Below are 72089 nucleotides of genomic sequence, written 5' to 3'. Positions count from 1 at the left end.
ACATCCACAAATTTAATTTAAAATATGACATTTATCAGGTGTTACATCCACAAATTTAATTTAAAATATAACATTTATCAGGTGTTACATCCACAGATTTGATTTAAAATATGACATTTATCAGGTGTTACATCCACAAATTTAATTTAAAATATGATATTTATCAGGTGTTACATCCACAAACTTAATTCAAAATATGAGTTAAAGCTAACACATTTGGAAAACTGCCATTTATTATAGATTTTCATATAAGTAGCAACGGCAGCTTTTTCACAGAGTGCACTAAGCCTCCACATAGTTTCATAATCTATTGAAAACGACCAAGGGGTGTCACAGTGAAGGAATTTATTTTATAGTGTAGATATGTAATCTGAAAAAAATAAAGATGAACATGTTTGTGAAAACAACAAGATAAAGTAGTTCATATCCCCTTTTCAAAAAAATACCTTTTGTACAATATTCGTTTTGTCTGTTGTAAAAAGTAAAATCACAAAAATACTGAACTTAGAGGAAGATCAATTGGGAAAGTCCATAATCACATGGCAAAATCAAATAACAAAACGCATCAAAAACGAATGAACAAAAACTGTCATATTCCTGACTTCGTACAGGCATTTTCAAATGTAGAAAATGGTGGATTAAACCTGGTTCTATAGCGCTAACCCTCTCACTTTAATGACAGTCTCATCAATTTCCGATATTTTTACATTGATGCGTTAAATAAACAGACACAATAAATATAATAGTCAAAATATGGGTACATCAGTCATCATCGTTTAACAATTTTAAAAGGAACAATTTAACAGAACACAAAACCATCTACTATCTACGAACACATTTATTGAGTGTCTGACGTCAGAAAATTGTATACGTCACATAAATTTGTCGTTCAATGTGCGTACAAACAATTTTAAAATTTTCATGTTACTATACATTTTGATTTTAAACATATGTGTATTTGTTTAACTCACCTTACGTCAAAGTTTCTTTCTTAGAGATGTTCTATAATTTAAAAGCTCGGCAATGAAAGGAAAAGAGTAACATGCTGTCATTCATCAACTTACTAGAAGATTTGAATGATTCCGATTTTTTATTCTCATTTGATGTTTGCGTTGATACATCGAAACCGATCTAAAGTTACATGCAATTAATACTAGTGAATGAATATTTTTTGGTACACAATTAATTACCAATTTATTATGAAGTCAACATATTATACATTTGAAAGCTATATCATGTATATGGATTAACACATTGAATATAAACTACATACATTGCATCCATTTCTTTTGAACGTTGGTGGATAGTTACCTCATTTGCAATCATACCATATCTCCTTTTTATATACATGTATGAAATACAATAAATTACATAAATTAAAAAAGGGTTTGAACAATAAGAAATTACCATTGAATATCAGAATGATATAACCAACATGTTTTTCTTCTGAGAATGAACAGAATTCTAACTTTTCTATTTTCTTGCTCACTGAACCGTGCAATTTGTGTTAAAATACTAATGTTGCAAATATGATATGAAATCACTCTATCGCTGTATATCAAAATGATGAAATACTGTAAATTGTTTATATAACTTTAGAAATTACGAATATTTACAATTCCTTCTCTCCACTCACTACGACTTATCTCTGGAAATAAACACTCATTTATAAACAACAATACCAGCCAGTCACTAGCACTTGTGAATAAGGCATTACAATGCATATGGTTGGTAAACTAATTACATGAAAAATATGGCAGGTGTATTAAAGTGATTTCAAAATGTCATTAAAATATAATAAAATATGTTTAATACATCATCTTCTTCAGTATCATTATATTCCTCTATTCTTCTTACCATTTCTAGTAATAATAGTTTTTGTTCTATTATAATATCGGTTGAACATAACAATTGTAGGTATTGGTTAGAGTTTGCGATTTGTTTATCAGATACAATACTTATGGTACATTTAGTACTCTGCAGACTTTTCTGTTTCAGATAACCTAGTACGTTTTAGTCGTTTTCATGCAATTCAGGTGAACTCACAAATAATGGCTTTAAAAAAGTCATACATATAATTCCTTTGAGTGACTTGACTACCAGAACAAACTTGAAATATATGGTTCGCTAAAGATCGTGATACCGGTTCAATCATGAACTGATTGACTTGTGTGTGTTGTTTTGTTAGCTCTAGATTATCCTCTGTATTAAAGAGAACTTACAGGCATACAAGATACTGAATGTTCTCGTTTGTTATACTTTACACATAAATGACAGCCATTTGAATATCTATTTCGATTCAGGTCGACAATGGTCCATTTTCATATATCCGACTTTTGACTCCGGACATTAATATTTTTTCGACAGGTTACCTTCTCTATGGTAGGACATCATGGTACTCGGTCAAATTAAATAAGTAAATTCAATATTTTAATCGGTACAATTTTGAGGGAAAGTTAACTGTTTTAATACTTTCTATACATGACTAAATCATCAGAAATTAGTGAATCCCCCCCCCCCCCCAAATTGCACCAATAATATATTTGATTTTACTTTTTTTTGTATCTCGTAATTGACCGAGTACCATGATGTTCTACCACAGATTATGTAACATGTCGAATAATTGTAGAACCCAGAGTCAAAAGTCGGTAATATGAAAATGGTCTATTGTGAGGTGATTTCTGTTAAAAATGTTGGTCGTCTTAATCCGGATAGCGGAAATGAAAACATGGCAGGATTCACAATGGTTATAATTGCAGCTCTCCTTTCTTTCGAAAACATCCCAAATGAAATTGGATTTAGAATGGTTGAACATGCAGATAAAATAGCATAGCTTATAATTTGGTTATTGATGTTGTGATTAAGATACTCAACTAAAATTTCCAATACATTAACATATGTACATGGGGCAATATTGAAAATAAGTAACAATATGACGGACATCAACACCTGTCGGAGAAGTTTACGTGATGAAGATCTACAGCCTTTGTGAATTCTTCGAGGAATAACTTTTGATTGGCTATTGCTCAGCCCAAGTGGTCGTCTTCGAGAAACGTTGTCATTGCTCTTGTGTGTGCTTTTATCGTTGTATTTATATTGTCGTGGATTGCGGATTCTGCATCGATCGGTCTTAAAGAATACCACTGTGATGTACACAACGAAAACTAGATTCAGAATTATGACAAACATCCATGGAACGTCATTTGTAATAAATTTAAGTGTTCTATTAATAGTATACGCTTGACTTGTGTGTATAGGGCTCACGATAAACAGTACAATTCCATAGGTGATGGTTGCCACAAAATTTAAAGTTATCGATATTGTCATGCATATTTGTGAAACCTGGACTCGTGTCTTTGGATTCTGTACAACGTTAACATTCTTTAAAACCAACATCCTGGTTATTGTTAGGGACAACAAGCACCAAGTAAACAGTCCACGAAGTAAAAAGTCCAACGTATCTGTAAAACATGTAAATGTGAATTATTATTATATATAGACAAATAAGCTTCTGAAAATGTTTAAACCAATCAAATTGTGTTTTTGCCTGTTCCAAGTCCCAAGCCTGTTATTCGGTGGCTGTCGTTTGTTGTTGTAAACATAAATGTTTTTCCTTCGTTGTTTTGTATATAAATTTGTTGGTTTTCTGATTTATTGCTGTTTTAGATTTTAATATGTCGGGGCTCTTTGTAACTTGCTATATGGTTTGAATTCGCACATTGTTGACTGTCGTACGCTATAGATGCTAGTATATTCGTCAGTTTGTTTCTAGTGGATAGTTATATCATTGGCAAGTAAACAACGTCTCATTCATTTATATTCAACTGGATAAATAGGAGAAAAGATAGCACAAGCACATTATTTAAGTGTCTGTTTACTAACAAGAAAGGTGACGAAAAAATGTTGCCCACAATATTTACAAACAAAAGATTTCCATCAAATAAATTCTCAATTATTAACTAATTTTGATTAACCCTGTATATAACATTTGATTTTACACCTTAATGTAACATATTATACAAGACAATACTCTAAATGTTTTACTTCATTATTATTTATTGCGTTAGTTGATGCGCATAAACAATAGGCTGTTTGGTCTTTAAGCAGTACATATATATACCTCGTGTAAACATCAACCCAACAATGCTAGATCTGTAAATGTGCATTAATCATTTAGTATGCAAAATAAAATAATTAAAAAATATATATGTATTATATATACATCGGTTACAAGTGAAACAATGAACAGTTTAATATGTATTTCTGTTACATTCTTTAAACAGCTTAAACACACAATTTTTAAGTTCGTCTATTGCAGTCTGCAATCAAGTCAAATCAATAAATCTTATAAATATATTTTTGAACATACTGCTGTTTTTTACTTCAGTTGTTAACATTCTTCATTCTAGAATGTAATTAACTGGAAATCATTTCCTATTCTTGTTATTTTTTAGGATAATAAAAACTAAGAGGTTTGCACAATGGAACCTACCAAAGATGTTCAGTATAAAAATGTCGAAATCCGCTTCGCCTAGTGAATGTTTGAATGATGACTTCACAATTGTAACAAATGCTTGGAATAATTTAACAACAGTCACAGTTAACATCGTTTTGTCAACAAGTTTTTTCTTGTCGTTTATCTTAATGCTTGTGTAAACAAACACACTGTTTAAAATTATTCCAAATATATTACAGACAATGGAGTTCCAAAATACTGTAGAACTGTTGTAGGTCGACGTTACAGTGATGTATGCATCCATCGTATATAGAAATATTAATATTAAAAGTTCTGAAATTGGTTTTTATACCTACCCATTGACGTGTGAACGCAACCTTTCCAATGTTGATTAGGTAACAATTATTTAAAGCAACACAGAAGGTGTTATTTAAATTATAAAAACACAAAAAACACAGTTTGCAATTCGAAAATGATTTGTTTTAAATGATTTGCTGTTGTTATTTGTGTGAATGTTTTTTTGTTTACTCTTATCAATATTCATTAAACTTTAATTTGCATACATACGGTGTCTGTATTTCAAATCTACTAATTTTTAACATGGAAATCAACATTTTTGACTAATGTTTTAGATAATTAAGTCGACTTAAATTTGAATCAACTTCGTACATACTTTTATCTTGTGACAACCTTCAGAACTCAATTGAACATTACACTACGAAGTAGGTGTTTTATCGTTCTACTTTGTTTTAGTAAACAACAACTAATCAATACATTAACCAACAAAATCAAAAATCAGGATAATGACAAGACATATAAATAAAAAACATTTACAATTAAATTTTTTGACCTAACGTGCGATTATTCAGAGAATTAGGTTGTCCTTGACCAATTCGGCGGTTTGCCTGTTGGTTAACATCATGACTATGAGGTACAATCATAGTTTTAAAAGTTGATAAGTATATAAAGAAAAATATTATCTTCAAAGACAACATTGTTGCTTAACAAATGTTTTGCCTCCATAAAAATGTGTAACTGTTCCCTAAACACAGGATATATTTCTACAACACTTACTAATTTGAAAAGAGAAAATCCAGGATACAAGTATGTTTTATTTCCTTTGGAATGTCATCAAAAGATGGAACACAGGCTGTTCTAAAATCATGTAACAGTATACAAAAAACGTACCTGAAACTATGATATATGTATGGATATCCTTCTATTATTGGTTTAAATGTTCCATTGATTCACTCATACATAGACTTCCTCCTCTCTTCATATTAATATAAATGTCTGAAATTTGATAAATATGGACAACTTTAAACTAATATATGTGACAACGTGACGATGTCAGTTTTCATATTTTCAACTTTCCATTCCTCCTTACTTACTTGACTTAACGTATGACTTTAAATTCTCTTAACTGATACTTGTTAAACGTCGTGCATGTTTATATTTTATTTTTAATTTAATTGCGTTTTTTTTATCTTTAACGCCACATGCGGAAGTAGTTGAATTCAATTTTAAAAAAAACTAGTGTTGACATCTCAAGGATCTTATGTAAGACAGTCTTGCTTCTTGGCCTTGTACATTAGCATGAAATCACCGATGTATTTGCCAAAAATATTGAAATAAAAGTAAGAATGCATAACACTTGTCAAGTGTTATCGTCAGATATTCACATGAGAACGGTGTTTAGGATAGCAGTACTAACATTTTTGAATGTTGTCTTTTGCATGAGATACAAGGTTTTTAATGTACTACATTTAATTGAGAGGTCCAAAGATGCCTCCTTGTAAAACCACGTGATTGATATTTTGATTCGTGCACCTACCAAAAATTATATTGGTTTTTACCTAAACTAACAAAGATGTTATGAATAAAAACTATATCGTTAATTAACGTTGTTAAACATATCTGTTTTTATGTCCATGCTATTGATATCACTAATGATATATTTCCGCTACTGTGTTTTGATTATAGCATAATGTGTTTTATATTTTTCAACAATAACGTCTATTCTACAGGATATTCTTCTTTTTTTTATTTTCTTCTACATTTTTAGAAATTTTCACCAGATCAATATAAACAAATTTCTATAATGACAAATGTGTCGAACCAGAACAATTCAGTAAAACAATGTCACGTCACACTTGTTTAATTATCAAATGTGTTGACGGAATAAAGTTTACACGATCGTCACAGTGACATTTAGTTACGTATATGGGAAAGCAAGGTGTCGTTTTAACATTTTCTTTAATATCTTAATAAACTAAAATATAAAGTAATAAAGGGCGATTTCAATTAGCGTGCAGAGAAATCGAAACACGGTGTGTATCAAGTATAACATGTATAATGTCCTAAAATGTTATTTAGAGTATGTGTTAGTATTAACGCATTTTCAAAACTGTCAGATACTAATATGAGGCAGGCATAACCTATGAATTGGGACGAAGTCTGTATGGATTATTCTTTTTGTAACTACAAATGTAACATGTTTGTTAAAAAAAGAAACGGAAATACTGTAACGTTTCCGATTTTGATTCTGTTGTTAGGGATTTTACTTGTGACGTTATTTAAGTTATGACGTCATGTTCAACGTAAACAAAGAAACGTTTTCATCAGGTAACGTTTTCTCATATCAAGGAATTATTGAAAATGAAATTGGTATTCATTCCTTCCAATTTTATACTAGACTAGATAAATAATATATATTTTACTCAAAGATTCATACAAACAAGACCGGGAAAAGGAAGTACATTGTAGATTTCTGCGCAGATGCGGGAATTCAAAACACGACATAAAAAAATTGGATGATTTTGAGTTCATTAGTACAATGAAAATTTAGGGAAATTTTTCCCCGATTTTTTTTTTAATTTCTTTTTAATGATTTTTCTACTGTTACTGGGGACTTCGTCCCCATATTACTCAAGGTTTACCTATCAGAAGCAGCATATGTTTTTGCAGGGTCGCATACCACCGGGTCCACTTGTCGGTATACTAAGTGTTGTTTGTATTGTTCTTTCATATTAAATGTAATCTGTGAACTCATATCTTCAAATTTATCCCATCACTAACTGTTATCATTCCGGAGAACCAAATAAGCTCATCCCTCGGAATGTTGTCTGGTTTCTGCTGCTTAATCTATAATGTTTTCCTTATGTTGCATACATAATGTTTGACTTGCCATGTTTGTTTCTTTATCTTTGTTGTCCACATGCCAAAAGCATTTCTTTTTTATATACATTTTACAGTTATTTCAACGGCAGAATGATTGATATATGGTATTTACTATTAAAATAACGAGGTCCAAATTGTTGGATGGCATGACGTAAAAACGACGAATCAAAGAATTCAACTGTATATGTAACTAATATATGACAATGGTGTTGATTAAACATTACGCCATTTCAAGCCCTTTAATTTTTCACATAATCAAATTACCAATAATTAACAAGTTCCAAGTCGAATCCGATACCGATACCAATAGTATATGTCACATGTATGTCTGCAAGTTCTGTATTGGTACAATTTTATGAAAGCATTTGCCTACCCAGTTTCACATCGTTGCCGTAATGGGTCTTACAACCAGAAAGTTAACCTTCCAAAAACAATTACTACAATGCAATTAAGCATAAGAACACACACTCACCACATTTGCTTATCCTCAAAGTATAAAAAATGCAAAATATAAAAAAAAACATTATATACAAAATAAGAGACAAGTCACCCCAGATCCCAAACGATACCACTAATTGTCAAGATGTTTTCCTGGTATAGGAAAGACGAAAATCCTACGATAAAGGAAATAACTACCGAACAATTAGGAAAACAGCTAAAACCTTCAGGCATCAAATAAATTGGATTGATAGTTTCCTACATGGAAGCTTCAAATTCGCAAGGGTAAATGACTGAAACAAACAAGAAAATATCTGCAGAAACTTTCCTGAACAAAAACACTATAAAAAATATAATCCAAAACATAAAATATACAATGTACGGATAATAAGATTTATCCATGAAACAAATTTGAAAAGCAATTTCAAAGTTGTTGAAGGATCCCCCTAGTAAAAATGTTCACGTCTGCTCTCATCGGCATGAACCAATATTCCCGGTAGTAGTAAAAAAAAAACCAGGACGGGTTCAAACACAAATATTTCGAAAGCAGAGAAAAATGTGCATCTTATAATCATCATGACTGTATCAGATGATAATACGAATAAAATTTAAAAAAAGGCGTTTGTACTTTAGTTCAGTCACAGAGCTCGCGGGTGTGTTCTAGTCATGGATAATATCACGTTACCCTAAAAATGATTTAAAACATGTGTTTATATTTGACAAATTTCATCACTGTCCAAAATTATAAAACAAGCTTAACATATTTCTAGTAGCAGATGTTCTTGAACAACAGTGCACATAACATAAATAATAGTATATGTCTAGCCAGGCCTATACTTATAATGAATTTAAAATCTCAACTGTTGCAGCAGCTAAATAAACTTATCTAGAAATTTTTAGATATCTGTCATTTTCTGCTTACATTTTGTAGTTCTCTAAAATTTTGTTAAAAATGTTAAGTGTGCTCATTTATAGTTTTTGTATAAAATTGCTGACCTGTTGCCGTAACAATAATTTCGAGCTATGTCACTCTTTTGTGCGACTTATCACACGATTTACTTACAGGATTGATAGTAGTGAAGTAGGAACAGCTTACTTATCCTATACATACCCGGTATGGATGGGGTTCGTCTTTATCGAACTTTAGTTTTGTGTGTAATTTTTTGTAATTGTTGTTTGTCGGCACTTTTTTTTTCTTTCTCGTTTTGGCCATTATGTCGTCTGTTCTTTAATGACTAGTTATTTTGAAAAGCCTGTATCGTTTCTTCTAAATGTATTTATAAGATACAAAGCAAATGGTACAAGTCGAAGATTTTAAATAAATTTACAGTGTAAAGACAAACCATTAACCATGATTGCTGTTTATATGATTTGTTCTTATGGCTTACTTTGTAAACCTCAATTGAGGATTCAATCACGTTACAACAAATCCCACAATACTTGTGTTTATATAAAACGAAATGGCAATTGTTCTTCTTTAAGAAGGTTAAACATGTTTCAAAAGCAGCGGTCGTTAGATAAACCAGTGGTTCTAGTTACCACTACTGGACAGATGGAAGATTTCATAATATGATGATGCAATCATACTGAAACCCATGAAAAAACAAATGTAGTGCAAATCAAGGAATGAATGGAAAAAGGTGATATATATTTTGCCAACATTTAAGAGAGGTAGAAGACATTCCTACTGTCATGAATATAACTTGCAAATGCCCTCTTTTTTTACACATACCTTTTAATTTGGATATGTTAAGACTCTAATTTTGGCCGTAATTTGTGAAAATCGAAAACAAATGTACCTAAAACTATCATTTGAAAAACAGTTACAATGTCTTACTAGTTTATTAAACAAAATTGAAATAATAGTAAAGTTTAACACTGTTATGGGGGCAATATATAATTTGTGTTTCCCGACTCCTGTCAGAATAATGATCGGGTTAGTTATAAATCGTATTCTTGCATATATTTAACCTGTACTTCATGGTACATATCATAGTTAAATGTATTAACTGAAGTAGGACACTCAACTATATTTTATTTCTGTTCACTATATAATTTTGAAAACTAAAAAAAAAAAGCAATACATATTTAGAAAATGTCCACGTTTCTTTCTGCAATTACCTGACCACGTCTATCACAACTGCAAAAAAGTTCAAAGGAGATGCATTGACATTTTAGCGTTAAAATACTCCAATGTTGAAGATCGGTTACTTCTGGATAATACGTCTAATTTTTATCAATCTTTAAAATCAATACCTTTAAAGGAATGTGTGTTTCAGTAAAGTGGATCCTCGAAGCAGTGAAGATTGAAGATATCGAAATATTTGGATAAACCAATGCAAAATAGACATCTATTCTGTTAGATACTGTTTTCGAACTGTATCAGCTATATAAAATAAATTGTAAACATATGCAATGATAATTCTGAAGATAAGACGGAAAAAAAACTACATGTACTATTTTAGAGTAACTCATTGGTATAATAAATTGAGACATTCCATTAAAAAAAATCAAGTTATACCATGATAAAAAATGTTGTATAATTTTCATGGTTGACGTCAACAGTCCACACGTAGAGTTATAAGGTACTTTCAGAATTGGTAATTAAAATTATCGCCGTTGATATTGCGTTTAATAATATTTTAGATAAAACTCCAGACTGACAATTGGTTGAGATTATCAGTTGTTAAGTTCATTTTTGTTAATGTCATAAGTTTTTATGATGGTCCGATGTTTTCTTATCTGTATGTCCTTGAAATTTTGTAATCATATGTGATCATAAATATTTCATGACACTAGTTATCAAAGGTACCAGGGTTATAATTTAATACACCAGACGCGAGTTTCGTCTAGACACTCTTTTCATGTCAACAGTATATTATCAAAAAAATAACCTACTTTATATTCCATCACTGTCCAAAATTATAAAACAAGCTTAACATATTGCTAGTGCAGATGTTCTTAAACAGCAGTGCACGTTACCTTTCTCGGCATTAAATTTTAGAACATATCTAGCCAGACCTATAATTATTATGAATATGAAACCTCCATTTTTTGCAGCTGCTAGCTTTACTTATCTAGTAATTTTTGGATATCTTGCATTTTCTTTTTACTTTTTGTAGTTCTCTAAAATTTTCTGAAAAATGTTAAGTGTGGTCATTTACAGTTTGTGTCTAAAATTTCAGACCTTTTAACGTAACAATAATTTCGTGTCAATTCACTCTGTTGTGCGACTTATCACAAGATTTACATGCAGGAACAACATTAGTGAAGTAATAACTGCTAACCTAACCTACACATCCCCGGTTTTGGGTGGGGTTCGTCTTTATCGACCTTTAGTTTTTTGTGTACCTTTTTGTGATTGTTGTTTGTCGTCGCTTGTTTTTTCTCTCTCTTTTTGACCATGATGTTGTTTGTTCTTAAAACACTAATTATTTTGGAATGTCTGTATGGTATCTTCTCTAGATGTATCCATACATTCTTTGTAAGATACAAAGCAAATGATACAAATCGAAGACTTTAAATACATTTACAGTGTAAAGACAAACCATCAACCAGGAATGCTATTTATATGATTTGCTCTTATTGCTTACTTGGTAAATCCCAATTGAAGATTCAATCACGTAACAACATTAACAAGATAACAAACAATTAATGTGCATTCAAACTGCAAAGTAATTTTGATAATTTACTCTGTCAACAGATCCCGCAATACTTGTTTATATATAAAAAGAAATGGCAGTCATTGTGCTTCGTCAAAAATTTTAAACATATTTCATAAACAGCGGCCGTTGTGTAAAACCAATGGTTGTAGTTACCACTACTGGATAAATAGTTTCAGTCTACCGGCTGTTAGTAGAAGATTTCAAAACATGATGATGTAAGCATACTGAAACCCATGAAAAAAAACAAATAATTAAAACTAAATACTAATGTACAAATGATGTAGGACACTCATCTATATTTTGCTTCTGTTCACTAGATAACTTAAGAACTAGTCCGGTTGATTGGTGAAAAATTGTAGGCTTAATGATTAGAGCTCCAAATTTTGCATGGTAGTAGTTCTGGGTATTTCAAAACATATTAGCTATGGACCCACCTTGAAATTTCAATATGGCAGCTTTTTCCAAGATGGCCGCCATAAAATATCAAAATCTGCATATATCACTTATATAAGATCAGTTTCAGGTCCAAATTTGGCATGACAGTAGTGAGAGGTGTCACAAAAAGTAAAGACTATGAATACATCTTGCAATTTCAATATGGCGGCTTTTTCAAAGATGGCCTCCGTACAAACTTAAAATCAGCAAATATCACTTAGAAATGTTGAAATTAGGCATGTTGGTATTCCTGGATGATTGGTACAATGATATCTATGGATGGACAAAATTTAAATTTCAAAATGGCGGCTTTTTCCAAGATGGATGCCATATGAAATCAAAATGAACACATACATGTATACATTATATACAGTTACAAACAGTTGTGCTTTGACGTTCCTTCAGCAACACTAAGCGTCCTATGCTACATGCAACATTTTTATACTTAAGCAAAGCAACATTGACTCTCTCAATATTAAAAGATTTGTGAAGAAATTATAGAAAATCGTAACTTCGGTACCCGTCTTGCAGAAATGTAGCCTACAACGAGGAATGACGTGTAAATACTGGCGTTATCCAATATCTAAACTAGAATGAAAACTTCTCGAATCAAACAGCTCCTTTATGATTAGGTGGAAGAGGACATAGTAATAATCTTAACACTATTGCAGTAATATGATGCAAGGCAGTTACTTCTTCTAGTCAAATATTATTTTGGTGATGCATTTAAACAGGGCAACTACAACATTTTTGTAGGACTACGATACATGAATAAGTTGCACATAAAGATAGTCCAAAAAGACATGATGTAGGCATGATGTCGTTTATGAACTAGTATGATCCAATCATTCATTTATCTAAAGTGACTGTACTAGAAGATTCCATCTATTCAGTACTGAATATGTTGATCCTTTCACAAATGCTGATGGTTTTACAAAAACAGCCATAAACAATATTGACAACAACTGGAGTTCAATTACGGCTAAAGAATTGTAATTTATGTAAACATTTCAATATTTCGCAAAGTCTTTTCCCACAATCATTAAAACATAACTTGATTATCTTTTGGGCAAATATTCAGATGCACTCAAATTATTCCATTGGGACAACTACTATGCTATCCATTTCACAGTTTCTGTTTTAGTCTTCTATAGTACTACAATCAACTCGACTAGAACCATCTCTTAATGTTTATGACCCTTTTACAGCTGGATCAAGGACCAGTAAAGGAGGTATTGAAGGACAACATAAGCAGTTTACAATGGTTGTTTATGTATGATCCAATTATTCATTTATCTTCAGCATGTGCAGTGACTGAACTATAAGATTCCATCTATTCAATATTGAATATGTGTAACCTGTCGAGAACGCTGGTGGTTTTACAACACCAGCCATGGACAATATTGCCAACAACTACGGTCAAAGAATCGTTACACACATGAAGGACAAACACTGCCTTATTTCAACATTTATTCTGTCCAACTTGGATAATTCGTCTTAACCAAGTGGTTCGAATTGTTTGCATTTCTCTTATATTCTCTGATACTTTGACCAACATATAAGGTGCCAGCACAACTGATCGTACTATTGCTATGACATATTAACAAGTAACATTGATATAGACTAAGAAATATCCTAGCAATTACCAAATATAACAATGCGTTTCATACTTACATTTAGTGAAACTGTTTAATGGATAGCACTCTGTCAATTGTCTTGCCAGAAAAGCATGTACTAGTATGCTAATTTGGTCAAACTAGTCAATTGTGCAACTCTCTCTGTACATGGTATATATACACAAGTTAACAAAATGATAACAAAGATGGGTTGAAGCAGATGACAATCAACATATAAAGGATGTCTTGAGATCATTCCACGCATTAAAGTCAAGACAAATGGTCATCCGAATTGAATAATGTTTCAGCATTGTTCAGGAAGAGATCAAATCTGTCACTACGAATCGTCATTCTCTAAATACAATCCAGTAATGTGTCAATTGTTTTCCTTGACATGTATCAATTATTACTTATGATCAATCTTTCTTTGTTGGTGCTGCTGCCAAATTGAAACAGTTGAACATGGTGAACATTTTGCTTTAGATATATATATATATATAAGTGCCTTTAAATAGCAGCACATGACATACAAATCTATGGGAGTGTGGATTAATCAGTACAGAGATTAATTCAATTACACAAATAAAATAATAGATTGCCTAACAATGTAATTTTAACACACTATTTAGTATGTAAATATAAGAATGTTTAAAATATTTACAAAATGATGAAAATAAACGCAATATTTCGCTAGACCAACTAGCTTTATCAAGGCATTTATATATATATAAAACGTCTGAATAATAGTCAACGATTTTTCCCACGTGGGAGCTGAATCGTTACAAGTAACGATACATGTACACAATAAAATAAACTATATACACGCCTAAAAAGTGTACATAACAACACCAATGATATAAAAAGGAACTATAAATGTAATTATTTATAAATATTTCGGATAACAGATATCCTTCGTCAGTCAGATTCTGATGTTAAATGAATCATCTGTAAGTCTTCTTAGATTAAACTTTTACGACATCTTGAAATTTATACAATAAAAAAGCAAACCGAACATCAGTTAAGACGCTTGCACCATTCTAAAAATTTGTTGAATATGACATAGGTTATATGATATGACTAAGCATATATTTGAACTCTCTGATGTAATTAGTCATATAACCTATGTCATATTCAACAAATTTTAAGAATGGTGCAAGATAATGTTCCTTTTAATGTATAAAGCTGTTATAATGCTGCTTATTATGTGGTTCTTAGCATTTTCTTATCCCAATGTACAGAATTATAGTGTCTATGTGCTATAGTATGTGATGTACCAGTAACTACTAGTATACAGTTCTAGTGTTGTAAACTTGATTTGAAAATGGTTTATGTAGATCAAGCAATGTGTAGAATTAAACACTTAAAAATAAGAAGGCCGGGCTATCGTATTGAATGTTATTAATAATATCGCAAAAATACAGCACATAATTAAATAGGAAGTATTTTACAGAAATGGATATTTACCCTATTGGATACTTATCATAAAGGTATCAGCATCTTGTACGAGTTCATAAAATATGGTTGAAAGACACTCTAGAGTAGATAAAAATGTGGGAGGATTATGATTGTGTGTACATCTCTTTTTCAAATGTGGTTAAGAGTTGTGCAAAGACCAAATGGGCTGTACTTGGTACACATTTTTAAAACTGCTGTGAAAATATGTTGTTCAAATGTTAAAGAAGATGAAGAAGACACCATGAGAAACATGAACCCTTTCATAGAACATGGGGATAATCTAAGGTGTTCAAGGAGGGTCAGCAGGTGTTATTGGTTAAATAGTTTGATGAGTCATATCCAGTATAATCAAATTAAAAACATGTTGGTATATGTTAAGTATAACAACATATTTTTAATTTTGTTATCTTATATATGACCAAATATGAAAGTTTGAAATGAAATCAGGTTTCCCATTTCTGTATGGCAGATAACACTGCTTTAAAAACTCATTTGTTGACAATACAGATATGCAAAAATAAAGAACAAATCACACAGCATTGACAAATTTCTTGGGAAAAAAGATCCTATGAATCAGACAAGGAGAGGTAGAACATGTGGTATGGGCTTTACTCATTGTTGAAGGTCGTCTGGTGACTTATAGCCGTAAATTTTTGTGACCTTTGGTTTCTTGATGAGATTTGTCTCATTAGCTATCATACCACAGCGTCTTTTTTTAGAATCATCATTTGTGACTCAGATGGTACACAGTCAAACAAATCATGAATTAAGGCGTCATGAAAACGTTCGAATGTTTCTATTTACTGGATCTTTGATTAAAATATCGTGCAAGCCATGTATTATGGAAACACAATCCTTAGAACGTAGCATCAATTGCAAATAGCAATTCGAAGAATGAAAAGAATATCAACAGAGCCATGTTTAAGTTTGGATACATTTATTTTTGGCGGCCATTTTCAAATGTCCGCCATTTAAAAAAAAATTAAAGTTTAAAATACCGCCATGACTTACTTTAAACGTTGAATCACATTTTGTATGCTTTAAAAATAATAGATTTAAACATTATTTACTGTAATCTAAAAATGGTAACTGAGATTTAAACTGATTGGCAGCCATCTTGAAAATGGCCGCCATATTGGATTTTTAGGGTGGGTTCATAGCTTAAATTGACAACCATATATAGATCTACCATTGTGCAAAGTTTCATGCTTTTATCATCAAACCTACAATTCTTTTGAAAATCTGCACGAATCAGCTGGACTAAACTATAACAACAGAAATACGTCTTTAGACAACTCGTTAAATATTGAGTTCGAACTGTTGCAGCTATATGACAAATATGAAAACATATGCAATGATAATTGGTTAAGGTTATCAGTTGTCAAGTTCATTTGTGGTTATGTAATATAAAAGGATATGCACTATATGAATTTCGGGAACAATTTTGCTAAGACACATTCAAGACCGAACATTTGGATATTGAAAAGTGATGTATGATGTAATGCATGTTATCGTTGTTCATGGATCATAAGTAAGATAGGGACATATTAATATTGATTTGGTGTTTTTGTTTTTATAATAACATATGTATATGTTTATGTAAGTTTGCTGCTAGATCTAAAGTTGGTTTGTTTTTCATTTTGTTTGTTGATTAGACAAAAGTGTTTGACATCGACACACGTGTTACACAGGAACTTATTGTGATCTCAAAACTAAAACGTGTCTTTATGTGATATTTAAAATTGTTATTAAATACTACTTATCTCTCATTTCTTTTTAACGGAATCTTTAACTTTTACCAATAAACGTATCATTACATTTTATATTAAACATAGAAAAGTGGAGTTAACTCACTTTGTAGTGTAAACAATTTTTTAAATGTTGGATCCTTGACTGGGTTGACAGTTTTGACTTTTCCACTTTTTATACCACTTCCACACAATTACAATCACAGCTGTTCCTATTTAATCAAATAATCAATTGATAAATCTGATTGCGAATGTAATTGCTGCAACTTATGAAAAACCTTTTTCCTCAATGAGAAAGGTAAATACGCTAGATATACTTGCTTGGTGTGTGATGAGATGATAAAAGTTGTACATTTACTCCTTCACAATATTAATGAACGTTTCGGAAAAAAAATGTATCGACCGGTTGAAAGTATTATTTTTTGCACCAATTGTTCCCCTTGAATAGCAGACTTGTTCCTACACTGATACGAATCATATTTTCTTGGCACACTCAGTAAAGAACCGTTTGAATCCAATTTTATTGAAACATTCAGCAACACTGTGCGTTATCATGATGATATTTTCGTTTAATAATCAAGAACTATATAAAAATACTGCCGATATTTACCTAAAGGAACATACTTTGAACAGCAATAATTTTCCTTTTTCAGATGTATATGATTCAGTTTTTCACGAGAAACTATACACAAAAAATTATGATAAAAGGGACTATCATTCTTTCACTATTGTTTGTTTTCTTGTGTTGAATCTTAATACTACTTTGTCACCGTCTAACGGTGGTTTTATTTTTATTCCAACGGGTTCGTTATGCTCGTGCTTGTTCTGACGTTTTGGGTTTCAATGACTGATAAATTATTAAGTAATGGATTTCGCTACCACACATTTCTTACAATCTTTGAATTCGTCAATAAATACAACCATTTGGTTGCATGTAACTACTATCCACCAAAGTGCAAATGTAGTCGAATTTTGTAACGTATCCTTAATTACTTGTTGCCCCTTTTTCTTCACTATGCGGTTGCCGAATTCATAACGATAGATGTCATGGTTAAGGTCTCTACATAAACGATTAAGAGTATTGAAAAACAATAATTCAATAGCAGTACATGTCATGAACAATGTTGCAAAAGGAATAAACAAACGTTTTATGTTAAAAAGAAAGTCTATGTACACGGGTTTTAAAGTGAAACTTAGCCATTCGAGTACATAACAATTTTAAACTTTTTCGTTAAATTCAAGGTATGATATGCCTTTAAATAAGCCTGCCACATTTAATCTGATATGGTGCCCTAGGATAAAATAGTACTACTTAAACTAACTTTTATGTATTTACTTTTAATGACAATTTGATAATCTACTTAAAATATATAAAAATCAGAACGGAAATTAGGAATGTGCAAAGAGACAACAACCCGACCAAAGAGCAGAAAACAACCGAAGGCTTCCAATGGGTCGTCAACACAGCGGGAAAAAACCGCAACCGGAGGCGGGCTTTATCTGGCCCCTTAACAAAAATGTGTACTAGTTCACTGAAAATGGACGTCATATTAAACTCCAAAACATAAAAATGAACTAAAATTTAAAAAAACATACAGAACTAGCAAAGACCAGAGGTTCATGATCATGTTGTAGTTTGAACTGTTGACGCAAAATTATAGCTATTGAATAATGCCATACAATGACCAGCTTATATATATTAATTTATAAATATTATACACTATAAATATCTAATAAAAAATCTTGAAAGCCGAAAAATGTTTATGTTTGACATCTGCAGAACACAAGTGGAGTTAATAAGTACTTTCGGAAATGTTAATATTTTATATAATCGCAAATCAATGTCTGACATTGGGCCAATGTCAAAAGTTGTTGAGTTCATACTTGTTATATATATATATTTTGTGTTTGTTAGAAATTACGAATAAGAATTTAATATAGATGTATATATTAGTATTAAATAAAAGGACAATCTAATAAAAAATCTAATGAAACATACTATGGTAAACAAATGTATGAATTTTGCAAATCTAACCGACACAATTTGTATACTGTAGAAACATTCATTTTCGTGGGGTTAAAATTTCGTGATTTTGTCTCTCTATAAGATTTCATGGGGATTTAATTTCGTGGTTTCCCTTAAATGTAAGTGGTATTATATGGAGGTTAAAGGTTCGTGGGGTTTTTAATTTTGTGGATATATTCTTTCAACGAAATAAACGAAATTAAATCCTCCACGAAAATTTTGCTTTTACAGTATATTGTTGTTTGTTTGTCTGGATACAATTATTAAAGAAGCTCCCTTCGTGCAAACATGTGTTTCATTACCACAGGGTTTGTACCTCTCTTTGTGTATCATCAGTAAGATAAGGAAATCTTGTTATTTTTTGGTCTGTTCTTGCTTTCATTTGCACTTTTGTTTTCGCTGGAAAAATGGATATAAAATTGAGAATGGAAATGGGGAATGTGCCAAAGAGACAACAACCCGACCATAGAAAAAAACAACAGCAGAAGGTCACCAACAGGTCTTCAATGTAGCGAGAAATTCCCGCAACTGGCCCCTTAACAAATATATACTAGTTTAGTGATATATGTTTATATTTGTTTCTTGTTAAGGCAAACGTGTTTGACCTCGACACACGTGTCTCACAGGAACTAGCGCTAAAGCTGTCTCTATTTGATCTTTGAAATCCTTCTTTAAGGCCACATTATCGAACAATGTTATGGTGATCACGTTTATTTTGAACTGTTGACGCAAAAATATTGTTTTTGGATAATGCACTTCAAGGACTACCTTATTTACAAATATAATATGTATATATACAAGTCTAAATTGAAAACTACGTTCAAACCTATGATTGCGTTGGATAAAAACCGCAATTTTTATACGTGTGCATGTAAAACAAATTTCGTTGTAGAAGGGTCTAAATACAGCACAAACAACATTTTCTGAAAGACCAAAAAAAAAGTGAAAAAGTATATTCAAACAAAACGCATTTGACTAACAGGTCGAACAACTGATGTTCTTTAACCCTGCTGAATGCCATTGGCGATTGCCAAATACAATTGATCACAATATGTAACAAAATGGATCTTAATTTAGATTTAATACTAAACAGAAAAATATAAACTTGTGGCCAAGATGTTATGCGATAAGCATAAGGTGTCAATATCTTTTTTTGTACACCAGATCTGGATTTCGACAATAAATGTCTCTTCGAAACGGTATTTGGAAGGTCGTATAATGTACCCTCAATTTCAGATAGTCTCTTGAAATTTAAGAGTCAATATAGGATGAATGGATATATATATATAGATCGCCTAACAATGTAATTTTAACACACTTTTTAGTATGTAAATGTAAGAATGTTTAAAATATTTACAAAATGATGAAAATAAACGCAATATTTCGCTAGACCAACTAGCTTTATCAAGCGTGCATCTATCCAGGTGAAATCGGATGTAGATGATAAGAAACTTTTGCAACTCAATGTATATGTTGCACTTGAATTGAGCTGCCTTTAAAATAAGAAAATTTTGCAGCTCAATGTATATGTTTTATATATACGATATAAAATTTTCTTATATATATACTTCTTATATTTTATACAACTCGTCTAAACATCAACCCAACAATGTTAGATCTGTAAATTTGGCTTCTTATATTTTATATATATATATATATCAATGTATTCATATAATATACTTTAATGACGTTTATGTTTGAGGTCAACAGTTCTAAAGTAGAGTGTAAAATACTGTCAGAGAAGTTAAATCAATTGATAGTCTTTGAATACTTGTCTACTATTTTAAATAACATTCTTTCAACTGGCCAATGCTTTCTTTTTTATCATACTTTCACTGGAGATGAAGTGGACAATTCTGCATAAATTTAACTCAAAAAACTTTAGGAAGGTGTTAATATAAGACAGTTTTATGAAAGTATGTTGTATTTTCGTGTCATATTTCCTATGCTGTTAATTTTGTTAATTTAAATTTTTCAATTTTGTTTTAGAACAAAAAGCACTTGATCTCAACTTCTTTGTTATAAATGATTGAAAATATACATAGCTAAGAAATCTGAAAAAAAAACAATTTGGATGTACATATGTCTGGTAAAACCATTTCTTATAAACGTCACCCATTTTCCCAACATTTTGGCTGAAAAGACTGACTTGGTTGGTTAAAATATTTGAAAATTTTATTTCTCAAAAACTACTTATTGTAAATACACAATTTTTACACAGAGTTCAGTTTGATTATAATTTTTGTTTTGTTTATGTTCATTGACATTTTCCATTTGTATCACATGTTTTGGAAATAATTCCAGAACGAGATTTCAACGAGACTGAAACGTCAGGAAAATACATCCTTAAAGTCATCTATAAAGAAAACATGCCTTTTTCAGAAATAATAAAATTACAAAAACATTTTAAATAGTTAAGAAAGTAAAATCGTATCTACATGAATTAGTTTATCACAGGAAACAGCAATACTCCCGAGCACGAAAACTAACAGATTTGGCCTGAAATTATTTCGCTATTATGCTGCATAAATATAGAATTAGCTGCCCAACCGTTGTCGCAATGAAACATCTGTTGACCAATTCCAAAGGAGTAGGTCCGGTAAGGACCGATTTTGGCCTCAAATTTCAGTTTCATCTGACGAAAGATTTTGACCACTTTTTAAACACTTAAGTGTATATTTCATATGATTCAATTCATTTATGTGAAAGATTTTAACTTATTTAGTCATAAAAATCGATCCGATTCAAGCTCAAATATGAAAAATCTACCAAATATGCGAAAAAATGTCACTTTTCAGATGGTTTCTGTCAAAAACGAAAGTGGCCGCATCCGTGTTCATCCTCAATCTTTATATATGTTATGTATTATCATCAAATACAACTTCCATTTCAATATTTTGGATGAACACGAATGCGGCCACTTTCGTTTTACACGGAAACCGCCTAAAATTTAACTAAAATGCTGGAATTGTGAAGATTTCAGTAATTTAGCATGACTTATTGGTGCTAGTACCCAATATATGTGCATTGTATTGTCAAAAAAGCCCATATTTATGTAGCAGAACCATTCTACTATCCAATAAATAACTACAAGTTTACATTTTAACAATTTTGTAAAACTGCTATATTTTGGGGCCGAAAAGAGGTCTTACTGGACCTACTCCTTTGTCAAACTTGGAATTCAAATTATAGCTCATCCCAGTGCAGTGCATCCATATATAGAGATTATACCACTGCATCGAGTGTGATACGATAGTTATCCATTCAAGACAGTTAAATTTTTAAATTTAATCGCAAGGCTCGTCGAGCGTTTTAATTGTTTAAAATTTAACTGTCAAGAAATGATATATATCGTATTGCACGATATTTAGTGGTGGCATATGTTTCTTTAATGATTTTAAGACGATATGAAGACAATCTTAATCCTTTTTCTTAAAGATTTGCAAAAAGATGTGTTTTTATACGTGACGTCATCAGGCATGGTCACCTTTTTCATGACGTCACAATAAGAATTTCATAGGAAATCAACAACATTTGACGTCATAATCGAATTTCGACCATTGAAGAACTGCGATCAAACGAACCACACGTTGGTTGAAAAAATAATCAAAAGGTCAGGAAAAGGATAAATTGAGTAAGAATTAGAGAAAGTGATTTATTGCTCGTGCTGTTTGACATTTTACTTTTTCATTTATTCGACTGTTTGATTTGTATGTCTTTTTTGTTGCACCTGAGCTTAATATTCTGACTTATTCTATATGTTAAGATATTTTGCATGCATATCTACAAAGATGTAACTGAAACTATGCTTAGGTTTGTATATGTTATCTATATTATCAACCATGCACGTTATGTGTAAAATTGTGTTGCTTTCATGTCTTATGTACATGTAAGTGTGTATATTCTGTTATTCTATCGATTGCAAAAGTTCATTAGATCATTGGTTTATGTAGTTTATTGGATATCGACTTTAAATACTTCGGTACCGGTTGTTGTTGTAGCCAATTGGCTGTTTTTTTTATTTGAGGCTGCATGACTGAATGTTATTTTAACCACTGGGTGATTGTTTTTAGACACTTTGCTGGTATTGAAACGACATGGTTGACTGTTGATGAAGCCACTTAGCTGATAGCTATCGAAGCTATTTAGCAGATCGTTATTTAAGTCACTGGGATGATTATTATGAAAACCACTTGATTCATTGATTTTACATATTGGGATGATTGTTATTGAAGCCACTGAACAGGTTGTTATTGAAGCCAACGTGCTGATTGCTTTTTATAAAAACGTTATTTGAAACCAATGAATGACCATTTCAGACACTTGGCTGATTGCTGTAAAGTTGAACTATTAAGCTGAACTTCTGAGAAAAAAACATATCGGTATATTATTTGGTATGACAAATATTTCATTTTTATAACTGTCACTGGACACAACTTATCTGATATATTAACTACATGGTGTATACTAGAAAATGTAATGTTCCGAAAAAAGAATATGTATTGGCTTCTCTGCAAAAACTGTTATCAAACGAGTCCAATGTTTTCTTTTCGTTTAAAGATTAAGTTTATTTGGTATGAGTGGCATTGAGACAACTCTCCATCAAAGTCACAATGTGTAAAAAGTACACAATTATAGGTCAAAGTACGGCCTTCAACACGGAGCCTTGGCTCACACTTATGCAGGGCCCCAAAATGACTAGACATGTTTTAGATTTTTTTCCAATTAAAAGTTTAAACGGAATTTAATTAAAACAAAAAGAGTTTAAAGGAGTTCTAACAATCATGCTTTTTAGGTTGTTGTAGATTGTGTAGTCATTTTGATAATGTAAACATCATTCCGGTTACTGATTATCATGCTATTATGCATCGAATTTTGTTCATGCAAAATAAGTGTTCATCGTTTAAATTAGATGAAATGCACTAGTCTATTGTATGGACGCACAGGATAGCTGGATGCAAGAATCAATGTGCCTCTATAAAAAAATGTAGCCGAGGTTGCGAAGAATTCTAAAAAGGATCATATTACAACAACAATTATTACTCATATGCTTGAATAAATATGCTATTTTTCAGTCTTTATCAGAAATAAATTATTTCAGAGCATGTTATATTTAATTGCATTCTTATATTCGCATATGTCAGTTATTATTAAGACTGGCAAATACAGTGCAATTAAATTGTAGTATTAATGCAGAAAGTAATTCATTATCAGGTCGAATTACTTTTTTAGATATGCTTACTTATCTCTTGAAGATGACATATTTATTTGTTCGTCCAATAACATTTTAAAAGAATGCAAATGTACATAAGCTTCGAAATGATTCCGGACACATCTCATATAAAATAGCTACAAGTCAATATGAATGATAAAATGTGCACTTGTGTCTGCGAGTGAGGTCTCCAATGTGAGAGTTTTAGGCAATTTGATATATATTTAATACTTGTTAGATTTTACGAATAAGAATTTAATATAGATTTATTTATTATAATCAAATAAAAGGACAATCTGATTAAAAATCTAATGAAACATACTATGGTAAACAAATGTATCAAGTTTGCAAATCTAACCGAAACAATTTGTATATATTGTTGTTTGTTTTCGCTGGAAAAATGGATATAAAATTGAGAATGGAAATGGGGAATGTGCCAAAGAGACAACAACCCGACCATAGAAAAAAACAACAGCAGAAGGTCACCAACAGGTCTTCAATGTAGCGAGAAATTCCCGCAACTGGCCCCTTAACAAATATATACTAGTTTAGTGATATATGTTTATATTTGTTTCTTGTTAAGGCAAACGTGTTTGACCTCGACACACGTGTCTCACAGGAACTAGCGCTAAAGCTGTCTCTATTTGATCTTTGAAATCCTTCTTTAAGGCCACATTATCGAACAATGTTATGGTGATCACGTTTATTTTGAACTGTTGACGCAAAAATATTGTTTTTGGATAATGCACTTCAAGGACTACCTTATTTACAAATATAATATGTATATATACAAGTCTAAATTGAAAACTACGTTCAAACCTATGATTGCGTTGGATAAAAACCGCAATTTTTATACGTGTGCATGTAAAACAAATTTCGTTGTAGAAGGGTCTAAATACAGCACAAACAACATTTTCTGAAAGACCAAAAAAAAAGTGAAAAAGTATATTCAAACAAAACGCATTTGACTAACAGGTCGAACAACTGATGTTCTTTAACCCTGCTGAATGCCATTGGCGATTGCAAAATACAATTGATCACAATATGTAACAAAATGGATCTTAATTTAGATTTAATACTAAACAGAAAAATATAAACTTGTGGCCAAGATGTTATGCGATAAGCATAAGGTGTCAATATCTTTTTTGTACACCAGATCTGGATTTCGACAATAAATGTCTCTTTGAAACGGTATTTGGAAGGTCGTATAATGTACCCTCAATTTCAGATAGTCTCTTGAAATTTAAGAGTCAATATAGGATGAATGGATATATATATATAGATCGCCTAACAATGTAATTTTAACACACTTTTTAGTATGTAAATGTAAGAATGTTTAAAATATTTACAAAATGATGAAAATAAACGCAATATTTCGCTAGACCAACTAGCTTTATCAAGCGTGCATCTATCCAGGTGAAATCGGATGTAGATGATAAGAAACTTTTGCAACTCAATGTATATGTTGCACTTGAATTGAGCTGCCTTTAAAATAAGAAAATTTTGCAGCTCAATGTATATGTTTTATATATACGATATAAAATTTTCTTATATATATACTTCTTATATTTTATACAACTCGTCTAAACATCAACCCAACAATGTTAGATCTGTAAATTTGGCTTCTTATATTTTATATATATATATATATCAATGTATTCATATAATATACTTTAATGACGTTTATGTTTGAGGTCAACAGTTCTAAAGTAGAGTGTAAAATACTGTCAGAGAAGTTAAATCAATTGATAGTCTTTGAATACTTGTCTACTATTTTAAATAACATTCTTTCAACTGGCCAATGCTTTCTTTTTTATCATACTTTCACTGGAGATGAAGTGGACAATTCTGCATAAATTTAACTCAAAAAACTTTAGGAAGGTGTTAATATAAGACAGTTTTATGAAAGTATGTTGTATTTTCGTGTCATATTTCCTATGCTGTTAATTTTGTTAATTTAAATTTTTCAATTTTGTTTTAGAACAAAAAGCACTTGATCTCAACTTCTTTGTTATAAATGATTGAAAATATACATAGCTAAGAAATCTGAAAAAAAAAACAATTTGGATGTACATATGTCTGGTAAAACCATTTCTTATAAACGTCACCCATTTTCCCAACATTTTGGCTGAAAAGACTGACTTGGTTGGTTAAAATATTTGAAAATTTTATTTCTCAAAAACTACTTATTGTAAATACACAATTTTTACACAGAGTTCAGTTTGATTATAATTTTTGTTTTGTTTATGTTCATTGACATTTTCCATTTGTATCACATGTTTTGGAAATAATTCCAGAACGAGATTTCAACGAGACTGAAACGTCAGGAAAATACATCCTTAAAGTCATCTATAAAGAAAACATGCCTTTTTCAGAAATAATAAAATTACAAAAACATTTTAAATAGTTAAGAAAGTAAAATCGTATCTACATGAATTAGTTTATCACAGGAAACAGCAATACTCCCGAGCACGAAAACTAACAGATTTGGCCTGAAATTATTTCGCTATTATGCTGCATAAATATAGAATTAGCTGCCCAACCGTTGTCGCAATGAAACATCTGTTGACCAATTCCAAAGGAGTAGGTCCGGTAAGGACCGATTTTGGCCTCAAATTTCAGTTTCATCTGACGAAAGATTTTGACCACTTTTTAAACACTTAAGTGTATATTTCATATGATTCAATTCATTTATGTGAAAGATTTTAACTTATTTAGTCATAAAAATCGATCCGATTCAAGCTCAAATATGAAAAATCTACCAAATATGCGAAAAAATGTCACTTTTCAGATGGTTTCTGTCAAAAACGAAAGTGGCCGCATCCGTGTTCATCCTCAATCTTTATATATGTTATGTATTATCATCAAATACAACTTCCATTTCAATATTTTGGATGAACACGAATGCGGCCACTTTCGTTTTACACGGAAACCGCCTAAAATTTAACTAAAATGCTGGAATTGTGAAGATTTCAGTAATTTAGCATGACTTATTGGTGCTAGTACCCAATATATGTGCATTGTATTGTCAAAAAAGCCCATATTTATGTAGCAGAACCATTCTACTATCCAATAAATAACTACAAGTTTACATTTTAACAATTTTGTAAAACTGCTATATTTTGGGGCCGAAAAGAGGTCTTACTGGACCTACTCCTTTGTCAAACTTGGAATTCAAATTATAGCTCATCCCAGTGCAGTGCATCCATATATAGAGATTATACCACTGCATCGAGTGTGATACGATAGTTATCCATTCAAGACAGTTAAATTTTTAAATTTAATCGCAAGGCTCGTCGAGCGTTTTAATTGTTTAAAATTTAACTGTCAAGAAATGATATATATCGTATTGCACGATATTTAGTGGTGGCATATGTTTCTTTAATGATTTTAAGACGATATGAAGACAATCTTAATCCTTTTTCTTAAAGATTTGCAAAAAGATGTGTTTTTATACGTGACGTCATCAGGCATGGTCACCTTTTTCATGACGTCACAATAAGAATTTCATAGGAAATCAACAACATTTGACGTCATAATCGAATTTCGACCATTGAAGAACTGCGATCAAACGAACCACACGTTGGTTGAAAAAATAATCAAAAGGTCAGGAAAAGGATAAATTGAGTAAGAATTAGAGAAAGTGATTTATTGCTCGTGCTGTTTGACATTTTACTTTTTCATTTATTCGACTGTTTGATTTGTATGTCTTTTTTGTTGCACCTGAGCTTAATATTCTGACTTATTCTATATGTTAAGATATTTTGCATGCATATCTACAAAGATGTAACTGAAACTATGCTTAGGTTTGTATATGTTATCTATATTATCAACCATGCACGTTATGTGTAAAATTGTGTTGCTTTCATGTCTTATGTACATGTAAGTGTGTATATTCTGTTATTCTATCGATTGCAAAAGTTCATTAGATCATTGGTTTATGTAGTTTATTGGATATCGACTTTAAATACTTCGGTACCGGTTGTTGTTGTAGCCAATTGGCTGTTTTTTTTATTTGAGGCTGCATGACTGAATGTTATTTTAACCACTGGGTGATTGTTTTTAGACACTTTGCTGGTATTGAAACGACATGGTTGACTGTTGATGAAGCCACTTAGCTGATAGCTATCGAAGCTATTTAGCAGATCGTTATTTAAGTCACTGGGATGATTATTATGAAAACCACTTGATTCATTGATTTTACATATTGGGATGATTGTTATTGAAGCCACTGAACAGGTTGTTATTGAAGCCAACGTGCTGATTGCTTTTTATAAAAACGTTATTTGAAACCAATGAATGACCATTTCAGACACTTGGCTGATTGCTGTAAAGTTGAACTATTAAGCTGAACTTCTGAGAAAAAAACATATCGGTATATTATTTGGTATGACAAATATTTCATTTTTATAACTGTCACTGGACACAACTTATCTGATATATTAACTACATGGTGTATACTAGAAAATGTAATGTTCCGAAAAAAGAATATGTATTGGCTTCTCTGCAAAAACTGTTATCAAACGAGTCCAATGTTTTCTTTTCGTTTAAAGATTAAGTTTATTTGGTATGAGTGGCATTGAGACAACTCTCCATCAAAGTCACAATGTGTAAAAAGTACACAATTATAGGTCAAAGTACGGCCTTCAACACGGAGCCTTGGCTCACACTTATGCAGGGCCCCAAAATGACTAGACATGTTTTAGATTTTTTTCCAATTAAAAGTTTGAACGGAATTTAATTAAAACAAAAAGAGTTTAAAGGAGTTCTAACAATCATGCTTTTTAGGTTGTTGTAGATTGTGTAGTCATTTTGATAATGTAAACATCATTCCGGTTACTGATTATCATGCTATTATGCATCGAATTTTGTTCATGCAAAATAAGTGTTCATCGTTTAAATTAGATGAAATGCACTAGTCTATTGTATGGACGCACAGGATAGCTGGATGCAAGAATCAATGTGCCTCTATAAAAAAATGTAGCCGAGGTTGCGAAGAATTCTAAAAAGGATCATATTACAACAACAACTATTACTCATATGCTTGAATAAATATGCTATTTTTCAGTCTTTATCAGAAATAAATTATTTCAGAGCATGTTATATTTAATTGCATTCTTATATTCGCATATGTCAGTTATTATTAAGACTGGCAAATACAGTGCAATTAAATTGTAGTATTAATGCAGAAAGTAATTCATTATCAGGTCGAATTACTTTTTTAGATATGCTTACTTATCTCTTGAAGATGACATATTTATTTGTTCGTCCAATAACATTTTAAAAGAATGCAAATGTACATAAGCTTCGAAATGATTCCGGACACATCTCATATAAAATAGCTACAAGTCAATATGAATGATAAAATGTGCACTTGTGTCTGCGAGTGAGGTCTCCAATGTGAGAGTTTTAGGCAATTTGATATATATTTAATACTTGTTAGATTTTACGAATAAGAATTTAATATAGATTTATTTATTATAATCAAATAAAAGGACAATCTGATTAAAAATCTAATGAAACATACTATGGTAAACAAATGTATCAAGTTTGCAAATCTAACCGAAACAATTTGTATATATTGTTGTTTGTTTGACTTCATCATTGCACAAGAAGAGTTAACAAAGGACTTTAAGAAATGTTAAATTAAATCATCGCTATTGGAGGTGCGATAAATGCTTATAGAACACATATTTTAAATATCGTATTTGTTATTCATTTACGATGTCCAAATGATTCCTCATATTTCTGCCCTGGTGATTTTTTATCGTAATTTTTGTTTTTGTAGCAGGACAAGTTTATCCTATTTACAGTATGGTATCAAAGTAGTATCCTACTTTATATTCCAATACATACATTCTAATAGTAACTTATATCGGTGTATATAAACGCGTAGCCTAGATGTCACTAACTACTAAAATTCATACTACTTTTATTTCAGTACGATTATTGATATGGATAATATAAAGTGTACGAACAATTCACAAAAATAATGTGCAGAGACCAATAGAAAATATGGAAAAAAGGCACACTGGACGCCACTTATCTTCGTGGTAAATTGAGAGTGACATGTTTTTTTCTCAAATCTGCTCGTTGTGTCTTTGTATCCCTCTGTTTAGAAACCCTTTTTCAACTGATTTGTACAGTTCGTTCTTTTGTTGTACTGTAACACCATTGTCACAGTTAAGTGAGACGGTTGGTGCCAACAAAGTACATTTAGTTTGACCCCGCCATATTCTATAATTGCCTCTCCCAAGTCAGAAGACTGTAATCGAGTTGTTGTCGTTTTCGTCTGTTTATTAGGTCTTTCCACTTTTCTGTGGAAAGTCCTATTGTTTTTCTTCTGATTATTTTTTTTTTCTTCCGCCTAATTTTGTTCTTGCGATAAACATTTGTTTCGCAATATGTCGCTTAGATATTTTGTATATGATATCGAACAGTTTATGCGCTTTTGAAATTTACCCTGCGTAAACGAATACTTTTCTTTGTAGGAGTTATCTCCCCAAACACTGTTTTCCTTGTTATCGCATCTCCTTCGCAACCGTAAAAGATTATGACAAATTTATTTTACAAAATTGCTCGTTTTATCCTTGGCATGATTTGTCCTATTTTGACCGAAGCGATATGACCGCTCCATATGAGAGTTATTTCCCCTTATGCATCTGATATAAGTGATATGAATTTCTATCTTATAAATCATAAGTGATAGAGACCTAGGATCTTTTGATTTGAGGTCCTTGGTCCCAAAAAATGAAAATTAGGTCAAGGTCAAAGGTCAAGGTCATATTCTAATATTTGAATTTGGCTTATTTTCACTTATATCCAAAGACTGTATAAGATATCAATAAATTATTTTTACTAAATTGTTAGTTGCGACATGTCGTAAGATGTAAATTTGATTGCAAGCGTACGTTGAATGTAAAATGGAGTTTTCTCCCCTCTTGTATTTAAAAATACGCGTTTGGTGATATAACTCATTAACTAAATATAATTAAGACCTATGGTCTTTTGATTTGAGGTCCTTGGTTTATGACCTTGAAATTGATCTCAAGGTCATAGCTTAATTTGACGTTCTAGATTTTGACCTTTGCTTTTATTCTATATGTATACATGATAAAGATATACAACTTTTAGAAAAAGGTATCAAACCATTTAACCTTGAAAAAAACAACCGGAAGTGACCTTTTGTAAACCGGAAGTAGCTATTTTTTTGTACTTTATTAATATAAAAGTATATAGAACCAGATATTTTTGGAATTAGTGTCAAACAAATATTCAAATATAATCGGAAGTAACATTTTTCAAACCGGAAGTAACAAATTATCTCCCTTATTTAAAAAAAATGTATGGAAACAATATATTTTTGGAATCAGCTTACTAGGAGCTATCATTTGACGATTGAAATGACATTTTAAACTTAGTTTCACAACTTTTTATATCAAAATACATTGTTATGATGGAAAGACCTTCAATTGTTCTCTGAACAATTGGTTTTTAATTATAGTTGTCTTTCGTTTATTGTTTTGCATAGTTTGTTCGTATGTTAAGGCGTTCAACCACTGTTAAAGTTATGAAAGAGGGTTTTGTGCCACATTCTGTTTGTGTGCCTGTCCAAAGTCAGAAGCTTGTAATTCAGTGGTTGCCATTTGTTGCTGTATATCATATTTTTTTTCACTCATTATTATGTACATAAATCTGGCTGTTAGTTTTCTCGTATGAATTGTTTTACATTTGTCATTTCGGGGCCTTAAATAGCTGACTATGCCGTATTGGTTTTGATCATTGTTAAAGGCCGTGTAGTGACCTAATGTTGTTACTAGTAATTTCTGTGAGATTTGTTCTCGGGTGGAATCAAACCACTTCTTCTTTTTTTCATAAATATTTTAAACGAAGCCTTGGGTACTTTTTTTGGCTATCTAGTTCAAACCCGAAACGTATAATTGACAAACCAATATCGCATGAATTGATTTTTATCGAAAAAGTTAGCTGCTAATTAACTTCCGAGTAATTATGTAGACGTTTACCGAATTTGACTTTGATTAATAATCTGAACAGAAGCACGCAGCACATGTAAAACACGTGATATATAGAAGCGATGAATATTTGGTTTCTTTAAATTGTGTTCTAATTAGTTATCTTGTGTTGATCAGCAGTACATCGATGAGTTATAAAAATAAGGAGAAGTGGTATGATTGCCAATGAGACAACTATCAACCGAAGTTCAAATAAAGTAAATTTAAGCAATTATGAACAACCGTACGGCTTTCAACAATGAGAAAACCCATACGGTATGGTCAGCCAAAAAAGTTCCCGACATGAAATATATGCAACAATTCAAATGAGAAAACTAACGGACTAATTCATAACAAAACAATTAACGAAAAAGGCTTAAGATGGATACAACTATAAATACATCTAACAAAACATAGTAGACGTGAACGGGTACTTTTACATCACAAAAACAAAGAGACACCAAGGAATGAACTGACAGTACTCGAAGTTACTGTCAGCTAGTTCAAGGCCAATAACAACTAATGAAAATAAATCAGGTGTCTAGGACTAAAATATCATTCAGTATAGTTAGGTTTTTTTCTCAGTACCGATTGATTTTGATATATTCTTTCAACGTTTGTTTAACTTATCTCTTACATTTGTTTTTCTCTGTACTTGTGCTGTGCGGTTGTCAAATTTTCATCGCGATATTTTATTGTTAAAGTCAGTACACACGGAATAGCCCTTGGTGAATCCGAGCGAGTACCGGAAGAAAATAATTTAAAAACGGTACATGTCCTGCAGATTTGAATAGAATTGCGGATTGTTTATATATAGGAAGAATATGTACACATGTATTATAGTAATACGTTGACATTCAAGTAAATGAAAAATATTTCGTCAAAATTAAGTTATCATATGACTTTTAAAGTCCGTACAAATATATTCAACATGGTTCCCTGAAATTTAAAAAAAAGTTTATGACAATGTCTCACCACGGTCTACTTTTATATCAAGTTACTGATATTGGCAGAGGAAATGAAACAGAATGTCACTTATTATTTGTATCGTTGAGTTGTGGTCTTAAGTTTTGCCTTTGGGTTATATTCATTTTTAATCGATAACTGCACACAAATCGGCGGCCTTATACGATATCTTAAGTATCTGTTTATAATTGGAAATAAAAGATAGAAATTAGACTGTTCAGTCAATTTCATATTTTACAGATGAACACTTTTACTTATTTACATTAAGTGTATGCAGCTGTCTTATGAGAAATGTGTTTACTCTTTATGTTACATTGTATACAAGATAGTGTTGTTTGATAAAAACAAAAAACGTGTTGCTAACTTTTTCTTGTACAATGTTTTGCAAGATTGTTTTCAGTATAACAAATACACCCAACATCACGACAGTGGTTACAAAGCAACCTGTCGAAATCAATTGTATTTTGAACCAGTAGTACACAGCTTTCACAATAAAGTACATTACCTTTTGATGTTGATGTAACTGTGACCTAAAACTATTACATGTCATTATATCAATTACATTGTTTCGACTACATACGCATGCCACTCTTTATCTAAAGGACAGTTGATTGGATAAAAGTGTTGGATTGCCACGCCTATATTAAATTGAGGTCCTATGAACTTAGCCTGGCGTCCTGACCCAATCTGATACTTAGTTTACTGTCGAGCAGTGGCGGATATAGTACAAGAATAAGCTTATTTTTCAGGGAAGGGTAATTGAAATGTGTTTTAATGTATTGCTACTATCATTACATTGTGCAGCAACCTTTCTGTTGTGCCTCTGATGGATACAATGTACAAGACATATCTCGTTAAAAACCTTACTTCCGGTATATGCAAAATGGCAGACATAGAAATATCAATTTTCTATTTTAATATTCAACTTTTTTCAAAATGTAAAGAAAATGTTTTTTGATGTTGTTTTTTTTTTGCTTGTCATTAAACTATTGGCTTCTAGTACTCATCAAAACCATTAATTTTACTCTGTTGTAAATTTTTAAATAACACTTCCGGTAAAAAAAAAACCACACAATATGTTGTAAATTTCAAAAATGAGTTTTCAATCCATATCTTTGATTAAGAGTATTAGATAGATCGGTTTAGACAAAATAAAATTACTGAAGTACTAAAACATTTTTCAAAGTACTACTATTTGGCAAAAAATACATGTTTATTCACAGTCACCACCACATGCAAACAAAGCAGTGCACGGGAGACCCGATTTTCCACATTAACAACGACCGCGACATCCTCTGTATCTGTATCTGTATCTGTATGAATACATTGTTGATACCAATTCGGGCTTTAATATAACGGTTTGAGAGAGCGCTGCCGATTTATTGACGAGGCGTAAGAGCAGATTTGACAATCTCTACGCTTGATGCGTGCACTACAGAGTCGTCTAGCTAGTTCGACGCGATCACTGTCTTTACAAAGAATGAGTTTGAGTATTGTGGTGTTTTGCTTAGTGGAATGTCAACACACTTAGAGTGATTCTTTACTTGCTTTTCCACAATATTTGTTGAGTGGTATTCTTCGAACTTATTGGCAGTTATGTTTCTCTTAGGACGTGCTTTTTGAGAAATTCGTCTGATTCAATAGCGGGAATCAGCCCCTAAACCACTTTGTACATAAAATAACTTCTAGCTTGTTCGTCTTGCAATTGTCTGGAGGTCTTGTAGTTCCAGTTGGGCAAGCATATTGGAGACACACCCTTCCTTTCTTGACTTGTCATCTATGGTGATAAATATTTTTTTTGCAATCTTGTGGGCAGTATTTCAATTTTCTTCTTTGAAAGCCTAGTGTTGAATTTGCTTTCTTTGCCACGTTTAATAAGTGGGTGGGCCATTTGAGGTCTTCCGAAATTTGTAGGCCTAGGTACGGGTAATGCCTGACGTGTTGTAGTATGTGTCCATTTAAACTGATTTTATGGCTTGGCTTCTGATGCTTAGGATGTAGCTTTTTTTTTGGCATTGAACCGCATTCCCCAGTACATCCACAATGTACAAGCTTCTGAAATGATGAGGCCTTAAAATGAGTTATTTAAAAGTGATCCTATTTGTCCCTTCGCCATCCATTAGCGTCTGAACTAGGTAGCATAAGAGCCAATGCCAAGCTCGTCCTCCTAAACACCTGCCTTAGTATATTGCACGTTTTACATGCTGGAAAAGACTAGACCAGGTTGAGGGAATACCCTCAATTAGTCTTCCCTTTTGCGAAAATAGTTATTCTTGATTCGTTAACCATGTTAACCCCATCTGAAAAGTTTGTGTGATCTTACAGTTAAACCTCGGTGATTTAGGCTGATCAATCATATTTTTTTATGTTAAAGTCACATCTTCAAATGCCATCAATGTCTCCTACGCAGTCTATTTTTCCTTTTCAAGAAATCAGAGAACCATATCACAACTGGTAAAGACATGCATCACAATAACTGAGTGTAATCACTCATTGCCAGGTGCATTTGAAAGGTCATTGATATATATTCATCCAAAGATTTTTGCCCTCCCAAACACAATCCATCGATCGTCTACCCCTGTTACGGAATAGCGAAACAGTAATGACAGCATCATCAGTAACGACTATTCGAATTATGACTCGTGCAAGTTCGTGTATCATTGCATCAGACACATGCACCATGATTCTATTAATATCAGCCTCTTAATGTGAACATGGTGATAAACTTGAAATGCATCTCGAGGAAGATAACATAGAATATCCTGATCATTTGTTATAAGCAACAAGTGCTACATTTAGGGGAAAGGGAATACACAGACGAATCAAGAGTCAAAACAAGATGACGACAATCAGAAAGAACTTTTAAGTTTTCATTTGCAACAGCTTGCTCAATAGATTTTGAGGAAAAGGTAGTTGTAGCAACAATTGCTCAGGATGTTCAGTGTTATCCACCACATGATGATGTTTCAAGCTTAGCATCATGTTCACACGAAGAGACTGACACTTGAATCAAGATGCATGTGTCTGATGCAGTGAAACGCATAATTAACTGAGTCATGACTCGAACAGTCGATACTGAGGTTGCTGTCATTGCTGTTTCGCTTTTCAGTGACATAGGGGCAGGTAAACTTTGGCTTGCATTTGGAAGTGAGAAAAGCTTCAGGTATATATCTATCCATGACCATTCAAATACACTATGCATTGAGAGATTACACGTTTGCTGGAAAAGGAACTGCGTTGGTGACATGGATGGTGTTTAAAGATGTGACTCTATCATTTAGAATGATGATTGATCAGCCAACATCACCAGCTATGGATTTAAAAATGTCTTTGGTAGAACGATACGTGGTTTTTTTTGAAAGATCGAACAAACTTATCAGATGGGGTTAACGAAGCAAGAAAAATGCGTTTTTGGAAAAAGAAATACTTATTGAGGCTATTCCCACGACTCGGTGTAGTCTTTCTCAGCAAGTAAAACGTGCAATATACCATGGCGGGTGCGAATGAGTAACACGATTGGTATTGGTTCATATGCTAACTAGTCCATCGCTTATGAATGGCGAAGGGAAACATATGATCCATGGGAACCCTTTTGGACAACTCTTTGTGAGGCCTCTTCATCTTATCAGGAGCTTGTACATTATAGATGTTTGTGATTTAGGAATTCTTATTTTTTTACAGCAGTTACACTGTACACACAACAAGTTTGAGGTTAAATTAACTATTATATACAGTCAGTGAACATTTTTCAATAAAATACTTATTTATTGGAGAAGCGGTTCCGATACATGTACATATGTCTTAAAATAAAGAGCAAAATGACACTCAAATGTTGCTTAACGGAAATTTAAAATGTTTAATATGAAACCGTGAAGATATGAAGACGTTGAAAAACTTCTTTTTAGTAAGGAAACAAAATAGGCTCCAACGATTTCTTAGTAAATTATATAGAGCATTTGTAATGACTGAAAAGTATAAACACATGATATCAAATTTTATAAACAAATTTAATTGAACTGAGTGTAGTTATAAGGGGAGAAAACAGACATAGAAAGAGTAAAACATTTATTGGATAAGGCTAATGGATCCAGTGGTAAATATTACATGCATATTAGGACGAGAGTATATAATCTTAACAAGGAAATTGATAATCAAAAGTAAAAAAAGAAGTTTTGAATTTGTCGCCTATACTTATATCTAAAAACACTTTACTGAGTATATAAACAGACAACAAATATGTGTAGCTAAAATACTTTGTTTTGTACTTGCGTGTTTGAGATGTTGAGGAATAATCTGAAATGTTTAAACAGACCTAAAAATCGATAATGATTGATTGAAATACAATAAAAGCTTAAAGTTTGTTATTATTTGGCATTTGTTTTCGTATAAACCAGTGTAGCATTAGTAAATTTGTATTTTTCACGACCCGGTTAAAAGTGGTGTTATGTCCATTAATAAAAAATAATACCGTTTTGAGAAAAACTGAGGGGTTATTTAATTAAGATCATTGGTTGTAGATTATTACTATTGACGACGTGATTCCTCTAATGGATCAATAGTCTAAATACCACAGGTAAAGACAGTCGGTAAGACAAATATTTACGCAACGCGCTGGCAACCTAATACAATATATATTGGGTAAGTAATTTATAATTAGAGGTTCGAGACTCGCTCTCACCCCAAAACCTAAATTATTGACCCTATAAATGTTTTATTAGGCGAATAGCACATTGTGCAACTAACGTAATCTTAATCAAACGGGTGTTAGGGCTTGTTCACATTCCCCCTGTTCGCAAATAGTTTTGCTAATGTGCTTTATCGATATGCTTTTTTTCTTTTTCTTTGATGACATATCATTTTTTTTGTAGAGACTAAGATTAAAACAAAATGTTAACTGCTCTACTCTTATTTTTACATTTGTCTGTTTGTTTTGCTCACACGTTTTATTCAATATTCATTTAATGGCATTATATGTAATACAACTGTAATTAACGTATTCAGCTACCGATATCGGGATATGGTTATTTAGTCATATCTTAACCGGAAATTGTGATAATATTACATTAAATCTGTTTTGGGGTAAGTTGACGCAAGCACATGATCGGTATCGCGTATTATACTATATATAACAATATTATGTTATTGTGTATACACGTTAATTGTGAGTTATGACAGTAGAATACTCAGAAGTTCGATCTTCTTTCTAAGTACGTTTTAAAGAATTGCAATCATATATTTTTAACTCTGGTTAGCATTCACTAGTTGTCAATATTCTTAACATTACCAAGTTTTAATTTATTGATAACTTTGAATCTTCATTGAAGGTTAAGCACGAATGTACAGTTACTGGACGAGTTGGTTGACCGTAATGGAATAACCTTTCACTGAATATATTGGATAAGTCGCAACTCCAATCTCTTTAACGTTAACTACCGAATTAGACTACTTACCGGGTTTGTTATAACATGAGCAACACGACGGGTGCCAAATGTGAAGCAGGATCTGCCTATCCTTCCTGAGCCCCTGAGATAACTCCCAGTTTTTATTAGGTGCGTTTTGTTAATCTTCAGATGTTATGTCTTGTGTACTATTATTTGTATTTTTTTGTATTTATTTAATTAGCCATGGCGTTGTCAGATTATTTTTGTCCTATGAATTTCGCTGTCCCTTTGGTAGCTGTTGTCCCTCTTTTGTTTACATTTCCATAATAATGTAGTAAATTGTCTCATTGGTAATCATACCACATCTTCTTTTTTATATTAAATGTTTCCAAAAATAGCATTACAAAAGTTATTGATAAAATCTTTAAAAGTAGTAACAACAATTAGCGGTAAAACTCTTGCTAGATGTGTTTGGACAAATGTCCGTTGATTAGATAGTATAGGACTGTTGATCTGTGTAATCACATGGACAAGTTATTTCTGGATTCTTGACCTTGAAAGAGACCCAAAATAGTTTATATGTTTGTTTACTAACATTACATGCATTAACATACTTTTCACCTGGAACTCATTCATCCAAAACATATTTGGGAAACCCTGTTGTTATCTTATCGTTATGTCAAAATATTAAAATAAAATAACTTTAGACACAGCTTTGAGCTTGTCACTCTTACTAAATTAACGACCACACACACATGTCATTATCATAAAAATATATCTAGAGGTTCATACGAGCCTGTATCGCTCATCTTGGTCATAAGACATGTAAAACAAAGGACACACTCTAAAATTGAAGACTAAAATAGAACATGTAACAAATCTCTGTTTAGTCGATCTTGTATTACTGATCTTTTAGTCTGTTCAGTTTATTTGACTTATTAATATATATCTTGTCTGACTGATTGAATATGTGATTTAGAGTGTTTATGTGTCTGTTATACATTAGCAGAACAAAAAATGATTTTCTCTAAATATCATAGTTTCGTGATAAAAGTCAATAATGAAAAATAAAATCGAAAAAATTGTCATTTATGGGCAATAACTCCTATTAGAATTTAGCTCAAGTTTTATAAGAATTTTGCTAACAGTCTGGACGTATATATTGACTATTGGTAGAGTTTTTTTCTGGACATATATTTTTCCTGTGAGATTTCTCCTTTTTTTACGTTTTAAAAATAATAGACAAAGCTATGTTCTACTTGAAGCGATATCAGTCATTTTAGTTTGTACACACGGTTATCTGACACATTTTAAAATGATGATTTTGTTCGGTTACATTAGTCCCAGTAGTGTCAGAGATGATTTGTGTAAAAGATTACAAAAATTGTAAAATATTACAAAACATGACAATGAATATAAGGCCTTTTAGAATAATCTCTACATTTGCCAATGTAGGAAGACAGAAAGACTTTATCGTCCACAAATATCTTCATCCCAACAGTATCATTAATGTGCCTGTCCCAAGTCAGGATGTTCAGTGGGTATCGTTGGTTCATACATGTCATATATTGTATAAGCTTTTTTGTAAGTTATTTTGTTATCAATTTTTCATCTCCTTATTCCCATATTTAACCGAAATGTTTTTTTTTCAAAATTGGAAAGAAAGGCAAAAACAAAACAAAAATATAAACGGACTATTTGAAACAGTTTTAAGTGACTGTCCGAATTCCTGAATAACATATGACAGGACGTCACAAAGCTGAAACGACATACACACGATTATATTTAGCATGTTTAACTAGATAAATATAAAAGAGACAATGAAAGATTGCTGAAGGAAAAATATATTTATTGATTTCTTTACATTATTGAAGTATATATATTGTACAATTATGTTGCTAAATACAAATATTGTAGTATGCAGATATAAGAAGATGTGGTGTGTGTGCCAATGAGACAACTCTCCATCCAAATAACAATTTCAAAAAAGTAAACCATTTTAGGTCAATGTACGTATGTGCTCAATCAGTTTAAGTGTATTGTTAGTATTCAACAGGCTTCATAAACATTTTGAAGGGTTTAGGAAAGAGAGATATACCAGTCCAGTCTCGTTCCATCGGCAGGTTTCTCTCATCTTCAGGTATTAATTCAAACTTATTAAGTATATTTGTTATCATAAAGAAAAGTGACAATTCGACTGTTGGTGCACCTACACATCGTCTTGGTCCTGTAAAACATAAGCATATTTTTAAGTCTATATTGGACATAAAGGGGCCTTTATCTTACTAGATGATTTTACGGACAGCATATGTTATATATATGGTTTTTAAGGGTTCGTGTTGTGCTTGTTTTCCTAATTTTGACCGTTTATTGCTTTTTACCATGGTATTGTATGTTTTCGATTCATTCATTTAAATCTCAATTTTAGTAATGTTACGCCTCTCCTTTAGGTATGAGTTAACATAACAGCACTTTATAAATATCAAAACCACTAATATTTACTAAGCATGGGGACATGAGGGTAATCATACGAAAAGTAAGAGCGCATGAATCTCATTAAAAGAGGGACGAAAGATACCAGAGGGACAGTCAAACTCATAAATCGAAAATAAACTGCTAACGTCATGGCTAAAAATGAAAAAGACCAACAGACAAACAATAGTTCACATGACACAACATAGAAAACTAAAAAATAAACAAAACGAACCCCACCACATGTGGCATGCACCCGACGTGTTGCTTATGTTGATAGTCTAATTCATGAAAGGGAAGAGGATTGTAGCTACGACGTAGGGAACGATCCGATACCATTTTTGAAACGGTTATTCCATAACGGTCAACCAACTCGTGATGGCATCCGTAAAATTTTCGAAGGGATAGTTTCAACTTCACCATATTGAATACTAGGTTTAATAGCTTTCTTGTGAGCAGCAATCCTCTATCTAAAATATCATGATAGAAAATTTAATCACGGGAATATCGTATCAATTAGGAGATATATACCCCGTATTCAGGTGCGGCTGGAATGTTGCTACTTAGAAATGGAAAGTTCAAAATTGGAAAGCTGCAATCATCTCTTTTGTCGTAAATATTTGTTTTCAACCGACCCTGATTGTCAATTTCTAGATGTAGTTCAAGATATGAGGCCGACTTAACTGTATCTGTTCGATGGGATAAAAGGTAAATCTAGTAGGTATATCATTTCGTGATACATTGTGTATGTCTATGTTTTACATTTACCTATACCAAAGGGAAGATATCCATTCTTCTGTGGCGTTTCCCACCTGTCAGGATCAAATTCATTAGGATTGTCCCATAGTTTAGGGTCGATCTGTGGGTCATTTAAATCAAATAGTATGATAGACTCAGCTGGAATAATATCTTTCCATACTTTTATTTCACGCGGGATGATTCTGTAAATGGTAAGAACAACTAAAAAGAAAGGAAAAAATAACAAGACGAAAGAAATATTCTTCCAGCTAGCACGTGGTAATATAAGAGCATATGATACAGTTACAATAGTAGATACATATACATCAACATTGAACGCGTTATTTTCGCACGACATTATATATTTAAGCACATTGAATCTACTTTGAGATATACATTGAATACGTCATTCTTACAACGTTGCTAATGATAACTTTAATTAAAATATCAGATAAGCATCCACATATTGGTGACGTAGTTTGGAAAAAAAATGCAAACGGACATATCGAATATGTGAGGTTTGGAATACAGCTGTAATAACCGCATGTAAATGTGATACATATTATAATTTAGTATCGAAAGAGGGAAATAGGATATCAGTGTTAAAACAACAAGGTTTTAAAAAGACTATATATATAAGAAGATGTGGTTTACTTAGGGTTTACCAAAATTGTTAGAGAAAAAACAACGGTATAATTTATTGATAATATTTCCATTGACATGCAAATGATAACAGTTTTGTATACTCAATAATTGTACAATTTTACAAATGGTTTACAACAATCAGTCTTTATATATTATTTACGTAATTTTCGAAGTCTCATAAAAACAGGATTTTTTTTCAGAAAAAGGAATGAAAATATCTCCTTTTCTACAAGTTCAAAGTTGCTTTTTTTTTATTAGTTTATAATAGTGTTGTCAACGGTTAACCTTACCGTTTGAACGACCGAATATTTAATATTAGAGTTGATATAAATTTGTATTGAAATCATTAAATAGTTATGTTTTCATTGAAAATTGTCATCGAGGTAATTAATTTGACAGATCAATTTTCCACTATATTGATGGCTATTGGTAATCCCAAAATATAAAATTAATTAGAACTCGTCTCTCTGCTCGGGGCAAGATCTTAGGGAAACATTATTAGTATACATGTTTGTTAACAGCATTTTAGATCAAGAATACGAATACATTTTACGATTTACTTCATTATTTCAATGTTTTTCTTATATTGTGTAGAACTACATGTATATCTGAATGTGCAATCTCCGTCGTGCAAGGCGTTGTCAGACTTTAAACGAAATGCTAACTCAAAAATTGTGCAATGCAAACCAATGTGAATGTAATCAATGTATACTTGATTGTACGAGTAGTCTGCTTTGGCTTAATTTTTTCAAATTGAAATACTCCACATTATTCACGGAGACAACAAGAGAAAATGAAAGAATCATCGGTTTCAGACATATTAAATTCTATGAGACCTAGAAGTTGGTTTTTTTTTTTTTTTCAATCTTTAGTGGGTACAAGCGCCAAAGTTGATATGGTGTATTTGATTATATAAAGTCAAACTTCGGATAACTTTTTCTGTACGGTATGCACCTAAAGTTTAAGTTCTAAAAACATTTGAAGAGCTAACATGTATATACATGTACACATTTATGTGGTTGGTAATTAACAAGTAGCCCTATAAATCCTATCAAAAGGGATTCGATATAAGTCGATGAACACTCCAATTTTAAATATAGTTAAGACGTATTCAAACTCAAGTTTAAGGCTGTAAATTAAATTATAGTTGTTAATTTCTATAATTTGGTTTCTTGTGAATAGTTGTCATTGGTAATAACACCATATATATGTATTCAAAGTTACTATTTGATCCATGTTATAAAAAAGTAAAAACAATGATTTGTTTCTCTCAAAAACATGTATAGAAAAAATGGAGAATATATATATAAGACACAGATAATGCTACCGCTTGTATATAACTTTATAAAGCAACATAACTTCAAAATGTTTAAAAGGAAGCAAACCAAGTTCACACTTGATATGTGTTTCGTGGTATTAAGCACTGTATATAATTTTTTAACTTTCGGTCGAGGCAAAATAAAGTAAGAGTGCAGATTTACGGACGAAAAAACAAATGGACGAAATAGGGTAACTCTTAGTGCTCCTTCCGCCGCGATGGGTGCATACAAAGAGTAGTAAATCCATAAGTTTGTAAAATGGGGAGCAACGAAGTGAATTACAACTACACCTCACACTTTGAATAACAAATACTTTGGCAAACTGCAATATGGTCAGAATCTCACCCACCTGGCTTAGCAATACGTAATACTTCTTTAATAGTTGATTCCACGTAACGTAGTTTATCTCTGTCTTCGATCGTTACTGTTTGTTTTCCTCCACACACCTTGAACAAATATAATAAAAACATGAATAGTCTACAAACAAATAAAGTCAGTATTTGCTTTTTCTATCGATTTAGGTTCATCAGTATAGATACTGTGTATCACAGTGTACCAATATAAGTTTACATACAATTTCATATAAACAGTACGTTCACATTGACATACTGATACTGATTGGAAAATAAGCGAAGATGTTAGGCTTTTTTGTTGATTTGGAAGTATTCAAAAAGTGCAAATAACACAGATATCAAAGATTTTGTCTAGTTTGTTTGTATTATTTTTTCCTTATCAAATATATTTAGGACAGATAATCATGAATAAAGCAACAATTACGATTTCTAAAAACCTCTATCAAGTTAATGTTGTGTTTAAATTTCATGAACATTGATAAATGATAATGTTGTTGTCGTCACCAGTGGTTAAACACATATAGTCGGTCAAACGTATGGGCAAATTATCTACCAAATGAGCATACCAAATAAAGGGCGTATAAACAAAAGCAAAGCATGAAACCACAGTTGCAAGTGCAACCTGACGGGTTACTGTTTCCCGAATATGTGCCAAACTAAATTGCAATACAGTACACAAACTAGCACTCATAATTAAAAGAATTTCTTACGTACAAAAGAAAGGAAAGAGAATGAAAAGAACGATTGAAATCCCGAACAGTTTTGAGCATTATAGGGGGGTGGGGGTACAAAAATATGTCAAACTAAGTCGGAAAACCAACCATTGGGAAAAGGCGACTAAAAGATGATCTTCGTCTGCAGATGTGCTAACCAGTGTTTGTGGAGGCATGTATAATGTATAAGACAAATAAAATGTATTGATATTGATATTTAGTTGTACTCTTCTCTTCAAGTATACATCACATAATTGTGTGTGAACAACTTAATAATAATTTAAATGAATGTAAATTAGCAAAGACCTCCCAATTGTGTAAGATGTTAAGTTCAACAAAAAAAATACATATAAGACATGATAATGGAAGTTTTTAACGACCTAGACTGCCTATACAGCCCTTACACGGTCGGATAATGTAACACATGTTGGGTAACCAGATGTTGGGCAACCATAAACCCTCGCACTTTATTCTAGGATCATGAATGCAACGGTGGTATTGTTGTAGTAGTTGAGACCATAGTGCAACTTCATAAATTGGCCCTGGGTATGCTTACTGTGTGCCCGTAAATCTGTACTGGATATTCTACCAATCATCCAGAAATTTGATGTTGAAAGGAGAATTTAGTTTTGATAAAAAAAACAATCTGTTTATATATGTGATAAAGTGTGTAATACATGGTAAACCAGAATCAAATGCTGCATCATACCTTGGCTGATACAGCATGTGATGCATATTTCACGATGTATTATTTCTTATAAATTGAAAAATTACATCTTTTTTTAATATTGATATCAGCAAGTAAAGAAATTATTGTGAGTTGCTGCACTGGTGCGTCACATAATTATCAAATTATAAAATAATAAATGAAGTATATCATACGATACAATTCATTTTGTCAGTTAATCGCACACATGTCAAGGTTTACCACATTCTGATAATGTCAACGTGTATAATAAAAGGAATTCATTTTATCTAAAGTTTGTCATTCCTTCATCAGATTTAATTTAAAAGTATTTGACATTTGAATTGACAATATATTTTTACAATGGTATTATCCTACACTATTCAATTACTTCATTGCGTGTTTTACAAGAAACTGTATATTTCTCTTTTTATAATAAAAATCAGCATGTTAAATATTAGATGAGTGACATTACCTATACAATTTAAAATGCACCCACCTAACATACGGCTTAATCATATACCATTCGAAAGCACAACATCTGTTCTATCCTTTTTGCGCGGTCGTCAAAATTCGTATGGTTTCAGTTTCCGTCAAATCACAACGAAAGGTCAAGGACAGAAAACTTCTTATTTTATAAGATGTCAACATTTTTGCATATTTTGTCTTCTAAATAATAATATGTTGTATGGACATATGGAAAACTGTTAGAACAGATGTTAATAGTAACTTATCAAATGCCCTTTGGAAAATATATGTCGGAATTTTGATAAATAGCAAACAAATATGTAACAAAGAAGTACAAATAGGCATACATGGAAGACAAGAAAACAAAATTTATCACAGAACAATTGCAAAATGACGGAATGTATAAGTACAGAGTCATGTCATGTGTATCGAAGAACACAAAAATGCAGATAGACAAAGCCCATAAGCAAACATGAAAGACAATAATACAAAAAGTATAATAGAACAATAACACAATGACGGGATGTTTAGGTACAGAGCCACGTCATATGGATATCATCAAAAAAAGACTTAACAGTAAAAGTCATATTCATATAAAGATAAATAAAAGAATAATATAACACGTTATTAGGATGATAAAGAACTTCGGTATCCAAAATCTACACCTCAAGACCATCGTGTATTATTTGTGAAGTTGATACGGAATATTTATCAACAAGGTATTGGTACCTTCCGATAAGAAAATGGGTAAGACGTTCTTTGACATATCCCTGGTTTATCAACTTTCTTCTCATACAGTACACTGAGAAGAAGAAGACATAAATAAATAAAATATATATATATATATATATGTAGACGTGAACAGGAATGTTCACGCTGAATACTGTTACTGTGTTATTCAAACGATGGAATTGATGTTGAAAGTTTGTAATGTGAAGGTTTACTATCAACTTCAAATATGTTATCATAATTAATGAGTTTTATGTCAGATGAAACAAGCCAGCCCGACATGTACACTACAGGAACATTTCATACACCTACTATGGCTGTTCTATTGTTAGTGGTATACTAGAAACATATATAACTATGACAATATTTCGCTGACTAATAATCTGTTGAGAACTCTATCCGTTGACATACGTGTTAATAGAATAAAAACAATTTTGAATAGTCCCTTAATTTAAGTAGTATCTATCAATTGATCCAATTGACAACAATATATATTTCGTTTAAAACCTTGTTCCCATTAATTAAGTTGTTAAGGGAAAATCCCGTCGTTTTCTGATCTACTGATGTCAAGGTATCTCATTCAAGTTAATTTTGATACAAGAAGTCCGGCGGCTACAAGCATATTTCAGACGAATTGTGAACATCCTGTTACAGGCATGAAATTTGGCATAGACCTTCCTCAAGTATTACTCTTTTATTTCAGATAGGGAGTCATTTGAAAAAATTGTCTCACTTCCGGTAAAATCCAAAATGACAGAATGATACTTAAATCAGCCCTATATCGAAGGCTAGTATGTGAAAAGGTGTTATTAACATGCTACTAACATTATATTTGGTACCAACCTTTGTTATATACTACTTTTGGATATATGATATAGATAAGATATCTTCAAAAACCCTACTTCCGGTAAAATCCAAAATGGCGGATATAGTACTAGAATAAGCTTATTTTTAGGGAGGGTAATTGAAATGTTTTTTAATGTATTGCTACTATCATTACATTGTGCAGCAACCATTCTTTTGTGCTTCTCATGGATACAATGTACAAGACATATCTCGTTAAAAACCTTACTTCCGGTATATGCAAAATGGCAGACATAGAAATATCAATTTTCTATTTTAATATTCAACTTTTTTCAAAATGTAAAGAAAATGTTTTTTTATGTTGTTTTTATTTTGCTTGTCATTAAACTATTGGCTTCTAGTTATCATCAAAACCATTAATTTTATTATGTTGTAAATTTCAAAAATGAGTTCTCAATCCATATCTTTGATTTAGAGTTTTAGATAGATCGGTTTAGACAAAATAAAATTAATGAAGTACTAAAACATTTTTCAAAGTACTACTATTTGGCAAAAATTACATGTTTATTCACAATCACCACCACATGCAAACAAAGCAGTGCACGGGAGACCCGATTTCCCACATTAACAACGACCGCGACATCCCCTGTATCTGTATCTGTATCTGTATGAATACATTGTCGATACCAATTCGGGCTTTAATATAACGGTTTGAGAGAGCGCCGCCAATTGATTGACGAGGCGTAAGAGCATATTTGACAATCTCTACGCTTGATGCGTGCACTATAGAGTCGTCGAGCTAGTTCGACGCGATCACTGTCTTTACAAAGAATGAGTTTAGTATTGTGGTGTTTTGCTTAGTGGAATGTCAAAACACTTAGAGTGATTCTTTACCTGCTTTTCCACAATATTTGTTGAGTGGTATTCTTCGAACTTATTGGCAGTTATGTTTCTCTTAGGACGTGCTTTTTGAGAAATTCGTCTGATTCAATAGCGGGAATCAGCCCCTAAACCACTTTGTACATAAAATAACTTCTAGCTTGTTCGTCTTGCAATTGTCTCGAGGTCTTGTAGTTCCAGTTGGGCAAGCATATTGGAGACACACCCGTCCTATCTTGACTTGTAATCTATGGTGATGAATTTTTTTTTTGCAATCTTGTGGGCAGTATTTCAAGTTTCGTCTTTGAAAGCCTATAGTGTTGAATTTGCTTTCTTTGCCACGTTTAATAAGTGGGTGGGCCATTTGAGGTCTTCCGAAATTTGAAGGCCTAGGTACGGGTAATGCTTGACGTGTTGTAGTATGTGTCCATTTAAACTGATTTTATGGCTTGGATTCTGATGCTTAGGATGTAGCTTTTTTTTTTTGGCATTGAACCGCATTCCCCAGTACAACCACAATGTACAAGCTTCTGAAATGATGAGGCCTTAAAATGAGTTATTTAAAAGTGATCCTATGTGTCCCTTCGCCATCCATTAGCGCCTGAACTGGGTAGCATAAGAGCCAATTCAAAGCTCGTCCTCCTAAACACCTGCCTTAGTATATTGCACGTTTTACATGCTGGAAAAGACTAGTCCAGTTTGAGGGAATATCCTAAATTAGTCTTCCCTTTTGCGCAAATAGTTATTTTTTTGATTCGTTAACCATGTTAACCCCATCTGAAAAGTTTGTGTGATCTTACAGTTAAACCTCGGTGATTTAGGCTGATCAATCATATTTTTTTATGTTAAAGTCACATCTTCAAATGCCATCAATGTCTCCTACGCAGTCTATTTTTCCTTTTCAAGAAATCAGAGAACCATATCACAACTGGTAAAGACATGCATCACAATAACTGAGTGTAATCACTCATTGCCAGCTGCATTTGAAAGGTCATTGATTTATATTCATCCAAAGATTTTTGCCCTCCCAAACACAATCCTTCGATCGTCTACCCCTGTTACGGAATAGCGAAACAGTAATGACAGCATCATCAGTAACGACTATTCGAATTATGACTCGTGCAAGTTCGTGTATCATTGCATCAGACACATGCACCATGATTCGATTAATATAAGCCTCTTAATGTGAACATGGTGATAAACTTGAAATGCATCTCGAGGTAGATAACATAGAATATCCTGATCATTTGTTATAAGCAGCAAGTGCTTCATTTAGGGGAAAGGAAATACACAGACGAATCAAGAGTCAAAACAAGATGACGACAATCAGAAAGAACTAAGTTTTCATTCACAACAGCTTGCTCAATAGATTTTGAGGAAAAGGTAGTTGTAGCAACAGTTGCTCAGGATGTTCAGTGTTATCCACCACATGATGATGTTTCAAGCTTAGCATCATGTTCACATGAAGAGACTGACACTTGAATCAAGATGCATGTGTCTGATGCAGTGAAACGCATAATTAACTGAGTCATGACTCGAACAGTCGATACTGATGTTGCTGTCATTGCTGTTTCGCTTTTCAGTGACATAGGGGCAGGCAAACTTTGGCTTGCATTTGGAAGTGAGAAAAGCTTCAGGTATATATCTATCCATGACCATTCAAATACACTATGCATTGAGATATTACACGTTTGCTGGAAACGGAACTGCGTTGGTGACATGGATGGTATTTAAAGATGTGACTCTATCATTTAGAATGATGATTGATCAGCCAACATCACCAGCTATGGATTTAAAAATGTCTTTGATAGAACGATACGTGGTTTTTTTGAAAGATCGAACAAACTTATCAGATGGGGTTAAAGAAGCAAGAAAAAATGCGTTTTTGGAAAAGGAAATACTTATTGAGGCTATTCCCACGACTCGGTCTAGTCTTTCTCAGCAAGTAAAACGTGCAATATACCATGGCGGGTGCGAATGAGTAACAAGATTGGTATTGGTTCATATGCTAACTAGTCCATCGCTTATGAATGGCGAAGGGAAACATATGATCCATGGGAACCCTTTTGAACAACTCTTTGTGCGGCCTCTTCATCTTATCGGGAGCTTGTACATTATAGATGTTTGTGATTTAGGAATTCTTATTTTTTTACAGCAGTTACACTGTACAAACAACAAGTTTGAGGTTAAATTAACTATTATATACAGTCAGTGAACATTTTTCAATAAAATACTTATTTACTGGAGAAGCGGTTCCGATACATGTACATATGTCTTAAAATAAAGAGCAAAATGACACTCAAATGTTGCTTACAAAATTTAACGGATATTTAAAATGTTTAATATGAAACCGTGAAGATATGAAGACGTTGAAAAACTTCTTTTTAGTAAGGAAACAAAATAAGCTCCAACGATTTCTTAGTAAATTATATAGAGCATCTGTAATGACTGAAAAGTATAAACACATGATATCAAATTTTATAAACAAATTTAATTGGACTGAGTGTAGTTATAAGGGGAGAAAACAGACATAGAAAGAGTAAACATTTATTGGATAAGGCTAATGGATCCAGTGGTAAATATTACGTGCATATTCGGACGAGAGTATGTAATCTTAACAAGGAAATTGATAATCAAAAGTAAAAAAAAAGTTTTGAATTTGTCGCCTATACTTATATCTAAAAACACTTTACTGAGTATATAAACAGACAACAAATATGTGTAGCTAAAATACTTTGTTTTGTACTTGCGTGTTTGAGATGTTGAGGAATAATCTGAAATGTTTAAACAGACCTAAAAATCGATAATGATTGATTGAAATACAGTAAAAGCTTACAGTTTGTTATTATTTGGCATTTGTTTTCGTATAAACCAGTGTAGGATTAGAAGATTTGTATTTTTCACGACCCGGTTAGTAGTGGTGTTATGTCCATTAGTAAAAAATAATACCGTTTTGAGAAAAACTGAGGGGTTATTTAATTAAGATCATTGTTTGTAGATTATTAATATTGACGACGTGATTCCTCTAATGGATCAATAGTCTAAATACCACAGGTAAAGACAGTCGGTAAGACAAATATTTACACAACGCGCTAGCAACCTAATACAATATATATTGGGTAAGTAATTTATAAATAGAGGTTCGAGACTCGCTCTCACCCCAAAACATAATTTATTGACCCTATAAATGTTGTATTAGACGAATAGCACATTGTGCAACTAACGTAATCTTAATCAAACGGGTGTTAGGGCTTGTTCACATTCCCCCTGTTCGCAAATAATTTTGCTAATGTGCTTTATCGATACGTTTTTTTTCTTTTTCTTTGATGACATATAATTTTTTTTGTAGAGACTAAGATTAAAACAAAATGTTAACTGCTCTACTCTTATTTTTACATTTGTCTGTTTGTTTTGCTCACACGTTTTATTCAATATTCATTTAATGGCATTATATGTAATACAACTGTAATTAACGTATTCAGCTACCGATATCGGGATATGGTTATTTAGTCATATCTTAACCGGAAATTGTGATAATATTACATTAAATCTGTTTTGGGGTAAGTTGACGCAAGCACATGATCGGTATCGCGTATTATACTATATATAACAATATTATGTTATTGTGTATACACGTTAATTGTGAGTTATGACAGTAGAATACTCAGAAGTTCGATCTTCTTTCTAAGTACGTTTTAAAGAATTGCAATCATATATTTTTAACTCTGGTTAGCATTCACTAGTTGTCAATATTCTTAACATTACCAAGTTTTAATTTATTGATAACTTTGAATCTTCATTGAAGGTTAAGCACGAATGTACAGTTACTGGACGAGTTGGTTGACCGTAATGGAATAACCTTTCACTGAATATATTGGATAAGTCGCAACTCCAATCTCTTTAACGTTAACTACCGAATTAGACTACTTACCGGGTTTGTTATAACATGAGCAACACGACGGGTGCCAAATGTGAAGCAGGATCTGCCTATCCTTCCTGAGCCCCTGATATAACTCCCAGTTTTTATTAGGTGCGTTTTGTGAATCTTCAGATGTTATGTCTTGTGTACTATTATTTGTATTTTTTTGTATTTATTTAATTAGCCATGGCGTTGTCAGATTATTTTTGTCCTATGAATTTCGCTGTCCCTTTGGTAGCTGGTGTCCCTCTTTTGTTTACATTTCCATAATAATGTAGTAAATTGTCTCATTGGTAATCATACCACATCTTCTTTTTTATATTAAATGTTTCCAAAAATAGCATTACAAAAGTTATTGATAAAATCTTTAAAAGTAGTAACAACAATTAGCGGTAAAACTCTTGCTAGATGTGTTTGGACAAATGTCCGTTGATTAGATAGTATAGGACTGTTGATCTGTGTAATCACATGGACAAGTTATTTCTGGATTCTTGACCTTGAAAGAGACCCAAAATAGTTTATATGTTTGTTTACTAACATTACATGCATTAACATACTTTTCACCTAGAACTCATTCATCCAAAACATATTTAGGAAACCCTGTTGTTATCTTATCGTTATGTCAAAATATTAAAATAAAATAACTTTAGACACAGCTTTGAGCTTGTCACTCTTACTAAATTAACGACCACACACACATGTCATTATCATAAAAATATATCTAGAGGTTCATAAGAGCCTGTATCGCTCATCTTGGTCATAAGACATGTAAAACAAAGGACACACTCTAAAATTGAAGACTAAAATAGAACATGTAACAAATCTCTGTTTAGTCGATCTTGTATTACTGATCTTTTAGTCTGTTCAGTTTATTTGACTTATTAATATATATCTTGTCTGACTGATTGAATATGTGATTTAGAGTGTTTATGTGTCTGTTATACATTAGCAGAACAAAAAATGATTTTCTCTAAATATCATAGTTTCGTGATAAAAGTCAATAATGAAAAATAAAATCGAAAAAATTGTCATTTATGGGCAATAACTCCTATTAGAATTTAGCTCAAGTTTTATAAGAATTTTGCTAACAGTCTGGACGTATATATTGACTATTGGTAGAGTTTTTTTCTGGACATATATTTTTCCTGTGAGATTTCTCCTTTTTTTACGTTTTAAAAATAATAGACAAAGCTATGTTCTACTTGAAGCGATATCAGTCATTTTAGTTTGTACACACGGTTATCTGACACATTTTAAAATGATGATTTTGTTCGGTTACATTAGTCCCAGTAGTGTCAGAGATGATTTGTGTAAAAGATTACAAAAATTGTAAAATATTACAAAACATGACAATGAATATAAGGCCTTTTAGAATAATCTCTACATTTGCCAATGTAGGAAGACAGAAAGACTTTATCGTCCACAAATATCTTCATCCCAACAGTATCATTAATGTGCCTGTCCCAAGTCAGGATGTTCATTGGGTATCGTTGGTTCATACATGTCATATATTGTATAAGCTTTTTTGTAAGTTATTTTGTTATCAATTTTTCATCTCCTTATTCCCATATTTAACCGAAATGATTTTTCAATATTGGAAAGAAAGGCAAAAACAAAACAAAAATATAAACGGACTATTTGAAACAGTTTTAAGTGACTGTCCGAATTCCTGAATAACATATGACAGGAAGTCACAAAGCTGAAACGACATACACACGATTATATTTAGCATGTTTAACTAGATAAATATAAAAGAGACAATGAAAGATTGCTGAAGGAAAAATATATTTATTGATTTCTTTACATTATTGAAGTATATATATTGTACAATTATGTTGCTAAATACAAATATTGTAGTATGCAGATATAAGAAGATGTGGTGTGTGTGCCAATGAGACAACTCTCCATCCAAATAACAATTTCAAAAAAGTAAACCATTTTAGGTCAATGTACGTATGTGCTCAATCAGTTTAAGTGTATTGTTAGTATTCAACAGGCTTCATAAACATTTTGAAGGGTTTAGGAAAGAGAGATATACCAGTCCAGTCTCGTTCCATCGGCAGGTTTCTCTCATCTTCAGGTATTAATTCAAACTTATTAAGTATATTTGTTATCATAAAGAAAAGTGACAATTCGACTGTTGGTGCACCTACACATCGTCTTGGTCCTGTAAAACATAAGCATATTTTTAAGTCTATATTGGACATAAAGGGGCCTTTATCTTACTAGATGATTTTGCGGACAGAATATGTTATATATATGGTTTTTAAGGGTTCGTGTTGTGCTTGTTTTCCTAATTTTGACCGTTTATTGCTTTTTACCATGGTATTGTATGTTTTCGATTCATTCATTTAAATCTCAATTTTAGTAATGTTACGCCTCTCCTTTAGGTATGAGTTAACATAACAGCACTTTATAAATATCAAAACCACTAATATTTACTAAGCATGGGGACATGAGGGTAATCATACGAAAAGTAAGAGCGGATGAATCTCATTAAAAGAGGGACGAAAGATACCAGAGGGACAGTCAAACTCATAAATCGAAAATAAACTGCTAACGTCATCGCTAAAAATGAAAAAGACCAACAGACAAACAATAGTTCACATGACACAACATAGAAAACTAAAAAATAAACAAAACGAACCCCACCACATGTGGCATGCACCCGACGTGTTGCTTATGTTGATAGTCTAATTCATGAAAGGGAAGAGGATTGTAGCTACGACGTAGGGAACGATCCGATACCATTTGTGAAACGGTTATTCCATAACGGTCAACCAACTCGTGATGGCATCCGTAAAATTTTCGAAGGGATAGTTTCAACTTCACCATATTGAATACTAGGTTTAATAGCTTTCTTGTGAGCAGCAATCCTCTATCTAAAATATCATGATAGAAAATTTAATCACGGGAATATCGTATCAATTAGGAGATATATACCCCGTATTCAGGTGCGGCTGGAATGTTGCTACTTAGAAATGGAAAGTTCAAAATTGGAAAGCTGCAATCATCTCTTTTGTCGTAAATATTTGTTTTCAACCGACCCTGATTGTCAATTTCTAGATGTAGTTCAAGATATGAGGCCGACTTAACTGTATCTGTTCGATGGGATAAAAGGTAAATCTAGTAGGTATATCATTTCGTGATACATTGTGTATGTCTATGTTTTACATTTACCTATACCAAAGGGAAGATATCCATTCTTCTGTGGCGTTTCCCACCTGTCAGGATCAAATTCATTAGGATTGTCCCATAGTTTAGGGTCGATCTGTGGGTCATTTAAATCAAATAGTATGATAGACTCAGCTGGAATAGTATATTTCTCTACTTTTATTTCACGCGGGTTGGTTCTGTATATGGCAAGAACAACTAAAAAGAAAGGAAAAATAACAAGACGAAAGAAATATTCTACCAGCTAGCACGTGGTAATATAAGAGCATATGATACAGTTACAATAGTAGATACATATACATAAACATTGAACGCGTTATTTTCGCACGACATTATATATTTAAGCACATTGAATCTACTTTGAGATATACATTGAATACGTAATTCTCACAACGTTGCTAATGATAACTTTAATTAAAATTTCAGATAAGCATCCACAATTGACGGATAATTGCTTATATCATCATATCGGTTACGTTATTTTGAAAGACTTCGCAAACGAACATATTGAATATGTGAGGTTTGGAATACAGCTGTAATAACTGCTAGAAAATGTGAAACGATACATATTATAATTTAGCACCGAAAGAGGGAAATAGGCTATCAGTCTTAAAACAACAAGGTTTTAAATAGACTATATAGATATAAGAAGATGTGGTTTACTTAGGGTTTATCAAAATTGTTAGAGAAAAACCACCGGTATAATTTATTTATAAAATATTTCCATTGACATGAAAATGGTAACAATTTTGTATACTCAATAATTGTACGATTTTACAAATGGTTTACAACAATCAATCTTAATACATTATTTACGTAATTTTCGAAGTCTCATAAATACAGGATTTTTTTTTTTAAAAAGAAATGAAATATCTCCTTTTCTACAAGTTCAAAGTTTTTCTTATTAGTTTATAATAGTGTTGTCAACGGTTAACATAACCGTTTGAACGACCGAATATTGAATACCAAAAACGCTAATCGGTTAACCGGACTTTTATTAAATTTTGATAGAGTTGATATAAATTGGTATTGAAATCATTAAATAGTTATGTTTTCATTGAAAATTGTCATCGAGGTAATCAATTTGACAGATCAATTGTCTACTACCTTGATTGCTATTGGTAATCCCAAAATATAAAATTAATTAGAACTCGTCTCTCTGCTCGGGGCAAGATCTTAGGGAAACATGATTAGTATTCATGTTTGTAAACAGCATTTTAGATCTGGAATACGAATACATTTTACGATTTACTTCACTATTTCAATTTTATTCTTATATTGTGTAGAACTACATGTATATCTGAATGTGCAATCTCCGTCGTGCAAGGCGTTGTCATAACGAAATGCTAACTCAAAAATTGTGCAATGCAAACCAATGTGAATGTAATCAATGTATACTTGATTGTACGATTAACAAGCTTTGGCTTAATCATTTCAAATTGATACACTCCACATTATTTACGGAGACATCAAGAGAAAATGAAAGAATCATCGGTTTCGGACATATTAAATTCTACGAGACATAGAAGTTTACTTTTTTATTGTTCAATCTTAAGTAGGTACAAACGCCAAAGTTGATACGGTGTATTTGATTATTAAAAGTCAAATTTCGCGAAGATAACTTTTTCTGTACGGTATGCACCTAATGTTTAAGTTCTAAAATCATTTGAAGAGCTAACATGTACATGTTACAGTGAATTTGTATAATCAGGGATTATGTAGAATCCCTGATTTTTCAGGGAATATGTAGAATCACTGATATCAGTTAAGTTAAGCGTCCTTAAGTAACCGAAACTATACCGACTATGTCGGAAAAATTGGGTTATCATTTTGATATATTGTGCTTAACATTTTACAATTTATGTTTATAATGATGTTTTATTATGATTTTATAGAATATATTATTTGACTTTTATTCATTTTCTTTATAAATAAAACTATTTCTTCATTTCAGTTGTTATGTATAATCCCTAACGTTTTTTTCTAGTGATTATACATAATCCCTGAAAATTTTATTGATTATATAAAATCCCTAAACAAGTCAGTGATTCTATATAATCCCTGAAAATTTCAGGGATTTTACATAATCACTGATTATACAAATTCACTGTAACATATATACATGTACACATTTATGTGGTTGGTAATGAACAATTAGCCATATATATCCTACCAAAAGGGATTCGATATTAGTCAATGAAAACCAATTTTAAATATAGTTAAAGGCGTATTCAAACTCAAAGTTAAAGGCTGTACATTTAATTTAAAGTTGTTAATTTCTATAATTTGGTTTCTTGTGAACAGTTGTCATTGGTAATAACACCATATATATGTGTATTCAAAGTTCCTATTTGATCCATGTAAAACAAATTTAAAAACAATGATTTTTTTCTCTCAAAAAAATGTATAGAAAACATGGAGAATATATATATAAGACACAGATAATGCTACCGCTTGTATATAACTTTATAAAGCAACATAACTTCAAAATGTTTAAAGGGAAGCAACCCAAGTTCACACTTGATATGTGTTTCGTGGTATTAAGCACTGTATATGAGATTTTTTTTAACTTTCGTTCGAGGCAAAATAAAGTAAAAATGCAGATTTACAGACGAAAAAACAAATGGATGGAATATGGTAACTCTTAGTGCTCCTTCCGCCGCGGAGGGTGCATACAAAGAGTAGTAAATCCATAAATTTGTAAAATGGGGAGCAACGAAGTGAATTACAAATAATCTTCACATTCTGAATAACAAATACTTTGGCAAACTGCAATATGGTCAGAATCTCACCCACCTGGTTTAGCAATACGTAATACTTCTTTAATAGTTGATTCCACGTAACGTAGTTTATCTCTGTCTTCGATCGTTACTGTTTGTTTTCCTCCACACACCTTGAACAAATATAATAAAAACATGAATAGTCTGCAAACAAGTATAGTCAGCATTTGCTTTTTCTATCGATTTAGGTTCATCAGTATAGATATTGTGTATCAAGTGTACCAATATATGTTTACATACAATTTCAGTACGTTCACATTGACATAATGATACTGATTGGAAAATAAGCGAAGATGTAAGGCTTTCTTGTCGATTTGGAAGTATTCAAAAAGTGCATATAACACAGATATCAAAGATTTTGTCTAGTTTGTTTGCATTAGTTTTTCCTTGTCAAATATATTTAGGACAGATAATCATGAATAAAGCAACAATAACGATTTCTAAAAACCTTTATCAAGTTAATGTTGTGTTTAAATTTCATGAAAATTGATAAATGATAATGTGGTTGTCGGCACCAGTGGTTAAACACATATAGTCGGTCAAACGTATGGGCAAATTATCTACCAAATGAGCATACCATATAAAGGGCGTATAAACAAAAGCAAATCATGAAACCACAGTTACAAGTGCAACCTGACGGGTTACTGTTTCCCGAATAGATGTCAAACTTAATTACAATACAGTACACAAACTAGGCAATCATAATTAAAAGACAACCGGATTTACCCTATGTATTTCCTCCCTGCATTTTGTCTGGACATCCGGGTATTTCAGCAGATGAAACATCAATGTCATCAGTGTGCCTGTGTAAGTCTCGTACGCCGCTATATACATATCAATGATGGCTTGGAAAAAATTTCTTTCTGGAAAACAAAAACATAATGACAAAAAAAAATTGACAAAATATCAATTTCCGAGCTATGGAAGTTTAATTATATCCTGTTTTTTTGGACGAACAATGTCGGTGTTGTCAGCGATCATTTATAATCATTGTCATAGCTTCTATGACAGTGTTGCAGATAAATATTTTACAGTAAAAGAACACCGCATTGCATTCTGATCAATTGAATTTATGAACATACATCATAGTTGCGCCTTCAGCGATAGAGATTTTGTACATTCCGGTGATTGTCCCTTGGATACGTTGTTTCCTGAAATGCACTAACAACTTGAAAGTCTAGAAAACTTGCGACTAAAAATTGTGTGTGCATATATGAATTGGCTTATTAAATACTGAATGGTTGACCTTGTGATTGGTTATATAGCTGAATTCACTTGTTTCTTGTATATTTAAACAGAAATCCCGCTGCAGTAACACACAAACCTGATAGGGCACTGTCTTTTCTTTCTGAATCAGACAGATTCAAATAAACATCCAATAGATCAAGTGGGAACTTTGAATTATTGTCAGTGATATGATTCTCTAGTTTTTGTTTAATGAATGCGTGTAGTTTGTCCATTTCTCCAATTACTTCACTGACCTGCAAATATAGATTTTACATACGTATCATTGGTTAGTTATTAACTTCCATACCATCATCATTTGAGCTAAGTCAAAGTTTAAGAACATAACAGGTGACCACGTAGTTGGTATCTGTAATTAGCATAAGAGATAGAACTTATAGGTTTGCAGAATGCACCTTAAACAGTCGTATGAGACCGAAGATAAGATCATGTAGTAACCCCCTTTAGTTTTCATAGGCGGTTTTATTTTTAAAAAACGATAGTAAAAAAAAACCAGTCCTATGAACTCTTATAACATGTATAAAACATAGACAAGTCAATATGACAGTATAGTTTGATAGATTACTGTACATCATCACAAACAACCTTTTTGGCATATCGGAGCTTTTTGTTACGCTGATATAACATGGACAAAGATATTTGAAAAAAGGCCAAATACCCATTACTCCTGTGAAAATACAAAATAAAAATGATAGTAAAGGTTGTCCAAATTTACGTGACAGCAAATGTGCATATCTAATATCTAATATACCAGCCTTTTAAAAACGGTATTCGGGAATCAACATGTGTTTATACAATCAACAAATTCGTCATTGTAAGGGTAAACAGATGACATGTACATGATGAGTTTAAATATTTAGATAACTACCTAACATATCTGGTATAGATTCGTACAAATACCTGAGATTTTGTAAACAGCGCAAGCCAGCTAAACAAAGTTTCATTTCTACCCAAACTCTGACCATGTTTAAAGATGTATTTAACTCTAGTACGCAATGTCGTAAAATCAGGATCCTCATATTCCAATCTGCAAAATACATTAACTTACTTAAAAATTTGCATGTATATAGACTTTCTATAAAAATCAGAAACAGCTTCTTAACGACCTTGTTTATGTAAATATATAAACTTGAAAGAATTATCAAAGAGAAGACGGTAGCGAGGATCGATCTCCCCACCACCGAAATAATACGCACTGTGTCTGTATTAGTACCAATGCTGTACTGTACAACGCTGTGCCTCTTTTCCAGTAAGATACAATTAATAAATGTATGGCTCTTGTCTGGATGTCTCTTATATGATACACTACAATATATTTACCTTTTCCCGAATGCCAGAATCGACATTATATTTATTGTACTGTTAAATAAATGGTCTAACGGATCCGTGGCGTCATTTGGACTGAAAAATTGACAAAGTTTGTTGACTTCTAGAGTTAACTGTTGTTGCATATTCTCTATGACTGTTGTTTTATGTTGAGCCTGAATTATTAGTTTGTTTAGTTCCAGCCACTGATGTCCATTCGCCCATACAATGCCTATGTAAAACATGATAAAAAACTCAGGAAATGATATAAAAAAAAAAAACAACCTCATTCATTATCAAAATTGTATTGCTTTTTTCATATTAACAATAAAAATGGCATGCCATTAAGTTCACACACGAGGTTGTTTAACCAAACTATACATTTTGATAAATATCATACCATGCTGTCTATAAAACTGGTCGTCCGCTACCATTTTTCTACGACTGAGGTGTTTGAGGATAGTGTCCTCGCTTTACATGTTTTAGCAGTTCCTTTTTTTTCTGAAATCAATGTTATTCTTACTTTTGATCTTGAATGAAATGTTTAGGAGGTATAACGCTTTTGTTAAAACACACTGTTAACTACGAACGAAACGTAAGACCTGGATAAAAGCGGGTAAAATACCTTATTTGTATAAAAAGTGACGTAGAAATACCAAAAACAATATGTCAGCCTTATCCCATACAGACTGACTTTTACAACCGTATATGAAGGATTGTTCCTGACGTATGTATAGCTATGTACACACTTTATATATGAGTATTCCTAGACAGAAAATAAGTTTTAATAAATTTGCCAAAATTAATTTACAAGCAGTGGGAAAAATTAAAGGAAAACTACAAGAATAATCAACTCCAAGGAGATTTCAAAATGGAAAGTGCCTAATCGAATTGCAAAATCAAAAGATGAAACCCATCAATTCAATGAAAAATAATTGTCATACTCCTGATTTGGTACATGTATTTTCCTATGTAGAAAATTATTTTTTTGTGATTCACATAATTCCAAATTCATAATGCCTACTTTTGCCTTTTCAACTAGCTTGTATTAGCGAAGTCAGCAGTACCCCATGCAGTACTTAAACTCCCAGTCTGACATATTGAAATGCTAAAATTGTTTAGATTTACTGATTTAATCTCTCGGCCTCCGAATACATATGGAAAAGAAGATGCATTTTAATTTGAATTTTCTTATTTTGTCTTCTTTTAAAACATAAGTATAAACGTACAATCAGTGCAAGATTACACCGTTTAAGATTGCAATTCATACACAACGGAGCGTAAGAATAGGTCCCGACTCTTTATTTTTCTTTGCATATAAATGACATACATGGTTTTAGTAGTGTAATTATCATGTTACCTTTGCCTTTAAAGATATGCTTAGGACAAAACATCCAGGTTGGTCTATGTGATGAGTTTTCGCCATCATCAACCATAACTTTGGATATATTGGTATGTCCAGAAATAAACACAATAGTTATCTGCCCTAACTTTAATCTGAAAACGTTCCCATACTCCTTTTGTAAATCTTTTGTCAGCTGGTAAAAGTTTTTGGCTCTACTAACCATGATAAGATTTCCTAAAAAGGGCCATGCCTTTGGTCCAGGAAGAGTATCACCTGGTTTCAGATATCGGTTATAAATCAAATAAGTTATGAAAAGCACAATCAACGTTATTAATCCCACAGTAAAAACGTTTTCCATCATTTGTTTTGATGAATCTGTAAGAATAAAATAAATGAATAGAAAATTTTACAAAATAAATGCCTCTTCCTCTAATATTGATGATACATTATAACCTGTGAAATACGACACACTGGGGGACCAGTAAAAACATGTCATATATATAGGGTAGAACTGTATTGATATGTTCTAGGGTAACACTGTTATTATACGTCTTGGTGTAAAATAGTAATGACATGCTCGAAGATATAGAACTTAAATTATATGTTCTATGGTAACACTAGAATGATACGTTTTAAGGAAAAAATGTAAAGATATGGTATAAGGAAGAACTGTACATGTTGTTTTACGTTATTTGGTAGCACTAGCATGCTACGTTCTAGGATACAACTGTATTTATATATTGTAGGGTTACACTATCATGATACGTTCTACGGTAAAACTAGGGTACAAATATCAGGATCTGTTATCCACTAATTGTGATACGTGAATAAAATGGTCACTACATATCTTCCTCCGACCGGCAATAAAACACTTACCGCAGCGTGGGTTCGATTTGTTATGCGTGATGTCCCCGTAAAGAGAGAGCGCCACGTTTTCTGCACGTAACAAACCCTTGTAAACACGCTTTGGGGGATGGATGTCTGGATGTGGAATAGTTAGTTTAAATGTTTTAAAATGGTGTAAATTATAGACGCTTTTTATTGTATTTTTGAAAGTTATCATTGTCTATAACACAAATTGGAAAGAAGGATTAATAGTAAAAAAATAATTGGTCATATTGTCTTGGTTAAAAAGAACTTTCCATTGTGTGTCTTGAAAGGGTGTTAGTTTTGGTATTTCCTCTTTTCGTTAAATTAGGTTTTTATAGTTTTGTTTTTAAATATAAATAAGAATGCGTAAAAGGTTCGGTGAACTAAAGTTGTCCACTTCTTTTTTTTTTTTAATTTGGTCTCTTATAATGAGTTGCCTCATTTGCAATCATAACGCATCTTTTTTTTTTATTTTTAAAGAAAAAAAAAATTGAATATATCAGTTTCAGTTTTAGTAGTATCCAACATAATGATATATACATATGAAGATAATTAATAGCAAAGTCCAAATTGTACGGTGCTATATATTTTTTCTGCTTACTTCAATTATTATCGTTTTTGTTTTGTCACCTCAAAAACACCCAAGTCTTGTAATATTGAATAAGTTTTTTTTAATATCTTGTTTAGAAAGATCTGTATTCCATGGATGCAACATACATCAATGTTAATAAAATTTATTCTAGACAAATTTTGTAAGTGTATCTTATTGAACACTATAACACTACACACACACCTAAATTATGTACATAAGTGGTTTACAATGTATTATCATTAGGTAATTGTTTGTGTAAGTTAAAGCATTATAACAACATGATTTTGTCATAAAATGTATAACTTAAAAGTCAATCATAATTGTATGCTTTGTGATCTTCAATAATGTATACGTAATAATACAACTTCAGAATTACATGTCCTTACCTGTAAATGATAATAATGTGTGTTTGGTACACAACTGCAGGTGACTTATAAAGCTAGTGCATATTAAAATATTGATCAGCCATTAATGAATGGCAGGGCTAATTTTGACAGATATTTTATGCACAAATGCACATTGAGTTTCTGCCTCAAGACTTGTCAATACCAAAGTACGACAAGATTTTATAAACCGATCAAATGATAAAAAACGTCATAGGTATGCACGAAAATGTTTTCTTTAAGTTGTTTTTTACAATATCAGATTCCCGAGATAATCTACACAATAGATATTGAAACTTCAAACAAACAAAAAATGAGAAAAACAATTGCTGCTATCAGAATTTGAACATACATTTAGCATGTTTATATTACAAGTTGTTGTTATATTCTGATAATAAGTCTTACCTTGTTTTAGAAAAGTTCAAACATACACCTGTATTATAATAACAACAATTAATGTGACGCACAGTCGTTAAAAGTCACTGAGGTGTGCAATAGAATGCATTGCATTCAATTATGACATAATGTGAAGTCTATCATGGGAAATCATTACGCTAATATATGCATATATAAACTCCTTCTATAAACAAAATCAAATAAAAAGATTTAGTTTGAAAATGTGATAGACTGAGCTACCTCATGATATATATTTTTTTTTATTGAAGATACATCTAGTTCTTTGCAATATAATTACACCTTATGTAAGAATCCTCGATTTTGATTGGTTGATGGCCAGTGTATTTTTCACCAATTTACTGTTATCACATGAATATCGTTCATTTTTAACGCCGCCGGGGTATTTGCCATAAGGATATGCCTTTTTTACCCTCTCTGCCATGGTATTTGCCAACAAATACTATATCCGACTGGACGCTTGTAACGTCACGATCATCAATGCGTTTGTCAACATAAACATTCGGTGTAATTAAACAGATATAGCTTTGAGAATGAATTTACCTCGGCTTACGGCTCGCGAAATTTAACATTCTACCGACTGGTATTTTTCGCAGATACCCCTCTTTAACATGATATATCTGTTGACACCGTCATCAATTGAAATAACTTACTTTAACTAAATCTAACATAAACAGCAGTAGTTGTTCTTTTCTTGTTTTTTTTACATTTCAATTTCTAAATGGAAACTCGATACTAAAATGTACGACTAAAGTGACGTTTTTTTAATTCCCTATTGATAATTTTCCCTTTTTTTAGACGGCGATTTTCCTTTAAATCAATCATAAGCCTGTATGTGTAGTGATGTCATACATTTTAATGAATGAATTCAAAAAAACACGTGTACTGGTAAATTATAAAATCTGGGATTTCGTTACCATAAATTACTAAAATCTTTTATTATATTCTTTCATATATACAAAGATTTGATTAGTAAATTTGGATATCATAAAATGTTATTTCACATCCTAGAGAAGAAGTGTTCTGAAGGATTTCCCGATGAAACTAACATGAATTTCGTCTAAAATGATTTTTTCATTACCTTATTTGGCATTTTTTCGCCATTTTTTGGCAAAAAAGTATGACTATAAAAAAGGTGAATTACTGGATTTATGTAATAACACATTTATTAAACATAAGTTAAATGTATTCAAAAATGCATATGTTATATAACAAAGCCAACGCCATGCCATAGTTAGTTATTGACATTTATCTGCATTCAAATGTGATTTCCGGGGGAAAAATCATTACAAATATACATAAAATGAGGATTTCTGGGATTATTTAATAACAAACACTGGTCAATAAGTTAAAATAACAAGTATGGTGTATATGTTGTGATTGATTCAGTTAACAATATCAAAGTTCGAAAAATACATAAGAATGCATTTTAAAATAGTTTTTTGGTAAAATACTGTTACAATCTTCATAAAGTGAGGCTTCTGGGATTATTTAATAACTAACACTTCACAGATAGTTAACATAACAAGTATGGTGCATATGTTTTGAATTGATACAATTTAAAATATCAAAATTATAAAAATACATTGGAATACATTTCAGAGTCAATGTTTAGCAAAATACGATACTATTGTACTAAAAGCGCAGAAATCACTATGTGATCCGTATAAACTTATCGAACCTTTAAACAAACCTAATTGTAAGGGTTATTTTACCAATATTTTAATTATATCTTTTAACATAGTTTACATTAGCACTAATTTCGATTTTGTCATCAGCACATTAAAACATAACTAAATTTGTATTCTTTTCAAACGGGGTGTATAGAGACATACACACTTTCATTTTTATCTATAAAGAACTCCTAACTATCCTTCTCTCTGTCAATACATTTATGTTTGGCTTTGCACAAGTCATATCTTTTTTGACTGTCAATGAATCTTTGTTGCCTGTTTTTTAGTTTATAAGCGTTTCTCTTTTTTTTCGATTTTTATATAGATTAGACAGTTTGTTAGCCCGTTTGAATGGTTTACACTAGTAACTGTTGGGGCTCTTTGTAACATGCTGTTCGTCATGTGCCTAGGATCACTGTATCTTGACCTATAGTGGATTACTTTTATAAAGTGTGACTTGGATGGAGAGTCGTTTCATTGCCACTCATACCAGATCTTCTTATATTTATTGACACTGTATGTGCCTTCGATTCGAATCAAATCAAGTACTTACTTTATTGTGATCATAAAGGCTAAGTTTTAGTCCATAACATGAAGTATATGAGAGCAAATTAGTATACTAACAACTTGTATCGCCTAATCCGGAAATGTGATTAGATAACGGATATGTATAGTTAACTTTAAATACTACTGATCTTGTCAACGTGTTGCTTAAACAAAGTAGTTAGTGAAATATCGATTATATTACTGATAATTTAACTAAAAAAATATAAATGGAATTCATTAAGTAGCAAATTGCTTATAAGTACAATATAAGTTGTAATTTATTTTTTATTTAACAAAATGTTGGTGATATTACGAAAGCGTATTAGCGCCACACAGTTATCCTTTTTGCCTTAGTCTTCTGAAGCTTGCATAAGTTTACAGCGTTTGAGATCAACATACTACCAATGCATGTATGAGGTTAAAGTCCGATGGTCTTCTTGATATTCAAAACTGAATCAAAACGAGGAAGTCAACATTTTAAGTTTTAAAGAAATGTTGTGTTAAGCAAATTTGATAACCAAAATTTAAAGTTTTAAAGAAATGTTGTGTTAAGCAAATTTGATAACCAAAATTTAAATGATTATTTTTTAAAACCCATGTAAACCTTCTATTGAACATTTCCTTTTTGTGGTTGTTTTTTTAATTTTCCTACTGTTATTATCAAATACTGCACATCAAGTAGTGGTGACTATTAATAATAAAAATCGAGCGAACTGTGCAAATGATGATACAAACATGACGATTAGCACAAAGCATCATTATTATATACTTTTTAAGAAAAAACTGATGGCCATGAACAAAAAATATTTTTTCAAGATGGCCACGACCTTTTCAAAAATTGCTATTTTTTCCAGTTCAAAAATTCTACAGAAATTAGGTATATGCTGTACTTATAGTTGTTTCTATTATTACAGTCCAATTGTTTATCTTTTGCACAATGCACTTACCACTTTTGATTCGTCACAATTCGTTCAAGGTGTAAATCAATCACCATTGCATTTCTGATTGAAGATAAATGATCGTCCTTGATTTTTTATTTGAAAAAATAGCTCCGACAATATTAGTTACGTTGCTATCCTAAGTCCGAAGCCTGTTGTAATACCTTTAGTACAGGAAAAATCAAAATCACAAAAATACTGAACTCCGAAAAAAATTTAAAGCGGAAAGTTCCTAACCTATGTATCAAATGGAGAAATCAAAAGCTAAAACACATCATACAAACAGATAACAACGTTCGTGTGCTTTGTACATGCATTTTGTTATGTTGAAAATGATTAATTTAACCTGGGTTTATAGCTAGCGCAACTTTTCATTTTCATGACAATTGCATCACATTCAATTATATTAACCGCTATGTGGGAATAAAACAAACAAACATACTAGGTTAACATTTCAAAAATAGGGGATAGCAGCAAACATTGTGTTATAATCTTAATCACTTAAAAAAAAACACCATACAAACAATGAACATTACCAAAAAATAAAGACAAGTATACATAGATTTCATTCATAACAAAATGTATTTATGTAGGACTCGAAGGTACGTATAATAAGTAATAAATAGCACTTAAAACAAAACATAATTGAAATTAAATCTTAAAAGCGGTTATTTTTTTTTTTTAGTAAATGTCTGCCAAGAATGTATATCAACACGATGATGTTGGTCACCAAATGTTGTTTGACCGGTTGACACAGCATTATGCTTTTGCCAAGACATAGGCATTTCTCTTGTAACAAAATTCTGCAATTAGTAAATTTTTACTCCGAAATTGTCATGGTGACCTCCTAGGGATGCAATATACGACTGTGAGCTTCTTTAGCGATCATCTTACCATGACATCATCGTGGTTGTTGTTATATTTTGATATTTTAATTTAAAAATTGAAATGCAATCCGTTTTTGTTCTTAACAGGACAAGTTTTCTTAGATTAAACTTCTAAATACTTGACAAACATCTAAAAAATATTTGAACATCGGTATACTACTGTTGCCTTTATTTACAAATATACTCAACTCCGAGGAAAACAGAAAACCCCTAATCAAATAGGCAAATCAAATGATAAAACACGTCAAACGAATGGACAACAAATGTCATATTCCTGACTTGGTACATACATTTTCAAATGTTGGATTAAACCTGGTTTTATAGCGCGTGTATAGCGCTAAACCTCGTGCTTGTATGACATTCGTATCAGATTTCATTATATTTACAACGATGCATGAATAAGACAGTTATAATAGGTAAATAAAGGCAACAGTAGTATACCGATGTTCAAATATTTTTTAGATGTTTGTAAGATGTTTTTTTTATTCAAACGAATATATCAAAACAAGCTTTCTTGTCAGAAAAAGTTATTAATAATCATACATATGAACGAAAGTAATACCGAAAAATAATATTGGCATTGGACGATGCTAATCTTATTCTTATCAATCCAATAAACTTATGCTTAAAGGTTATTAATTCAACACTGTACTTAGATCTCTGAATGTACGCTTTAATATTTTTGTATTGTATTTGTTATCAGTAATAAAAATACAATTCAAAATCAAAGCAAATGTTATTGTTATATACATATACATATTCCAATCCATGGCCCTACGATATGCTTATACCTGTATCTTGACATTGCATATGGTCATGGTTTGTTTTTAAAATATGTATGAGTTTGTCCATTTGATGATGGATATGTATTGGTTAATAATACGCTAAACACAACATGATATTGAAGTTCAAAACATTGTCACTTTTCACTTGCTTCGTTAACAGATGTGTTGACGGAGTAAAGTTCGAATGGTCGCTACAGTAACATTTACTTTCAAATAAGCATTAGTAACAAGAGTAAGGTGTAACATGTATAGTATTGTTATTGCCCTCTATGTCCTAATATAATTGAGAGTAAATTTCAAACCTACGTATCAAGCAATAAATGAATATGTCAATTACAGCTAAATGCGTGTAGTGTGTAGGTATATATATTATCTTTGGTTGGCTTGCTTGGCAGCTTAAAACCTGATATCCGTTCGAAGTATTGCAGTCACAGAGTAGGATATTCTACTAGAAATGAAAGGTAGTAGACCTAACCTAATAATGACTTCAAGGTTCAGCTAGCAAGCAACATAACCAAAGATATTACCTTTACCTTCACCCTCAATGCATGTTGCTGTACATTTACAGCAAAATTGACACAGAGTGTTTATTATATATGTTCCAGACCATACGAGTATTTGGACCGTACGCGTACGGTCCGGACCGTATACGTATCCTCGTATGGTCCGACCATACGCGTACGGTCGGACCGTATACGTATACTCGTTCGGTCCGACCATACGCGCACGGTCGGACCATATGAGTATACGCGTACGGTCCAGCTGACCATACATGTTTTGGGATCATATGGGTTAAATGTTAACAAACATTTATCAAAATCTTTATTTTTAGTTATACAAATTGTTATTATTACAATAAGATGGATACAGTGAATAAGTGAACAATTAAAATTTTAAAATATTTGTTTTATTTTATATCCGTGAATCCTATTTTGTTACTCTGTCCCAAGATGACACTTGCTTCCACAAGGAACGTCATATATTTTTAACATTAACATGTTTTTGTTCATGCATGTTCCTTTGCATATGCATTTTTTGTAAAGTTCCTAAATATTCTAAAACAATTGTCCTCCCACATTATGTTTACTTCCGATAACTTTCAATGAGCATACTGGGCTGTAATTAATGAATTACTGACATGCTAAGTACAGGAGATTAACAGATTAAATAAGCCTAATTTTTTACAAATAGTTAAAATGTTAAGTTATTTCAATTACTATTCAACTTTTTATGTTAATTTGAGATATAAGTTATGTTGATCTGTTATATACATTTGTATCTAATAAACTTGACCAAATTCTTAATATTAGTCAGACCGTACGCGTACGGTCCGACTGTATGCGTATATTGAAAAAGTAAGCATACGGTCCATATACGCATACGGTCTGGAACATATATAAGATCATAACATATTTTTTCTAATGTCAACCAAACTGCAAGACCATTATAACAAGTCAGTACATATAAATGGATGTTCGTCCAAACCAGTTCTTCGAAGCCTTTCCGTCATAACACACTTCTAATAAACCAATTTCTCATGGCCATCGAACTTGAATAGTACAACGCTAGCAATGTAGCAATATTGAGATGTTTTTAAATGAATTGGCTAGTCCGATAAATATATAAAGCAGATTGAAACAGTTCGTGGCATTGTCACAAATCATCCTGTCGATATGTGTATTGTATTTTATATATGCATTGTTGTGTGTATTATGCTTCACTATAAACAGACATTTGAGAGCATTTCGGTGTTGACATAAATATCAATTATATGGTAATTCTTATAATTTTCCTGTTATGAAACTAAGGTTTTTCTTATCCCAGAAATAGATTACCTTTGTTTTTAAACACTTACCTTTTGATTTCTATTATTCGTTTATTTCTCTGTCCTATATTTTTCTCCCATTTATCTGTCTATCTAACCCTGTCGTGTAGTGTTGTCATGTTAATGTTATATTTAACACTGCCATTAAAGCGGGAGGATTTGCAAGCCACAAAACCAGGTTCAAGCCACCATCATAAAATGCCCTGTACCAACTCAGGAAAATGACCATTGTCACATTATAGTTCGTTTCTGTGTGTGTTACATTTCGGTGTTGTGTCTCTGTTGTGTCGTAGTTCTCTTATATTTGATACGTTTCCCTCAGTCTTAGTTTGTAACCAGAATTTGTTTTTTCTCTATCGATTTATAAATTTTTAACAGCGGTATACTACTGTTGCCTTTATTTTTGCACTTTTTTTGAAATTTTGGGTCCTCAATGTTCTCCAACTTTGTACTTGTTTGGCTTTATAGCGGTTGTTTTTATCTGAGCGTTACTGATAAGACTTATGTAGACGAAACGGGCGTCTGGCGTATTAAATTACAATCCTGGTACCTTTGATAACTATTTTGTAACGGAATTATGATTCAAACTGCTATACTCTCCTACGTACCTCATCTTATAGTCGGATTGTGATTAGGTATGTGCTGCTTGGTCTAATGTATCTTATACGCTGCCTGATGTTGCCTTTTTTTTATATTTTTCCTAACCTTCATCATGATTATTGTTTTATCAAAACATATAAAGGAAGTGATACTCGTTTATACATTAACGTTTTTTCGAAGTTAATATTTAGAGTATCGACTCATCATATTTATGTTATTTAGCACTCATAAATGCAATTTAAAATGTGACAATTATCAGGTGATATACCCATAAATTTGATTTAACATATGCATTCATATTAACACATTTGCAGCACTGCAAATTTTATTTGATTCTCATCTTTGTCTTGACAGCAACTTTTGAACTTTTGGACACAGTGTGCAAAGTCCTCAAAACGGTTCATAACATATTT

General features: G+C 31.9%; 1 protein-coding gene and 1 long non-coding RNA gene across 5 annotated transcripts; both read right to left on the bottom strand.

Annotated features, from left to right (window-relative positions):
* Positions 1 to 40422: 40422 nt before the first annotated feature.
* On the bottom strand, positions 40423 to 42258 carry LOC139496301 (uncharacterized). The gene is made up of 2 exons (XR_011657593.1): positions 41831 to 42258; positions 40423 to 40817 (listed from the first exon to the last, which is right to left on the bottom strand). It is a non-coding gene; the product is annotated as an uncharacterized lncRNA (long non-coding RNA).
* An 11828-nt stretch (positions 42259 to 54086) lies between these two features.
* Positions 54087 to 66820, bottom strand: LOC139496300 (cytochrome P450 2J4-like). Of its 4 annotated transcripts, XM_071284809.1 has the most exons (10): positions 66649 to 66750; positions 64414 to 64441; positions 62179 to 62538; positions 60834 to 61050; positions 60414 to 60540; positions 59593 to 59749; positions 58995 to 59131; positions 58285 to 58381; positions 55495 to 55686; positions 54087 to 54481 (listed from the first exon to the last, which is right to left on the bottom strand). In XM_071284809.1, the coding sequence occupies exons 3-10, from the start codon at positions 62522 to 62524 to the stop codon at positions 54297 to 54299; spliced, it is 1458 nt and encodes a 485-aa protein (XP_071140910.1). In that variant the 5' UTR covers positions 62525 to 62538; positions 64414 to 64441; positions 66649 to 66750; the 3' UTR covers positions 54087 to 54296. The 4 variants fall into 4 exon arrangements, with proteins under 4 accessions (XP_071140910.1, XP_071140908.1, XP_071140907.1 ...); XM_071284807.1 differs by lacking the exon at positions 64414 to 64441 and having other exon boundaries at positions 66649 to 66820; XM_071284806.1 differs by lacking the exon at positions 66649 to 66750 and having other exon boundaries at positions 64414 to 64668.
* Positions 66821 to 72089: the final 5269 nt, after the last annotated feature.

Source organism: Mytilus edulis, chromosome 11 (genome assembly GCF_963676685.1).
Source record: "Mytilus edulis chromosome 11, xbMytEdul2.2, whole genome shotgun sequence".
Classification (NCBI taxonomy): domain Eukaryota; kingdom Metazoa; phylum Mollusca; class Bivalvia; order Mytilida; family Mytilidae; genus Mytilus; species Mytilus edulis.
The sequence above is the reverse complement of the archived record's forward strand: the minus strand, read 5'-3'. Positions and strand labels throughout refer to the sequence as shown.

Excerpts from the sequence above, each read along its gene's own strand:
- LOC139496300 (XM_071284807.1), bottom strand. The coding sequence starts at position 62,524 with ATGATGGAAAACGTTTTTACTGTGGGATTAATAACGTTGATTGTGCTT. Across the intron at positions 60,541-60,833 it reads ATTCTGGCATTCGGGAAAAG|ATTGGAATATGAGGATCCTG; the intron begins GTAAATATATTG and ends TGTATTTTGCAG. Across the intron at positions 55,687-58,284 it reads ATTACGTATTGCTAAACCAG|TTGTTCTTGCCATATACAGA; the intron begins GTGGGTGAGATT and ends CTTTCTTTTTAG.